Source organism: Saimiri boliviensis, chromosome X, assembly GCF_048565385.1.
Source record: "Saimiri boliviensis isolate mSaiBol1 chromosome X, mSaiBol1.pri, whole genome shotgun sequence".
Classification (NCBI taxonomy): Eukaryota; Metazoa; Chordata; class Mammalia; order Primates; family Cebidae; genus Saimiri; species Saimiri boliviensis.
Genome location: NC_133470.1, coordinates 40,623 through 112,711, shown reverse-complemented (window position 1 = coordinate 112,711; position 72,089 = coordinate 40,623). Strand labels below are relative to the sequence as shown.

General features: G+C 42.3%; 1 protein-coding gene and 1 pseudogene across 1 annotated transcript; one reads left to right on the top strand and one right to left on the bottom strand.

The window, feature by feature from the left end:
- Positions 1-19,622: 19,622 nt before the first annotated feature.
- Positions 19,623-19,763, top strand: LOC120366733 (U2 spliceosomal RNA; annotated as a pseudogene).
- A 5,463-nt stretch (positions 19,764-25,226) lies between these two features.
- Positions 25,227-52,032, bottom strand: ARSH (arylsulfatase family member H). The gene is made up of 11 exons (XM_003920495.3): positions 51,936-52,032; positions 51,512-51,557; positions 50,855-51,004; positions 47,594-47,715; positions 44,722-44,847; positions 42,218-42,641; positions 38,649-38,785; positions 33,273-33,407; positions 29,369-29,531; positions 28,598-28,719; positions 25,227-25,621 (listed from the first exon to the last, which is right to left on the bottom strand). The coding sequence occupies exons 1-11, from the start codon at positions 52,030-52,032 to the stop codon at positions 25,254-25,256; spliced, it is 1,890 nt and encodes a 629-aa protein (XP_003920544.3). The 3' UTR covers positions 25,227-25,253.
- Positions 52,033-72,089: the final 20,057 nt, after the last annotated feature.

Here is a 72,089-nt window from a genome sequence, read left to right as displayed (position 1 = left end):
TAAGGGATCGTGGAGACCAAGGTTTTATCATGCAGATAAAGTCTCCAGCCAGCAGGCTGCAGAGCACTTATCAGACCTAAAAACTGTGCCGGATTCTTAGTCAATTATCTCCTGAATTAGCAAAAAGACCTGAAAAGAAACAGTGATTTTGAACAGAATGTAGATTTTCCCCACAAGAGACAGCCTTGTAGAGCCACTTCAAAATACATAAAATAAACATATTTTCGGGCAAAATACTTTGATTTTATGTTGCTTATCTGTTACTGATGCTGTACTAGAGTCAGTTTGACGTTTGGTATCTTGCTGTCACAAAGAGTCTCTTGCGTCAGTCTTAAGGTTTCAAAGGAGGGTGGTGTCAGGAGGCATGTTATGAACCAACTTCTCATCACGGCTCGGCCTAGGTTTTCAGGTTTGCTTTTGAATGCCTTTAGCAGAGAAGAGGGATCCATTGTACTGGTTAGAGGGCTTCTAATTTTATTGTTGGTTACAGCCCTGAAGTGGAAATTCTCTGGTCCAAAGTCCCTATAGTTGTGATACTCGCCAGGCTTACAGGCTTTTGGCACTGGCCCCAGTAAACATTCCACAAATGGCTGGGCATGGTGGCTCACCTCTGTAATCCCAGCACTTTGAGAGGCTGAAGTGAGTGAATTGCTTGACCTCAGGATTTCAAGATCAGCCTGGCCAACATGGCGATACCTCATCTCTATAAAAAACAAACAAAATAACAGTCCACAAAGGGCTGGGAAGTGAGAAGTTTTCCTTGCCAGCACCCCAGCGTCTACCCTATGTTCTGTAAACTTAGGCAGTCTTACCAGTTCCCATTGATCATGTCCAATTAACATCTCCCCGAAGCACAGATTTAAGTGCCTTCAGTTTTATAGTACTAGCGGGAGAATATTCCCTGCTCAGATACAGTACCCATTTTCATAAGACATTTACGTCAAGAAGTCATAGCTACCATATATGAAGCCTGTTTAAACAGCTCACATTTTTTCCTCCTACCAACCCTTACATTCTTAAATATCTGGTCCCAGGAACGTTACTTCCCTATCTCCTCTCCAGTGAAAAAGGATTTGGGTTTCCAGCAGAGGGTTGAGCCAAGAGACTCCTGCCCTTTTGTCAATATTTATCTTGACTTGCCTGAGGCAATGTCAATATTGTCATTAAAACCTTTGACTTTTGATTTTTCTTCTTCTGGAGACAGGGTTTTGCTCTGTCGCCTAGGCTGGAGTGCAGTAGCGCGATCTCAGCTCACTGCAACCTTTGCCTCCCAGGTTCAAGTGATTCTACTGCCTCAGCCTCCCAAGTAGCTAGAATGACAGGTATGTGCCACCACACCCAGCTAATTTTTGTATTTTTAGTAGAGATGGGGTTCATCATGTTGGCCAGGCTGGTCTCAAACTCTTGACCTCAGGTGATCTGCCTGTCTCGGCCTCCCAAAGTGTCAGGATTACAGGCATGAGCCACAGTGCCTAGCCTTAATTTTTCTTAAATTTCTCCAATCTAAGGCAAATGAAGAAAACTGGTATGAGGCACCTTAATGTTGGAGGGCCACTCGGGGCTCCCTTTGACCCACCCAATCTTTGATCATGTTGCGAAGACCTTTGCTTTAACTCCATCAACTTTCCTTCTATTTGTTTCATTTCTTAATAAGTATCCAAAGATTTCCACCCTTCTGGCATGAGCCCTTTGACTTGCTTTTCCTTTCCCTGTTTTTTGTTTGACAACGTATTAATTTTGCTTGTTAATTAGTGAAAAGAAACCGAATCCCCAGGCTACGGGGAAAAGTCAAGCTGGAAACTACTTCAGGAAAAACTGCTTCCCATTTTATCCTAAATAAGACCGCCACGAAGACAAAAATAAACAAACAAACAAAACAAAGAAACTACACATGTCTTTCACAATTCGCCCACAAAGAAATTTTTTTGTGGGCCTCAAGATCTTTACCCTAAAACAATTCTGTTCAATTTCGCCTTGGCAATAAAAATTGACAGCTTATTTTCACAGGTGTGGGACAAAGGACAGACAGAGTGAAAGTCGGCCCTCTGCTTACCTAAGACAAATGCATTTCTGATAGCTTCCCCTGCACTATTGTTTATGCAAAGATGCAGATTCATTGAACCATGCAGGCATCAGTGACTATTCCTCCACGCACTGCCCTGCCCTCATACGTAAATTGTGTATTCAATGAAAGGCTGATCAAAGACCCAAAAGAATGCAACCTTTTGTATCTTATCTATCCATGACCTGGAAGCCCCCACTTTGAGTTATCTCACCTTTTGGGATGGAACCAATGTACATCTTACATGTATTGATTGATGCCCCATGTCTCCCCAAAATGTTGAAAACCAAGCTCTACTCAGACCACCACCAAGCTGTACTCAGCCCCATGAGAGCAATCTACAACAGAAAATGTGATAAGGTTTCTCAAACCACTGTTTGATTCTGCAAGAGTAATGTCACCTGGGGTGCTATTGTAGAAGGGGACCCTTGAACTGAAGCCTTTATAGAAATAAAGCTTTCCTTTCCAAATTTATGAACCTCACAGTTCTTCAGTCAACATCATTAGTACACTGAAAATCTATTGTGAACCCCACGTATCTGAGACAGGTCTCAGTCAACTTAGAAAGTCTATTTTGCCAAGGTTGAGAATGTGTGCCCATGACGCGGCCTCAGAAGGCCCTGATGACATGTGCCCAACATGGTCAGGGCACAGTTTGCTTTTATACATTTTAGGGAGACATGAGACATCAATCAATATGTGTAAGATGTACACGGGTTCAGTTCAGTAATTCAGGACCTCTCGAAACGGGGGCTTTTAGATTAGAAGTAGATAACAGACAAAAGGTTGCATTCTTCTGAGTCCTTGATCAGCTTTCTACTGAATACACAATTTAGGCTGGCCCAGTGAATCTGCACTTTTACAGAAGCAATGGGCAGAGGACGTTATCAGATAAGCATTTGTCCCAGGTGAGCCTTGGAAGGGTGACTTTTGAGTTCCGTCTGTCTTTTGGCCACACAGAATTTCCTTATGCACAAACTGTGACATGGGTGTGCAGCTTCTTATCTTTGTAGCTGTCTTACTGAAGAGTCGAACGGGAGGCAGGCTTGCCCCATACAGTTCCCCGCTTGGCTTTTCCCTTGGCTTCGTGATTTTGGGGAGATTTATTTTCGCTTCACACTGTGACCCGTGTGATATAGCTTGGCTGTGTCCCCACCCAAAGCTCATCTTGAATTGTGTCTCCCATAATTCCCATTGTTGTGGGAAGGACGGAGTGGGAGATAATTGAATCATGAGGGCAGTTTCCCCCACACTGCTCTCGTGGTAGTGACTAAGTCTCACGAGACCTGACGGTTTTATAAGGAGAAACCCCTTTCCTTGGCTCTCACTCCCTCTTTGCCTGCCGCCATTTCTTAAGATGTGACTTGCTCGTCCGTGCCTTCCCCCATGATCATGAGGCTTCCCCTGCCACGTGGAACTGTAAGTCCAATTAAACCTCTTTCTTCTGTAAACTGCCCAGTCTCAGGTATGTCTTTATGAGCAGCAGGAAAACAGACTAATGCATTGGGCAATGGGCATATTCAGCTGGTGAATATCCCAGTAATCATAAAGCCAATCCCACATGGCTTGCACATGAAGCTTTATTTAGGATGCTCCACTTGGCATTTTATAGGGAGGGTTGGGCAGTCCCCTTCTCAGGATAAACGGACCTTGTGATGGTGTTTACCCATTCTACTAGGCTGGCCATTTCCTCAGGAAAAGCTTCCTGTGCATCTGAGTCCCATACGCTCATCAGCAAGCATTTAATAGGGAGTGAGCTGTGGGTCCTGAACCAATCCAAACATGCCCTTTAATTCTGTGGCATTTAAAAATTAAACACATTGGCTGGTCAGGGTGGCCTGTAATCCCAGCACTTTGGGAGGTCAAGGTGGGCAGATCACCTGAGGTCAGGAGTTGAAGAGTAGCCTTGCCAAAATGATGAAACTCCATCTCTACCAAAAAATGGAAAAGTTAGCCCGGCATGGTGGCATGTGCCTGTAATCCCAGCTTCTCAGGAGGCTGAGGTGGGAAAATCACTTGAACCCAGGAGGTGGAGGTTGCAATAAACTGAGATCACACCACTGCACTCCAGCCTGGGTGATAGAATGAGACTCTTTTTCAAAAAAAAAAAACAAAAAAAACCTAACATACTGTTCTTAAAGTAGTCATTCTTACAAACCATTTTAGAAAAGGGAACTCAGGAAGCTGATGATACCAATCTTCAAGATAAAACAATTCCTTTTCAAGCTTATGCAACCCACGGCCCGTGAGCTGCATGTGGCCCAGGACAGCTTTGAATGTGGTCCAACACAAATTTGTAGACTTTCTGAAAACATTATGAGATTCTTTTTTCCTTTTTTGCCTATCAGCTATCGTTAATGTTTGTGGATTTTTGTGTGGACCAAGACAATTTTTCTTCCAATGTGGCCCAGGAAAGCCGAAAGATTGGACAGCCCTGCAAATACCCTTTGGGTTTAATAGTTACTTGGTTTTGCCCTGCCCCACATTTTCTATTTTCTTGGTGATCACTAGTCTCAGAGGTAACTTTCGGTTGGCCTGGCTTCATTTTTCCTTTTGTAGGAAGCTTTGAGGTGACTGGCCTGATCTGAGACGGACCCGCCTCTGAGCTTGGTGCTGCTTTCAAGTCCAAGCCAGCTCTCTTTTACTTTCATTGTAGCAACTACAGAAAGCAGTAAGAAAGGGATTGAATCGTTCACTTAGTCCTCATTAATTTGCATTTCCTGTACATCCAGTGAATTAAATTCCCTGGGAGTGTGAGTAGGATCTATCTCTAAATTCCTCTGGTGGCTTAGATCTTTAGTGACTGAAGGCAAGCCAGCTGCAGCTCCTTACTGATACAGGAACTAGAAAGAAATTACTCAGGCAGATAGTGAGGGTAAAAGAGGCCTCTGCAGAATTTCCCTTTTAATAAAAAGCAGCTACCAAATCATTTCTTTTCTAACAAAGAGCAGCCTGGAAACCCGAGCTACAGACATAGATAAGCAAGCTGCAAGCTTGCACGGGTGAATGCCAGCAGCTGTGCCAATGGAAAAGGATACATGGAGGCTCCTTCTTCCCTTTTCTTTGCCACTGTGCGTATGGTAAAAAAAAAAAAAAAAAAAAAAAACAGGGGCAGGGCATGGTGGCTCACTCCTGTAATCCCAGCACTTTGGGAGGTTGAGGTGGATAGATCATCTGAAGTCAGGAGTTTGAGACCAGCCTTGCCAACATGGTGAAATCCCATCTGTATTTTAAAAAAAAATAGAAAAATTAGCAGGGCATAGTGGCACATGCTTATAATTCTAGCTACTCAGTAGGTTGAGGCAGGAGAATCACTTGAACCCAGGAGGTGGAGGTTGCAGTGAGCTGAGATCATGCCACTACACCCCAGCCTGGCAGCCTGGGCAACAAGAGTGAAACTCCATTTCAAAAAAACAAAACAAAACAGGAAACATGGCACCTGCCAGGTGGAGAATCTGTCTGCGTAATAAAAGAAGACACCAGGTTTTCACGCCCTGTGCAAATGACATACCTAGTTCTAACCAGTTTTATGTGCCCTATGCAAAGGTACACCTGGCCCAACCAATCTTTGGCGCCCTATGTAAATCATACATGCACTGCCTCTTCAAGCTCCTCTATAAAACTTGCTGCATTTCAGCACAGAAGCAGCAACCCACTTCTCCAGGACCCTGCTCTGCTGCAGAGAGCTCTTCTCTTTCTTTTGCCTGCTAAACTTCTGCTCCCATCCTCATTTCGTGTGCCATGTGTCCTCGTTTTCTGTGGCCATGAGACAATGAATCTCGGCTTTTTATCCCAGACAAGGATGCCACTTCATTACCAAGTGTGACCATATGGCCACCCAAAAGTCAAAGGTTTCTCATTCCACATCTTTTTATTTTTCTCTTTCTCCAGTGAGTTTTATCTATATAATTTTCCATTTATTTTAAAGTGACCTTTAAATAGCCTCTAAACATTACATTTTCTTTGGCAAAAACCACATCTTTGTGCTTTTATAAACCTCACCACAAATACATCTTACTCTCCTACTATTCTGACTCCCAGTAACCCTAATTTCCAGTGCAAAACCTAGGGTCACCTAATTTATCCTAACATTGATACAGGATGGCTGGGATCCTGGCTAAACTACAAGCTCAGGTCTGAAAGCTTGGCCCTAAGCGAAAGCAGCTGACCTCATTTTTCCTGCCCAAACGATTGCCCTTTTGACCTGCCTTGCCCCCCCTAGCCTGTGTCCATAAAGACCAGACCAGCTGGCAGGAAAAAAAAGAAAAAAAGAAAAAGAGAAAGGTAGGCCGGGCACGGTGGCTCCAGCCTGTAATCCCAGCACTTTGGAAAGTCGAGGCGGGTGGATCATGAGGTCAAGAGATTGAGACCATCCTGGTCAACATGGTGAAACCCCGTCTCTACTGAAAAAAAAAGTACAAAAAATTAGCTGGCCATGGCGGCACGTGCCTGTAATCCCAGCTACTCAGGAGGCTGAGGCAGGAGAATTGCCTGAACCCAGGAGGAGGAGGTTGTGGTGAGCCGAGATCGTGCCACTGCACTCCAGCCTGGGTAACAAGAGTGAAACTCCGTCTCAAAAAAAAAAAAAAAAAAAAGAGAAAGGCAACACAAGCAGCTGACTGGCAGGGATACAAGCTGCTGAGTGATGAGCAGAGAAGTAACTGAGCATTGGAGATGACAGATAAACACGACTAACTTCAGTCAGAGTGGCTTTGGAGGGGAGCCCAGCCAGAGAAGTCTAGGCTTCAGAGAAACATTGCCTTTTTCACACACCATCCCCTTTCCAGCTCCTCTTCCACTGAGAGCCACTTCCATCCACTGCTCAATAAAGTCCTCCACATTTATCATCTTTCAAACATTCCATGTGACCTGATTCTTCTTGGACACCAAAGAAGAACTTGCTGTCAAAAAGGACAGGTGCAGCCGGATGCAGTGGCTCACGCTTGTAATCCCAGCACTTTGGTAGGCCGAGGTGGGTGGATCACCTGGGATCAAAAGTTTAAGACCAGCCTGACCAACATGATGAAACCTTGTCTCTACTAAAAATACAAAAATTAGCCAGATGTGGTAGCCAATGCCTGTAATCCCAGCTACTCGGGAGGCTGAGGCAGGAGAATCACTTGAACCTAGGAGGTGGAGGTTGCAGTGAGTCGAGATCATGCCATTGCACTCCAGCCTGGGCAACAGAGCAAGACCTCATTTAAAAAAAAGCGGGGGGACAGGTGCAGAAGGATGTCACTCTGATCCTTCACTAAGCTATTTTTTTTTGAGACGGAGTATTGCTCTGTCACCAGGCTGGAGCACAGTGGCACAGTCTCAGCTCACTGCAACCTCCGCCTCCCGGGTTCAAGTGATTCTTCTGCCTCAGCCTCCCGAGTAGCTGGGACCAGAGGCACGTGCAAAATGCCCAGCTAATTTCTGTATTTTTAGTAGAGATAGGATTTCACCATGTTGGCCAGGATGGTCTCGATCTCTTGACCTCATGATCCACCTGCCTCGGCCTCCCAAAGTGCTGGGATTACAGGCATAAGCCACTGCACCCAGCCACTAAGCTATTAATACATAGCTATCCACGGACTGCAAGCTGAGTAACACAAGTAACTCCAGTTCCTGCCCACAAAGGAGGTCAAGGTCAAGGGAACAGTCCCATCTCAACATGACCCTTAGGTTTTAAACTACTGGACAGGATTTTGAAATTAACTTTACCAAATTAATCTTACCAAAGATTACTAAAGGAATGTGAATTAAAAACATCTGAGCTAGCTTGTTGTCTGATAAGCCCTTACTTTTCTTTAAGCCATTTGATTAGAGCTCTTTCATATGATTTGGTACTAAAATATTACTTTTTCATGACATTTAGAAACATACAGACAAGGCCGGGTGTGGTGGCTCATGTCTGTAATCCCAGCACTTTGGGAGGCCGAGGCAGGTGGATCACAAGGTCAGGAGATCGAGATCATTCTGGCTAAAGTAGTGAAACCCTGTCTCTGCTAAAAATAGAAAAAATAAGCTAGGCATGGTGGCACATGCCTGTAGTCCCAGCTATTCAAGAGGCTGAGGCAGAAGAATCACTTGAACCTGGGAAGCAGAGGTTGCAGTGAGTTGACTTCATGCCTCTGCACTCCAGCCTGGGTGACAGAGTGAGACTCTGTCTCAAAAAAAAAAAAAAAAAAAGAAAGAAAGAAAGAAACTTACAGACAAGGTCAGGCACGGTGGCATACACCTGTAATCCTAGCACTTTAGGAGGCCAAGGCGGGTGGATCACTTGAGCTCAGGACTGAGACCAGCCTGGCCAACATGGCAAAAACCCATCTCTACAAAAAAAAAAAAAACACAAAAAAAATTACCTGGGCGAGATAGTATGCACCTGTGGTTCCAGCTACACGGTGGGGGGGGGGGGTGCTGAGGCAAGGCAGGAGGATCATTTGAGCCCAGAGTTCAAGGCAGCAGTGAACTGAGATCACATCACTTTACTCCAGCCTGGGTGACAGAGTGAGACCCTGTCTCAAAAATAAACAAATAAATCAATCAAACAAACAAACAAACAATATATAAACATATAGAGAGACAGACAGAGACACATCCTATACAATTTTTCATTTGCTTGTTGTCAAAAATTCTCTCTCTTCCTTTAGACTACTAATTTTAAAAATTACAGGAGCTAGCAAAAGTTGAAGGAGAGAGTTACCATCCCAGGCCTTTTCCTTTTTTTTTTTTTTTTTTTTTTTTTTAAGAATAAAGAAGAGGAAGAAAGAGAAAGAGGAAGAAGGAGAGAGGTTGGGGGTATTGCTTTATTGCCCGGGCTAGAATGCAGTCTAAATATGGGTATGCCTATAATTGTCCTTAATAATGGAGACATGAAAGAAAATGAGGGAAGAGAATAGCAAACAAGGAGCCAACCAAGATTTCTTTTAAACTTCTAAGTTGATATGATGTGGTACTGATAAGAGTGTATATCTTGTATATTTAAAGTGGAGAGTTCTATAAATGTTAATTACATTTATTTGTTCCAGATCTGAGTTCAAGTCCTGAATATCGTTGTTAATTTTCTGTCTCATTGATCTGTCTAATATTAATGTTGAAGTCTCCCACTATTATTATGTGGGAGTCTAAGTCTCTTTATAAGTCTTGTATGTCTGCGTATTCCTGTATTGGGAATTTTAGGCCTTTTCCAAAGAGGGAAAGCTCTGAAGCAAGCAGGATACAGCAGAGGTTGAACTCCTAAGACATCAATCTGAAGAATTTCAAGAAGAGACTGTGGAATTCAAAAATTAAAAACTTCTTGCAATTTCATTAAGAGTAAATCAATATTTTAAGACATTCTTGTTCTAACCAATTCTTTACTTTTGCATTACTGTATTTCTATTATCAAAATCCAACACCTAGAATAATGATTATAATTTCCCTTTATTTATAGCAAACTTAATTACATAAAATTTTTTTGAATTCCTTTTCTACAGACAGTATTATGACTTGCACAGACCATATGCAACCTGCTTGGACTTTCTAATCTGTCCTAAACATATGTCTTAAATAACTAGCTATTTTATGTGAAAAGACAAATTAAACATACGAGATTCTTTCTCATACAAAATTACTTTTAACATATCTTACCAAAAATACCTCCTTGTAACTTTCTTTTATTTATTTATTTGTTTTTTGAGACAGTCTCACTCTGTTGCCCAGGCTAGAGTGCAGTGGCATGATCTCCACTCACTGCAACTTCTACCACCCAGGTTCAAGTGATTCTCCTGCCTCAGCCTCCTGAGTAACTGGGACTACAGGTGCGCACCACCACAACTGGCTAATTTTGTATTTTTAGTAGAGAGGGGGTTTCACCATGTCGTCAGGCTGGTCTTGAGTTCCTGACTTCATGATCCACCTGCCTGGACCTCCCAAAGTGATTACAGGTGTGAGCCACCGTGCCCAGTGTACTTTCTTCACATCTCTTATTTCTTGGTTCCTTTAACTGTGTTTCATAAACAACCCTTAAATGAACATGGAATCTGGCCGGGTGCTGTAGCTCACATCTCACACCTGTTATCCCAACACTTTGGGAGGCTGGGGTGGGCAGATCACCTGAGGTCAGGAGTTGGAAACCAGCCTGGCCAACATGGTGAGACCCCATCTCTACTAAAAATACAAAAATTAGCCAGGTGTGTTGGTGGGCGCCTGTAATCCCAGCTACTCCGGAGGTTGAGGCAGAAGAATCGCTTGAACCTAGGAGGTGGAGGATGCAGTGAATTGAGATTGTGCCACTGCACTCCAGCCTGGGTGACAGAGTGAGACTCTGTCTCAAAAAATATAAATAAATAAATAAACCTGGAAATAGATGAAAATAACTTAGCTCTGAATAAGAATATATTTTTTAGAAAAGTTTTTCTATAATATAATTTTTTAAAGTTGGAAATGACCCAGATAGTTAATGAATATCTATTATTTAACTTTAGATCTAAATTATGTTTATTTACAAGCATTTGCTTCATTACATTTACCTAATTAATTTATAAAATGTTTTACCTAGATTATCTATAAAAACCGTGATTGTCACCATTTAAAGTTATTTCCCTGTTAACCATTTTTATAGCCTATGAATTTGGTGTGTTTACCTAAGTAAAAATTTTAAAGTTAAATATATAGGTATTTTACCAATAACTTAAGATTCAGCTATTTTTATTACACCAATAACATCAAATGTCTTATTTATCAAAAAGTGCACAAAGATTATTCTGTGTTATGCTGGGTTGCTGGGTTTATGGTTTTATAAGCCTTATGTCAAATTTTGACACCTTATAATCTGTCAGAGGTAACTATGAAACCACTTGATCAATAAATGCAAACAAACATGTATGCTGACAATTTTTAAGATATTTCTAATACTATTTGACCAATAATTTTAAAGCCAGCTTATTTATTAAAGATTTATGTAAGTCATGTGAACTTGAAAAGCATTTTGGCTTATTACTTAATTTATGAGTACTCTTTTTTTTTTTTTTTTTGAGACGGACTCTTGCTCTGTCACCCAGGCTAGAGTGCAATGGCATGATATTGGCTCACTGCAACCTCCACCTCCCAGGTTCAAGCGATTCTCCTGCCTCAGCCTCTTGAGTAGCTGGGATTATAGATGTATGCCACCATGCCAGGCTAATTTTTGTATTTTTAGTAGAGGTGGGGTTTCACCATGTTGGCCAGGCTGGTCTTGAACTCCTGATCTCAGGTGATATGCCAACCTCGGCCTCCCAAAGTGCTGGGATTACAGGAGTGAGCCACTGCACTGGCCTATGAATACTCTTAAACTTGAAGTCAATCTGATAATTCATGGCTAAAATACATAAAAAGTATATGTATGTACACATATATTTGCATGTACATAGAGACATCTAAGCACACATAGACACTCATACAAAGATCCTATAGCTTTGACTTCAGCACTCTAGCCAGGAGATATCAACACAAACTCACCAGTTTATACATACAAAAAGTTTGGATCCCTACAGTGACTTTATCTCAACAGCAGTAGAAAAGTAACAGAAGGGCCAGGCGCGGTGGTTCATGCATGTAATCCCAGCACTTAGGGAAGCTGAGGCAGGTGGATCACTTGAGGTCGGCAGTTTGAGACCAGCCTGATCAACATGATGAGATCCTGTCTCTACTAAAAATACAAAAATCAGCCAGATGTGGTGGCAGGCCCCTATAATACCAGCTACTCGAAAGGCTGAAGCAGGAAAATCACTTGAACCAGGGAGGCAGAGGCTGCAGTAGGTTGAGATCACACCATTGCACTCCAGCCTGGATGACAGAGCAAGACTCTGTCTCAAAACAAACAAACAAAAAAGAAAAGTAAAGTAAACAGAAGATTTAAAGTAGGCAGAAAAGAAAATAGAGGACTTAGCAACTGTATGGTTGCAAGTTGACCTTTGGGCTGGAATTTTCTTTGATGTAATGTGTGCAGCAGTTTAAAGTTTGAGCAAGCACAGACATAATACGTAATAAGGAAGTTTCTTGTTTCACCTAGGATGTCCTCGAACTTTTCCCACTGACACAAATACTTTTAAGTAGAGGAACCATAAAACCAAACGGAGTGCCCAAAAGGGAGTCATTCTCCCTGCTTCTCCCCATTCTTACCTGACATGTCTCCCACTTTTTTTTTTTTTAATGCAGAACTAAACTGTGACCTAGGTTTTAGTAGTGTGGATTGAAGTGCTGGCTGTGGGAGGGACTACAGTGTGTCACCACTGAGTCGTTCCACCCTTTTATGTGTCTCAGTTTCCTTGTTCAGAGGTCTAGACGTCGAAGAGGGCTCAAAATAACAAGTGATCAGCTCTTACACCTGTTTCCTGGATGAGCCTCTACAAATTAATTTTGTTGTCTGGTTCCCTGTAGGGTCACTGCACGTCGTGGCGGGAGTCAATCCCCCAGACACTCCCACTCAACCCCCGCCACCCAGGGGTGTTTTTTGGCTGGGAGGAGCAAAACCCCCTTTCTTTTACAAGCTGAGGAGCTCAGCCTCTCATCCATAGAAGTGGCAGTTCAGTTCCTCTTGCAATTACACACACAGGCCAATGGAGATTAATTTGGGGGGAAAATGCAGTTGAGAAGACCCTTCAGAATGCAATGCCAAACCTAAATAAGGATCCTATATAACCAAGGAGAAAGAAGACAGAAAAAGAGCTCAGAATGAACCAAGGATCATCAACCAAATGGAAGGTTCAGAGCTCTGGAGGAGTCACTGGTTCCACTGGAGGAGAAACCTAGTCAGGGAGGGCTTCCAATGGCCCTGCTGGTACCTTAGCTCCAGGTTCGGGGAACTCCTTCATGGATTCTGACTCTTTTCTGAGGCCCCACGTGTAGGGCACCAATTATTGTCCATGAAAAAAGTCAAACTCCATAAAATATTTGAAGAGAGTTATTCATTTAGCCAATGCTCACAACACAGCCCCAGGAGGTCCTGACAGCTTGGTTTTATACATCTTATGGTGACAGAAGACATCAATCAATACATGTCAGATGTATATTGGCATGGTCCAGAAAGATGACATTCCATTCAAAGTGGGGGGCTTCCAGGTTGTAGGTGGATTCAAAGATTTTCTGATGAAAGACCTGTAATCAATAGAAAGGAAACATCTGTGTTAAGATAAGGGGTTGTGGAGACCAAAGTTTTTATTATGCACATGTAGTCTACAGGTACAAGGCTTCAGAGAGAATAGATAGTAAACGTTTCTTATTAGACTTAAAACGGTGCCAGACTCTTGTTTAACCTCTCCTGGATCAGAAAAAATAATAGTTTTACAGTTAAGAACTCAACAGACACCACTTAATCCAGGTGCTCAGATTTAACATCACCAGGACAAGACATAAAGATATCATGCATTCCCTAACATGACACACTGAAAACTTATATCAGTTCTGATGATTTTTTTTTTTTGCCAAAAATGTGTAACCTCAATCTAATCATGAGAAAACACTGGACAAAACCAAACTGAAGATGGGGCGTGGTGCCTCATACCTGTAATCCCAGCACTTTGAGAGGCTGAAGCGGGTGTATCACCTGAGGTCAGGAGTTCGGCACCAGCCTGGCCGACAAGGTGAAACCCCGTCTCTACTAAAAGTACAAAAATGAGCTGGGTGTGGTGGCAGGTGCCTCTAATTCCAGTTACTCTGGAGGCTGAGGCACAAGAATTGCTTAAACCTGGGAGGCAGAGATTGCAGTAAGCCGAAATTGCACCATTGCTCTCTGGCCCGGGAGAATAGAGTGAGACTCTGTCTCAAAAAAAAAAAAAAAAAAAAAAAAAAAAAAAAAAAAAAAACTGAAGGATAATCTATAAAATAATTGACAATTACTTAAATTGGATAGTGGAACAGAATCATATCAAATGCATCCATTTATTTTTAACTTTTTTTGTTTCCTTGTTTTTAATTAAGCTGCCTCTTGCACTAATGTATGTCTGGATTTTGTGTTTATTTTCCCATTCAGAAAGTCTATCTTTTTAAAAAGGAATTTTAATCCATTCATGTTTATTATTATCACTGTTATATTTGGATTGAGTCCTGGAGTTTCATTTCATATTATTCTCTCTCTCTCTTTTTTCTTTACATGTATCAGACTTTCTACTTCTTTGGTGTAATTCTTTTCCACCCACCTCTGATTGCATGAATCAGGTTTTCTTCAATCCATGCATTCCCCATGAAGGCACCGTATACAAATCTTTTCTAGAAGTTTTCTGGTAGTGACCACTTTTCAATTGCCAGCACACATATTTAAGCTGATATTTTCTATCAAATATAAAAATAGTCATTGTCTATGTCTTCTTCCCAGATGAAACAAAAATGTGAACATATGCTCATTCTCTCTTTCTTCTCTGCTCTTTCAATTATCCCCCATGTGAAACATTAATTCCAGATTATTTTCATAGCTATGGACTAACAGATTCATACTTAACTGTGTTTTATACATATATTTATTCAGCGCTGTTTCCTTCTTTTTATCATTATTATTTTGGGACAGGGTCTTGCTCTGTCACCCAGACTGGAGTGCAGTGATGTAATCATAGCTCACTGCAGCTTCAGTCTCCTGGGCTCAAGTGATCCTCCTGCCTCAGCCTCCTGAGTAGCTGGGACTATAGGCATGCACCACTACACTCAGCAATTTTAAACAAATTTTTAGTAGAGATGAGATCTCACTTGTTGTTTGGGCTGGTCTTGAACTCCTGGACTCAAGTGATCCTCCCACCTCAGCCTCCCAAAATGCTGTAGTTACAGGCATGAGCCACTGCACTTGGCTACTCTCACCTTTTTTGGATTCACATTCCATTGTTCTGTAGTCAGTCGACTAACTTTTTCCTCAAATGTCTTTGAGGGATAAAAATTTTGAGCATTTGCAAATTTGAAACACTCTGTAAAAACCAAAATGGCACATTCATTTCTTCAGTCTCTCCATACCTGAAGTGATATGGTTTGGCTGTGTCCCCACCCAAAGCTCATCTTGAATTGTAGCTCCCATGATTCCTGTATGTTGTGGGAGGGACCCAGTGAAAGATAATTGAATCATGGGGTGATTTCCCGCATACTGTTCTCCCGAGATCTGATGGTTTTATAAGAGGTTTCCCCTTTCACTTGGCTCTTTTTTCTCTCTTGCCTGCCACCATGTAAGATGTGCATTTTGCCTTCCACCGTGGTCGGGAGGCCTCCCAAGTGATGTGGAACTGTGAGTCCATTGAACCTCTTTCCTTTATAAATTACCCAATCTTGGGTACACCTTTATCAGCAGCATGAGAACAGACTAATACCTGCGGTATATGTTCTATGTGGCAAACACGCAAGGCAGAAAACATAAAGGCACTCTGGAGGTGTTTCTTAGATCTCCTTCCTACCACCTCAACAATTCCCAAAAATATTGCAGCAGGTTTTGGAAAATGCAATAATGAAGGAAGAGGAAGGGTTTTCTCCCATCACCATGTTGCTAGCTCTCTAGCAAAACCACAAATCGCAGAAAATCTCTTCTCAGACACCTTCCAGAACTCACCTCTTCAAGGTTCATGGTATGAGGGGGGAATGTCCCTGATGAAGACTCTGTCTGTCCTTCACTCTCTCTCAATTCCCCCTGTCCTCTTAATATGTGACTTTTCACATCCCAGCATGGGATGATAGAGAGGTCAGGGCAGATGGTTTGAGCGAGACTCCTACTTCAGCTACCTCATGTTTCTTAGACATTCATTAACATCTCTTATTTTATCACCATTTTATTTTTATTTTTAATTGACAAATAATATGCATATATATGTGGTACACCATGGCATGCTTTGATATATGTTCACAATGTGGACAAATTAATAAATCAATCACCTCTCATGAGCAATAAGCTTAGTGATTTATTGCACAGAATAGTGACCATAATAAATAATAGTGCATGGTAGATTTTAATGACCATTTCTTCCTAATCTAAGTTCTGGGTAAAGAAAATTTAACCTCAGTCTTTCTTGTAATAAAATAAAATTACTGTCATCTTAAAGTGCTTGTTCCAGCCTCTTGTAAGTGTTTTAGCATATTTATCTATTTAATCTTTCCAACAACTCTATGAAGTGTTTGCTATTGTAGTCATTTTAAAGTTGAGACATTGCAGTACAGAGAAGTGACATTTATTTTTTCCTAGCCAATAGATAGAAATAACTCGAAAAGCAGACATTGGGTTTTAGAGTCTGCATGTTTTACTACCATCTTTATTTCTCTAAAAATGCTGAATTGTGGAGGACAGATTGGCTACTTGGACTCTCTGAAATGGACATGTCTGATTGGTAAATATCTACCATCGTATCCCCTGGATTAACATAAAATAAACCGAGTCTGTTACTCCTAATAGCTCAAGAAAACATCAATGACAAGTCTCTAGCAAGAACACCTGCAGCACGCTTGAACACATTGACCAAGTAGTTGAGAAATGTTTGTCTAGCCGCTCCTAGTGGCACATTAGTGAAGTGGGGGCATAATTAATTGGCTCATTCCAGTCAAAGTCTGCAGTATGGCTACAATGTAAAGAGAGTTTAAAAAAAAACTAGCAGAATTGGGGCCGGGAGCCGTGACACGCCTGTAACCCTAGCACTCTGGGAGGCCAGGGTGGGTGGATCACCTGAGGTCAGGAATTCGAGACCAGCCTGGGCAACATCACCCCATCTCCACTAAAAATACAAAAAAATTAGCTGGGTGTGGTGGCGGGCACCTGTAATCCCAGCTACATGGGAGGTTGAGACAGGAGAATCACTTGAACCCGGGAGGCAGAGCTGGCAGTGAGCTGAGATCCCACCATTGCACTCCAGCCTGGGCAACAAGAGCAAAACTCTGTCAAAAAAAAAAAAAAAAGAAAAGAAAAAGAAAGAGAAAGGAAAGAAAGAAGGAAGGAAGGAAGGAAAGAAAGAAAATAGCAGATTCGGGTGGGGAGCTGCGGCTCATGCCTGTAATCCCAGCACTTTGGGAGGTCGAGGCAGGCAGATCATGTGACGTCAGAAGTTCCAGACCAGCCTGGTCAACATGGTGATACCCGGTCTCTACTAAAAATACAAAAATTAGCCAGGCGTGGCAGCACATGCTTGTATTCCCAGCTACTTGGGAGCCTGAGGCAGGAGAATAGCTTGAACCCCTGGAAGTGGAGGGTGCAGTGAGCCGCGATTATGCCACTGCAGAATTGAATGAAGAGAAAGTGACAGATTTGGGGGATGTAGGGACCTGCTAGCTGCTCTCTCTCTCTCTTTCTCTCTTTCTCTCTCTCTCCACACACACATACACACACAATTTGAGAACAGCATTAAAGACAAGTAATCCAGGGGAGCTCAGTGAAATAGATTACCTTCAAATGTCAAAAATTGCAAAAGATGTTGTTACTGCATTTGTTTTTTAGGGTTTTTTTGCGGGGGGTTGTTTTGTTTTTGAGACAAGATATCCCTGTGTCACCCAGGCTGGAGTGCAGTGGCAGGATCATAGCTCACTGCAGCCTTGAACTCCTGGGCCAAAAGATCCTCTAGCCTCAGCCTCCCGAGTAGCTGGGGCTACAGGAATCACCAGTCTTGGCTACTTCTTTATTCTTTATAGAGATGGGCTCTCACTATGTTGCCTAGGCTGGTCTCAAACTCCTGGCCTCAACAATCCACCTGCCTCAGCCTCTCAAAGCGCTGGGATTACAGGCACGTGCCACTGCGCCTGGCCCCTAGGTTGTTTATTTCAGCAAAGACTGCCTTCCTTGATGAAACTTAAGTCATGCTACCCTGAGCTTTCTTCTTGGCTAGGTCTCGACCTTGGATTTACGTGTTGATCTTCCAAGCCTCACTTTAGGATAAAATCCTGCTCACTCAGTGTAGCAAAAATCCTCTACCCTTCATATACGATTAAGGTCCTTCGCTCCAACCTTTGAGGTCTGAATGTTTAACCGAACTTTAGCGAGAATCCTGTTAAGCCAGTTTAACAAGAACCCCCTATCCATGATGTAATTTAGTACATCATGGGTAATGATGTGCTCTTGCATTATTAGCAATCTTTCATTCACTGATCCCCCTCACCCGTTTTCTGCTCATGGTTGCCTATGAATTCCCAACTGTCTTCTTGCATTTGAAGTTGAACTCAGTTCTCTTTTAAAGCCTCTCTGCTACTGTAGTAGCCTGAATAAACTCTGTCTTACCATTTTTCTTTTTTATAATTAGTAGAGACGAGGTCTCACTATGTTGCCCAGGCTGGTCTGGAACTCCTGAGCTCAAAATATCTGCCTCATTCTGCTTTCCAAAGTGCTCGGATTATAGGCATCAGCCACATGCCTGGCCTGTCTTGCCATTTTTAATAAGTGTTCAATGCAACATTTTTCTCTTACGGCCAGTTGTGTGTGCATTGGATGCGGGGAGGCTTGGGTGGATACTGATTTCTCTGGTCAAATGCTGGCGAGTGGTGTGAGAAGCCAGGTACGTTATAATCAACGAAGCAGCAGGTAATGTTTCACTCCAGGTGAATTTAGAGCCCAGGCTCCCACTGAGGCAAGAGGGTGGAAAAGTCTGGTGCAGTAGCATAGAAAAGGGGCCTGAGGCAGGCTTTGTAAAATGCAGTTGCTGGAGACCTTATGTTCTTGCCTGACATGAGAAATGCATAGCGCAGAACCAACACCCTTTGAGTGTCACTGCCGGCACTCCTGAGCCCAGGAGGAAGGACTGGGGAAAGCATCACATCATGCTGTCAACCTAGGTCCCTCTTCTCCTCCTCCTCCTCCTCTACCTTCTTCTCCTCCTGCTCCTTCTCCTCCTCCTCTCTCTCCTCCTCCTCTTCCTCCTTCCTTTTCTTCTTTTTCTTCTTCTTCTCCTCATCCTCCTTCTCCTTCTCTTCCTCCTCCATCTTCTCTTCCTCCTCTTCCCCCTCCTCCCCTCCTCCCCTCCTCCTCCTCCTCCTCCTTCTTCTTCTGTTTCCAGGAATCTAAAACACTACAGAGACAGGAACAGTGGCTCATGCCTGTAATCCCAGCACTTTGGGAGGCTGAAGTGGGAGGATCACTTGAAGCCAGGAGTTGAAGACCAGCCTGGGCAATAGGACAAAACCCTGTCTCTACAAAAAATACAAAAATTAGCTGGATGTGGTCACGTGCACCTGTAGTCCCAGCTACTTGAGTGGCTGAGTTGGGAGGATTGTTTGAACCAGGCAGGTGGAGGCTGCAGCGAGCTGAGATCGCACCACTGCATTCCAGCCCGGGCAGCAGAGGGAGACCCTATCTCAAAAACAACAAAATGAAATTTAAAATGAAACATCACAGATTTTGTTTATTCAACCAAGCATTCCCTCATCCAACTAGAGTAACGTGAGAAATGGATGAGAGGTGGATAACCACAACTTTTGTTGTGAAATGTTTCTTCTTTCCACTGTCACGAAGTCACATTCTTTTGTGAAATCTTTGGAATGTTTTCCAAATCTACATGAGGAAATACCTCACTACCTGGTTCTGTCTATGCCCTCACAGTTAATGTCTCACACTGCACGTTGCCTTCTGGGAAAGCTAAACCAATTATCACGCATATTATTTTTAATCCGAAAGAACAATGAGATTGCTTTTCAGCCTTTTAGCTAAGATCAAGCATAAAATCTGGATCTATTTCTATTGGTTTAATATCTGATATGTTCTCTATCCAAGGACAGTGTATTAAATGGATTTGGGGATCAGGGAACGGGTATTGCAGTAACTATAGGGATGGGGAAAAGAAGCAGCAGAAGTAGAGGAAGAAGAAGAAAACAGGAAGGAAAAGGAGGGAGGAGGAGAAGAGGAGAAAGGGAGGAGGAGAAGGAGAAGATGGAGGACGAGGAGGAGGAGGAGATGAAGTAGATGGAGAAGAAGAAGGAGGGGGAATAGGGGAGGAAGAGAAAGAGGAGGAGGAAAAAGGAGGAGGAGGAAGAAGAGGAGGAGGAAGAGGAGGAGGAGGAGGAAGAGGAGGAGGAGGAGGAAGAGGAGGAGGAAGAGGAGGAGGAAGAGGAGGAGGAGGAGGAGGAGGAAGAGGAGGAGGAGGAGGAAGAGGAGGAGGAGGAGGAGGAGGAGGAGGAGGAAGAAGAGGAGGAGGAAGAGGAGGAGGAGGAGGAAGAGGAGGAGGAAGAGGAGGAGGAGGAAGAGGAGGAGGAGGAAGAGGAGGAGGAGGAAGAGGAGGAGGAGGAAGAGGAGGAGGAGGAAGAGGAGGAGGAGGAAGAGGAAGAGGAGGAAGAGGAGGAGGAAGAGGAGGAGGAGGAGGAGGAAGAGGAGGAGGAGGAGGAGGAAGAGGAGGAGGAGGAGGAGGAAGAGGAGGAGGAGGAAGAGGAGGAGGAGGAAGAGGAGGAGGAAGAGGAGGAGGAGGAGGAGGAAGAGGAGGAGGAGGAGGAGGAAGAGGAGGAGGAGGAGGAGGAAGAGGAGGAGGAGGAAGAGGAGGAGGAAGAGGAGAAGGAGGAAGAGGAGGAGGAAGAGGAGGAGGAGGAGGTGGAGGAAGAAGAGGAGGAGGAGGAGGTGGAGGAAGAAGAGGAGGAGGAAGAGGAGGAGGAGGAAGAGGAGGAGGAAGAGGAGGAGGAAGAGGAGGAGGAAGAGGAGGAGGAGGAGGTGGAGGAAGAAGAGGAGGAGGAGGAGGTGGAGGAAGAAGAGGAGGAGGAAGAGGAAGAGGAGCAGGAAGAGGAGGGAGAGGAGGAGGAAGAGGAGGAGGAGGAAGAGGAGGAGGAAGAGGAGGAGGAGAGGAGGAAGAGGAGGAGGAAGAAGAGGAGGAGGAAGAGGAGGAGGAGGAGGAAGAGGAGGAGGAAGGACCATCTCTAACTCCTGGCCTCAAGCAATCCTCCCATCTTGGCTTCCCAAAGTACTGGGATTACTAGGCATGAGCCTCAGATGATTTATTCTAAATTAAACTGCTCTGGTGGGAGTTCAATCTTTCCCTCAATCACACAAATGCTAAGGCATTTTTGGGATTGTGAATTTTGCTCTCAGCAGTATGTGCAGAACCTGAAATATACCAGGCATTTATGATGAGTTAAACAAATGTTCTTGAATGAATCACAAAGGCAGATTTCCCTGTTTAAATGTACAATTATCAAATCTCCCTCCCTCTCTCTCTCTCTCTCTCTCTCTCTCTCTTTTATTTTTTTTAAGATGGAGTCTCACTTTGTCACCCAGGCTGGAGTGCAGTGGTGTGATCTCAGCTCACTGCAGTCTCTGCCTCCCGGGTTCAAGTAATTCTCGTGCCTCAGCCTCTGTAGTAGCTGGGACCACAGGCATACACCACCATGCTCAGCTAATTTCTGCATTTTTAGTAGAGACAGCGTTTCACCATGTTGGCCAGGCTGGTCTCCAACTCCTGACCTCAAGTGATCCACCCGCCTTGGCCTCCCAAAGTGGTGGGATTACAGGTGTGAGCCATCACACCCAGCCCATTCATTTTTCAATCTAAGACCAATTTAAGTGTTGCTATCCTTCTTACACATTTCTATGAGCTCTTTATACCTTAAAGACACTAATATTTAATGGACATTGTTTTCATCATGATTTTTCTTTAAATTCTATTTCTAATTGCATTTGACATTATGTGCTTATTAAAAGTCATATAATGAGGTTTACCAGTTGGCTCTGTCTTAACTTGTCTCTATTTCCAAGTTTAGAAAGCCACTCTCCATCCCAAAATAAATCCTTGCACTGGATGTTCATCTGGTGGTAGTTTTATTGTGCAGCCTTCACCTTCTATTTAAGTAAAGTTTATATTTAGATATGATGTGATGTCATCTAATTTTTTTTTTTTTTTAGACAGAGTCTCACTCCGTCACCAGACCCCAGGCTGGAGAGCAGTGGTATGATCTCAGCTCACTGCAACCTCTGCTTCTTGGGTCCAAGCAATTCTCCTGCCTCAGCCTCCCAAGTAGCTGGGACTACAGGCACACGCCACCACACCCAGCTAGTTTTTGTATTTTAGTAGAGATGGGGTTTCTCTATGTTGGCAAGGATGGTCTCGATCTCTTGACCTCGTGATTCGCCCACCTCGGCCTCCCAAAGTGCTGGGATTACAGGTGTGAGCCACTGCACCTGGCCGATGTCATCTAAATTTTAAGAGAGCATCTCTTAGGCCCTAATCTTTAAGAGGATTTTTTAAATTAAAAAAAGTAGAGGTGGTGACTATTTTTTTAATGATTTTTAATTTTAAAAAATGCCTTTTAAAAATCTATTAGCACGATCCTTTGATTTCCGTAGATACTTTGAATTTGAAGAGTTAACATCTGTAGTTTTGATGGTTATTAGGTGACTTGGAAGAGCTAGTTCAGTATGCCTTAAATTATTATTTTTATCAAACATATCTATTGTCAGCCAGGCACGGGGGCTCACACCTGTAATCCCAACACTTTGGGAGGCCAAGGCAGGTGGATCACGAGGTCAAGAGATAAAGACCATCCTGGCCAACATGGTGAAACCCTGTCTCTACTAAAAATACAAAAATTAGCTGGGCATGGCAGTGCGCACCTGTAGTCCCAGCTACTTGGGAAGCTGAGGCAGGAGAGTCACTTGAACCCAGGAGGTGTAGGTTGCAGTGAGCCAATATCATGCCACTGCACTCCAGCCTGGTGACAGAGCAAGACTCTGTCTCAGAAAAACAAAAACAAAAACAAAAACCATATCTATCGTCATGAGGGAAAGCCTATTTTTTAGTTATTGGGGTCTTGGGAAATTGGTATGCATTACATTGTTCTTTAAAAAAAAAAAAAATTGGCCAGGTGTGGTGGCTCACGCCTGTAATCTCAGAACTTTGGGAGGCTGAGGTGGGTGGATCATGAGGTCAGGAGAGTGAGATCATCTTGGCTAACATGGCATAACCCCGTCTCTATTAAAAATAGAAAAAATGAACTGGGCATTGTGGCACGTGCTTGTAGTACCAGCTACTTGGGAGGCTGAGACAGGAGAATCGCTTGAACCTGGGAAGTTCAAGCCATTGCAGTGAGCTGAGATCACACCACTGCACTCCAACTTGGGCAACAGAGCGAAACCCCATATCAAAAAAAAAAATAATAATTTAATTATGGTAAAATAACACATAACAAAATTTGCCATTTTAAATCATGTTTAAGTGCACAGTTTAGTGATATTCAGGACATTTATTGTTGCTGGGCATGGTCGCTCACACCTGTAATGCTAGTACTTTGGGAAGCTGATGCAAGTGGATTGCTTGACGTCAGGAGTTTGATACCAGCCTGTCTCTACTAAAAATACAAAAATTAGCTGGGTGTGGTGATGTCTGCCTGTAATCCTAGCTACTCGTGAGGCTGAGGCAGGAGAATCACTTGAAGCTGGGAGGCAGAAGTTGTAGTGAGCTGAGATCACACCACTGCACTCCAGCCTGGCTGACACAGCAAGCCTCTATCTCAAAAGATAAAGTAAAATAATAAAATAAAATTAAATTAAATTAAATAAAGAACATTCAGGCTGGGTGCGGTGGCTCATGCCTATAATCCCAGCACTTTGGGAGGCCGAGGTGGGCGAATCACGAGGTCAAGAGATCGAGACCATCCTTGCCAACATAGTGAAACCCCGTTTGTACTAATATACAAAAATTAGCTGGGTGTGGTGGTGCGTGTCTGTAATCCCAGCTACTCAGGAGGCTGAGACAGGAGAATTGCTTGGACCTGGGAGGTGGAGGTTGCAGTGAGCCAAGATCGTGCCACTGTACTCCAGCCTGGCACCTGGTGACAGAGCAAGACTCTGTCTCAAAAAAAAAACAAAAACAAAAACAAAAAAAAACATTGTTGGCCACACAATGTGGTGGTTCACACCTGTTATCCTAGCACTTTGGGAGGCCGAGGCAGGAGGATTGCTTGAGCCCAAGCAGCAGAAAGAGGATTGCTTGAGAAGCAGCAGCAGAAGCAGACAGGGGACCAAATTGAGGACTAGCTAAAACATGGAAGCAGCTTTTCATAAGACTGCTCTTCTGTGGCAGTGACCTGAGCACTCAGAACTTACCAACCTTTTCCTACAAATTTCTGCATAAACTGCCCATGAATCTGCATGCAATTAAAAGTGGATATAAATATGACTGCAGAAGTGCCCTGAGCTCCCGCTCTCTGCAGGAGCAGTCACGGAACTGTGACACTACAACCTCCATAAAGCTGTTTCTTCCACCACTGGCTCACTCTTGAATTCTTTCCTGGGGGAAGCCAAGAGCCCTCCCAGACTAAGCCCCAATTTGGGGCTCACCTGCCCTATATCCATCTGTAGATCTTTGTATTTTGTAGTCTGCAGTCACAGATGCTTCAAATTTTGGATTTATTTTTGTTTATCCTGCTTAGATTTACTTCCTATGTGTATTGCCAAATGCTTTTCTTCAATGAAATAATTGTTTTAGTCATGTTTCTTTATTTTTTTCTTAAATGTTAACTCTTCCCCATTTTTCTTATTTGGTGTTTAAGGAATCATAATTAACTGCAATTGCTGATGCTTACAATGACAGTATTCATAATAATATTTATTGACTGCTTATTCTACACAAGGTGATTTCACATTAATTAATGCATGTAATCCTCATAGCTGCTCTGTGAAGTAGACATGGGTTTTCCTCATTTTACACATGAAGAAACCAAATCACAGAGATAGCTCCACAATGATATAGTTACCAGGAAGCATAGTCAGGAACTTCAGCCCAGCATTTTTTCTCAGAACCAGATGTATGTTGGACAGGAAGAGAAAAGAAGAAAAAAGAGAAAATCAAGAAGTCAAACTGACTGTAATAGTACTACCTCAAGTTTTATGTGACCCTCTGCTTCATGATAAAATTAAGTACTCATAATGATTTATTACAAAGCTTGCATCTCTGGGTCTAGATCTGCAAGCAGAAGTTTCTAACTTAGGACATTGGACCTGACGCTTCCATGAATTCTAGGAACAAAAGCTCTACAAGAATCTGCTGAAGTCACCTTGATCTGCTCTTTTCCTTGGGCAATGGCACAATTATATACTAGAAAAAAATTACAACAAATGCTCCCCTCCAGGTTCACTGTTATATGGACCCACTTTCATTTCACTGAGCTCTTGAAGAAAGAACTGAAGTCTGAGGATAAAACAATGGGTGAGGCCATCAGTTTTTATCCCAAGTGGATAAAAACTCCCAGTCACCTGACTGGGGTTATGGTCAGCTGAGCACTGCTCCTATGACCATTGTAACAGTAAGTTTGTGGTGGGTAACAAATGGTCCCCATGGTCTCAGGGAGCTGTGGGAAGGATGTCATCTTCCTTGTCACACCCACAGAAGGGGAAGGTCCCGCAGCATGGCTGCAGCCATGGTTTCCAAATTGTGTTGAACACAGAGAACTGCTGTGGGGCTGGTGTTAGTGTCCCACGATGCTCTTTTATGGCTGCCTCCATCTTTTTGATCACGGAGTCAAATAATGGTTCGTTGTCAGGGTTCAGTGGAACAGCTTCCGAAGGGTCTCTTGAGATGTCAAAGAGGAGTGGTGGGTCATGGTAGGTTACATCCCCCGAACATGAGCATATTCCACTCCCATAGCAGGCACCACTTCCCTCAGGGTAGGATTTAGGAGTCACATAATGAACTTTCCACACAGTTGCACCTAAAAAAAAAAAAAAAAAAAGAAGAAGAAGGTGAATCGTGATGCCATCTTTGTGGAGATTTTAGAACTCTTTTCATTAAAAATGTTTTTCTCAAATGCTCTTTCTAATGACTGATAACACTATTCTGCACAAAAGTACACAGAACAGTAGCACTTCTTCAACTCTAAGAACAAGGCACGATTTTACTGCAAACTTGAAGACGTTTTTAGAAATCTTGTCATGAGAACATTTGGAGATAACAGTGATGATCAGGTGGGAATATGGTAATTCTGGGAATTCCAAATTAAAAATTCGACCTCAGTCACATCACAAGTGATTGATCCCATCAGAGAAAATTCCTCCTGCAGAGAAAGTCAAATTCAATCAAGAAAGAATTCCGGAATTTCATGCAATGACTCCAAAAGACCTTTCTTTACAGTTGTAAGGCAATTAATATTGTTTGTTAATTTATATTGTCTGCATGACTCCCATAGTATGAATGTGGGACAGAAACAATCGCTAGCATGTTAGGAAGAAAGTGGACAGGAGCAACTGCCATGCAGGTCACACGGAAGAATTTCCTCCTTGTTGCTAGAATAATTACTTCGGTCATCCCTGAGTTCATATTCTCATTTTTTCTCCCTCTCTCATGTATACATTCACACAAGCTAACGTACACAACACACCCACATTAATCATGTTTTCTTACTTTTCTGTATCCTATAATGTTTTGACTATTTTTTTGAGACAGGGTTTCACTCTGTTGCCCAGGCTGGAGTGCAGTGGCACAATCATTGCCAACTGCAGCCTCAAACTTACCACTCAGCTTACAGAGTAGCTGGACTACAGTTGTGTGCCATCGTCACTAATTTTTTTTCTTTTTTAGAGACAGGGTCGTGCTGTGTTTCCCAGGCTGATATCAAACTCCCGGTCTTAAATAATCCTCCTACCTTGGCTTCCTAAAGTGCTGAGATTACAACCGTAAGCCACTGTGCCAGGTTAGTATTTTGACAGCTTGAGGGGCCTTATCGACTTGGGTAAAGACTGCTCCTCCCAGGGCTAGTTAATTCCTAAAAATAGTGATACGGTTTGGCTCTGTCCCCACCCTAATCTCACCTTGAATTTTAATAATCCCCACATGTCAAGGAGAGAGCCAGGTGGAGATAATTGAATCATGGGAGAGGTTTCTGCCATACTGTTCCTATGGTAATGAATAGGTCCCACAAGACCTGATGGTTTTATAAGGCATTTCCCTTTTTGCTTGGATCTCATCCTTTCTTGCCTTCCACCAAGTAAGACGTGTCTTTTGCCTTCTGCCATGATAGCAAGGCCTCCCTAGCCACGTGGAACTGTGAGTCCATTAAACCTCTCTTTCCTTTATAAATTACACAATCTTGAGTATGTCTTTATCGGCAGCATGAGAATGGACTAATACCAATAGAAACCACTCACTTGGGAACACATTCTTCCTAAGCAAGCAACCACCTACTTTATCTAACTCTCATACAGTAAGCTGATATTTCCTCTGCCCTAAATCAACCAAGCACCAGATACCCGGCAGCTAGGGACAGTCCCTGTTGCCCCAAAACTTACTGTGATTACTCAAACTAGCCAGTAGGAAGCTGTTGACACTGTCCCGCCTGACCTTTCCCTTGGAAACTCTAACAGTAAAGGCTGTGGCCTAGGCTCTTCATTCCTTCCTGCATCTGCTTCCTAGCCAAGCCCTGGTACTTCCCACCATGAACCTGTGTGGTGAGGTATTATCCCTTCTCTTGGGAAATCTAAGTCATGAAAATATTGCAATGGCATTGACCTGTCTGTGTCAACACTCATTTACCTCCCAAGGTGTGACTCACAGCACCCTTTCCACTGGTGGGCCACACATATGGGAGGCCAAGGAGAGAGGATTGCTTGAGATTGGGAGTTCGAGATCAGCCTGGGCCACAGAGTAGGATCTTTTCTCTATCTTTTAAAACTTTAAGAAATTTAAACTGAAACCCTTTGGGCACAAATCTCTCTCTCACACACACATCTCTCTAAAATCCTACTGCGGGCCAGGCATGCTGGCTCACGCCTATAATCCCAGGACTTTGGGAGGCTGAGGTGGATGGATCACTTGAGGTCAGGAGTTTGAGACCAGCCTGGCCAACATGGAGAAACCCTGTCTGTACTAAAAAATACAAAACTTAGCTGGCTGTAAAGGTGCAACAAGGAGTAAATTCTTCAGTGAAACCCTGTCTCAAAAAAAAAAAAAGTCAAAACATTATAAGATACAGAAAATTAAGAAAACATGATTAATGTGGGTGTGTTGTGTGCATTAGCTTGTGTGAATGTATACATGAGAGAGGGAGAAAAAAACGAGAATATGAACTCAGGGATGACCGAAGTAATTATTCTAGCAACAAGGAGGAAGTTCTTCCGTGTGACCTGCACGGCAGTTGCTCCTGTCCACTTTCTTCCTAACATGCTAGCGATTGTTTCTGTCCCACATTCATGCTATGGGAGTCATGCAAACAATATAAATTAACAAATAGTACTGACTGCCTTATGCCTGTAATCACAGCACTTTGGGAAGCCAAGGTGGGTGGATCACCTGAGGTCAGGAGTTCGAGACTAGTCTGGCCAACTTGGTGAAACCCCGTCTCTACTAAAAATATGAAAATTAGCTGGTCATGGTTGCAAGTATCTGTAGTCCCAGTTACTCAGGAGGCTGAGGCAGGAGAATCACTAGAACCTGATAGGCAGAGGTTGGAGATGAGCCGAGATTGCACCATTGCACTCCAGCCTGGGTGACAGAGTGAGACCCTGTCTCAAAAAAGTAAAACATAAAATAAAATCCTACTGCAGTACACTGTCTGTTTATGTGGCTTTCCCAGCAGAAAAGAGCCATCAAGGCTGGGCAATATCGGCACGTGACGCAGTTTCCCCCAGGAGACAAAGGAGACAGGAACAGGGCCCTTATCGTCTTCCCACGTGTCCACGGTCTTCATACTTACAGTCCTTCTGATGCCACCTGACCGTGTGCAGATAGACCCCGCAGTAGTGGAAGAGGAACTCGTGGTGGGAATGAGACGCCCTTCCTTCCAGCAGGGGCATTAGGTTCTGGCCGTCAATCACTCTTGGGAGAGATGGGGGTGTACAGAAGGTGATAAGAGAGGCATGGTTGAGTCGAGCATTTTTTTTTTTTTTTTTTTTTGAGGCGGAGTCTTGCTCTGTCACCCAGGCTGGAGTGCAAAGGCGTGATCTGGGCTCACTGCAACCTCCACCTCCCAGGTTCAAGCTATCTTCCCACCTCAGCCTCCCAAGTAGCCAGGATTACAGGTGCATGCCATCATGCCAGAATAAGTTTTGTGTTTTTAGTAGAGATGGGGGTTTCACCATATTGACCAGGCTGGTCTCGAACTCCTGACCTCAAGTGATATGTCCACCTCGGCCTCCCAAAACTGCTTTATACATGTGTGTTTTTATTCAGTAATCATTTAACACTTAATTGCTTAATGGCCTAGAAGCTGTGAGGGCTGTGATGATGTATGAGAATCAGATTCCATCCATGAGAACAGTCAAACACATGTATGCATAAGTGTAATATGACAAAGGATATTAAGGTTCACCATGTATCAAGGGGTGAAAGACATTTGGCCCTATGGGCAGAATATTGATAATTATGTAATATACTATGTACGTACACACACACATAGAATTACCAAGTATGGCCACATGTGTCCAAATATATCTCCCTAGGTTAGGAGCAACTATGGTTTCCATACCTGTCCTGGGGCAAGATCCCTCCACCTATATAAGACAGCGTCGGGTAGATGTCCATTAGGCTGGTGGGCTCACTGATCACTCTCCCAGCCTCCAAGACCGTCGGCCACCGGAATATCCCTGGCACACGAATACCTCCTTCCCATCCTCCCATTCCTTTGCCACCTAAAACCAAAGATTACAACACAACCAAAGATGAGTTGAAACCTAACCATATCAGCTGAACGAAGTGGCTCACGCCTGTAATCCCAGCACTTTGGGAGGCTGAGGAGGGCAGATCACTTGAGGTCAGGAGTTCAAGACCAGCCTGGCCAACATGGTGAAACCCTGTCTCTACTAAAAATACAAAAAAATTAGCCAGGCGTGGTGGCAAGCACCTGTAATCAAAGCTACTTAGGAAGCTGAGGCAGGAGAATAATTTAAACTCAGGAGGTGGAGGTTGCAGTGAGCTGAGATTGTGCCACTGCAGTCCAGTCTGGGCAACAGAGTGAGACTCTGTCTCAAACAAACCAACCCAATCACGTCATTTTCTACTGAAGAGAAAATTAAATCTCTATGTAACTTTTTGGAGGTCTTACTCTATTCTGTGTGCTATGTTCACAGAGAGATACAAAAGAACCATGAGATAGCATTCTTGGTTAACCTTCCAATAGTTAAAACATTAGTTGTCAACTTTTAGCATACAAGTGATGTGTTCAATAACAATAAATGAAAACAAGCGCCGTCTTAAGATAGCACACTATATGTGGCAATGAATGAGATGAACTTTCTATATTGTAAGAGGGGAAAGGAGGGCATTTGATAAACAGGTAAGTTCGTAGTCCTTATTGGAATCAGAATGGGCTTGAAAGATCGAAAAGGTCAACTCTGTTTGGCATGCAAAGGCAAACTAGAAAGACGCATTTGGCCAGGCGTCGTGACACACGCTTGTAATCCCAGCATTTTGGGAAGCCGAGGTGGGAGAATTGCTTGAGCTCAGGAGTTTGAGACCAGCATGGGCAACATAGTGAGCCCTCATCTCTACAAAACAGTTTTTAAAGCAGCCGGGCATGTTGGGAGGCTGAAGCGGAGTTTGCAGTGAACTGAGATTGTGGCACTGTACTCCAGCCAGGGTGAGAGGGTGACGCTCTGTCTCCAAAAAATAAAAAAAACTAAAAGAAAAGAAAAGAAAAGAAAATGACAGGTTTTATCCATGTTATAATGGTCCTTGAGGAACAAGCTAAAAAAATTTGACTTTACCCCGTGATTTCCCATATAGAGGAAGCAAGAGAGGAGTGTGAGTAGAAAAATGGCCAGAGGCAGAAAAAATGTTGAGAATCACTTGTTAGACAAAAGGCCCCTTGGATATTTCTCAGCACCAAGCAAATAATGAAGCCCTTGCTGTAAGATCAATCGTGAGACTGAGGCATTTGTTACAGAATAGAAAAATGGCCCTATGCCAAATGCCGTTGCCAAGACCATATGTCTAGACTCTTTAAGAAAAAATAGGAGCCTCTCTGGGGGGAAAGATCTCTTCCTATGTGAAATGTTCATTGAATGCCTTCTGTGTGTGGACCTGTCTGACAGGCAGCATTAGAAAGAAAACACAAAACCAGAGCCTCTAGCAGAAAATGAGGTAAAAGTCACCGCAGAAACGTTCACTGATCTAAACACTGTTGAATAGCATCTCAGCTTCTTGGCACCATCCTTTTTTTTTTTTTTTTTTTTTTTTAGACACTGTCTCGTTCTGTCACGCAGGCTGGAGTGCAGTGGCATGATCATAGCTCACTGCAGTCTCCAACTCCTGGGCTCAAGCGATCCTTCCCTCCTCAACCTCCCGAGTAGCGCCATTCTAAAGAAGAAAACTTGGTAAATCAGAAAAACTTGACAAGCTCCCTGAACCAGATCTATGTGTTTTTAACACACAATCATAAAGCCATCCTGATGTTTTCTTCATCTTGTTTAATAACTTGTATCTTTGTGGGGCAGAGCTGCGGGGTGTAACTAACTAGACTAGAACAAAACCCAGCGTCTACCCAGGAGATCCAAATCTCTCTATCCAATGAATTCATTGCTTCACAGGAAGCACCTGAGAAACAGGTAACCTGTCCCAATATGTGAGAAATGCTCGGAAGAATTTTGCCAGGCCTATTTCAGGGTTATGTGTGCTTTCTAAGGACAGGGCTTTACACTCACACATCCTCATGCAATTAGAATCATTATTATAATATATAATATGTACCGTTGTTAGAATCATCATGATTGTAATAATCACGTTTCACTAGAGGGCATATAAATGGTCATCCAAATCTGTTCCTCACTTTTTCTACTAGGCTTAGTAGCAATTAATCTTTGCTAATTACAGTTATGACTACAGCAAGTTCACATGACAAGCCAGAGGATGTGAATGCTTTCAGAGGCTCACTTCTAATAATTTACAATAATATGATCCAGTACATACAACCCTATATGTATTCCTATCTGTGTGTGCATATACATAGAATTTTATATTGTAAATATAGCATGAATATATATTGAATTATATATATTATACATAATGGATATAGTGACTGTATACACATAGTAAGTATATATAGGATTACGTATATTATATTGAATACAGTGAATAAATTATTTATATTATACACAATGAATATAGTGCATATATATGATTATGTGTAATATGCAATGAATATAGTAACTATATACAGTGACTATGTATACTGTATATGGTGAATATATAGAATTATATATACTATATATAATAAATATACTGACCATATATACACAGTAAATATATATAGAATTGTATATATTATATATAATGAATATACAAAAAAAAGGTCTATACAATAAATATAGTAAATATATAGAGAATTATGCGTGTTATATATAATGAATATAATGACTATATATACATAGTGAATATGCATAGGATTATGTATATTATATATAGTAAATGTGTAGAATTACAGGTATTATATATAACATAGTGAATATATTATATAGGATTATATGTGTTATATGTAATGAATATAGTAACTACATACAAATAGTGAATATATATAGGATTATATATATCACATATGACAAATATGTATGATATGTTTTATTATGCATAATTAATATGGTAAAAATAAACACAGTGAATATTTATAGGAAAATACATATCTCACACACACACACACACACACACACACAAACACAAACTTTTTAGTAAAATACAAGGGAGTCCAAACATTCTGATTTTGTAATGATGACAATTTTGATACCCTGTTAGTTTTTTTGTTTTACTTAGAAGATTAGAGGGTAGGGAGAAAATACAAATACCAAATTCTTTTTTAAATGATTATTTCTGTTGGCATGGCTTTGCTGATGTCTAAGAGTGGGCACCACGGAGTTCTTGAATAACACAACGTAAAGTCTATCAAAGTCAGCTGGAAGAATCTGCCAACCATGAGGAGGGAGGCACCCCAGTCAAATGAATAACTCTTTTTTTCTGATCCACATCATACTCACTAAAGCATAATGAATAGCATCATCGATATTACTGAATTAAAAATGTGCATCTGGGTATCCAAGTGAGGATTAATCCAAAGGAGCACTTCTCACCCAGAGCCCAGGGACGCTGTTCAACCCCTACAATGCACAGGATGCCCCCAGCCAGAGAATCCTCTAGCCTCAAATGTCAATCATGCAGAGGCTGGGAGAGCTGCCGCAGATGGTCACTGAGACCCTATGCTTCCTCTCATGGGGTTGACATTGCCTCTCACATTTTCCTTTGAAGCTCTCGGAAACTGCCCCAAAATTTGCAGCTTTTTTTCCCCCTTTTGCCTGGCTTAGTAAGAGTCTAACTCACATAAAAATATCTGAACAACGTGGCAAATGAATTCAAGCAAATGCAAAGCCAATAGAGACTACAATCACCTTTGTAGATCCCGTTCCAGCCACCCAGCTGGGTACCCCCGTCCAGGGACTCCAGGTGGCCCCCGTTGTCAGAGGTGAAGTACACCAATGTGCGGTTGGCCAGGCGCTCCCGGTCCAGGGCATCCAGGATTTTACCTGATGAGGGTCAGAGACACAAAAATGTTGACCTCTCAGTACAGATCACCACTGCTTTATTACATGTCTGTTACTATGCATTTATTACAGCGTTGAAAGCTTATTCTGCATTACACAATATTGTATAATTAATAACTATTATATAATACTGTAATCTAGACTATTTTAAACTGTATGTAATATAGTGTATATAATACATATATTATATCCAGCAGTTAAAATGTTTAATGTATAATGTAATGCAATCTGTATATGTAATGTAATAATGTACAATTTTATACATTTTAAATTATTAATTATATATTTATTATATATTATAGGATGCATGGTACATATTTCTTCCAAGTACATGTTAATATAGAACATGATATTTTAGTAATGCATAAAGAATTGTTGTATATTAAAATATAATCAGTTATGGAATAGAACAAAATATATTGTAATATGTATAATAATACATATTATGTATTACATATTATACATATTATACATATAATACATAATATGTATAATAATACATATTATGTATTATTATACCATATGATTTAATGATACAATAAATATATCATTATATAATAGTTTGTAATGATTAATAATACCCTATATCATTGTGTAAAAATTGTTATATAATTATATAACATGTATTATTTTATAATATAGTATTTTGTATATCAATGTAATATGTAAAAATATGTCTCTTCATACAAAATATAAGAAAATATAAGTATAAGATAAAATATCAATATATGTAATAAATATATACTATATAATAAATATATTAAATTTTATAACATATCAAATATATAAAATTTTATCATAAATTTGTATCATTTATAGAAATATGCACTGTATTATTTTAGATAATTGTATAATATGTCACATATTATTATATTAATTAATCTTATATTGATGTAATTATAAATATATTATAAATATTAAATATATTAAATACACTAATTATATTAATTTAAAATCTAGAATAGTTTATATATAACATACAAAGTATTGGTTTATTATATAATTATATTGTATAATATGTTCATTATTTTATTACCTAATATATAATAAAGTATATTTTATTATACAAATCATGTAATAATGTGTAATGTCATCATTGCTTCGAACAATTCAAACAGTGCCAATTAGGCCCAGCAGTTAAATAAACTGATGAACATCAATTTAAAAAAATACAGTTTGGAAAATGACATCTCCAGGAACACATCAGCAAAGCCATTCCCGTACTCCAGGGCACAGTGTCTCCTCTCTCAGAGACTCTGCTGTCCTGGCTGCTATCCGAAGTCTACATGGACGTTGCAGGTTACTCTTGCTGTTCAGGTTACGGTGAAGATCTAATGACAGTCCTGCGCTAGGCTCAGCAGACACTGTCTGTGATGTGTTGACAATCCCTCAGGAGGACAGTTTTTAAGAATAATAAGTAGAAAGCTGATCTAGCAAAATTCCAAACAACATTGATTTAGTTTCCGCTCTCTGTTGAGCATTTGCGAATCCACAGATAACATCACCCTGGGCCAGATGCACACTGCATTTCTAATTTACACCAGGTCACTCTCACAGATAAAAGAAAATGCTGCACGGAGAACTGTTTCTACGCAAACTCATTCATCTTCGTTATCTATTCCTCAAAAGTCATTTGTTTTACAAGTGACATGTACTATTTTTCAGAAATGTTATCATTAGAAATTAAGATTTTTTTTAAAGCCTAGAGTTTGTAAGATGAAAGATTATAAAGGCTTTCTGGGAGGAGAATAATTAGATGTCAATTATTAATTCACATTAGATCTGGCTATAGTATAAAAAAATCATAAAAGTGATTTGTAATTTATACTGCACAAATATGATAGCTGTAAATTCTTTTTCTGTTTCAAAACAAATATATATGTAAATAATTGTCCATATAGTGTCTAAAATGTATATAGACAGATACGTATGAATATATAAATACAAATGGTAATAGGTCACTTACAAGACCTCCTACCAAAGGCACCTGAAAAGAAACCAATAATGGAAAGTGATTAAGGCTGGGTGCGGTGGCTCACACAGGTTATCCCAGCACTTTGGAGTTCAAGGCCAGCCTGGGTAAGATGGCAAAACTCCTTCTCTACGAAACACACACACACACACACACACACACACACACACACACACACACTAGCCAGACATGGTGGCCCACACCTGTAGTCCCAGTTGTTCGGGAGGCTGAGGTGGGAGGATCACTTGAGCCCAGGAGGTCAAGGCTGCAGTGAGCTGTGATTGCACCACTGCACTCCAGCCAGCCTGGGCAAAAGAGTGAGACCCTGTCTCTTAAAAAGAAAAAGTGATTAATAGGCGCAAGTTTCTTTGATTGGAAAGTTTAAAATGTCACTGAATTCTTCAAGATTCCTTACGTTCATTTTGCTTGCTGTATTTGCATTTGCACGAGTATAGTATTGTTATGGCTTATTTTCGAGTAAAGTTAATAATTTACTAAACCTTTGAGTTTTATACTCATGCTGCTAAATAGGAAAATAATACCCACAGAGATATCTGTCTGACTTTCAAAATGTCTTTATTTCGGTAGAAATTTTATAAGGAATGATGGAGAAAAGTCAGAATATTTGGGAGATGTTATGCAGAAAAATCACTACTCATCATTTCTCCTGCGTAAAATAATATTTGCCATTTAATGATGCAACTGCTAGCTTTCGTAACACGTCTTCATCATGTATTTACATATATTTTCAAATAAACATGATTATTTCTTAGTGATAAATACTCAGATATAGACTGTAACAGAAATTCCCTTTGCAGGACACTGTCCCTTGGCTAAAAGTACTACTATAGTAAGCAATTTCAAAAGAAGCAAAGAAAAAAAACCCAATTATCTAATTATATTAAGGCTACAATTTTATAGCTGTTTTTAACTGTAACACATTTCAATGTTTGTATTTCATTACCAAGGAATTACACTGTATATATTATATGTGCATATATGCAATGTACAGTACTATGTGTATCTATATAAAACATAACGTGTATATACATATAAACCATATGGCATCTGTGTGTGGATATATATGTATATAACATATGGTATGTGTGTATAGTTTACCTCATATTAAATCTGGCTATTGTATTATGCATAAAAGTGATTTGTAATTTATACCATGCAAATAAAATAACTGTAACTGGGTGAGTATATATATACACTCACATACACACATCCCACAGCAAAGATTACATTAATAAATACAGAGCTTTGCTTTAGTTCAACAAGCTTAAAAAGAGGTTTGATGTCAGGGATTAGTTCCCTGTAAGCCCTTAAGTTTTTCCTGTTAATAAATTCCCTTTTTCCTCCCCATTTCTGCTTAAATGCCTTCCTGGTAACACTGACTTTCCTTTGTTTTTTTATTTTATTTTATTTTTTTGAGACAAGCTCTCACTCTGCGGCTCAGGCTGGAGTGCAGTGGTGCAATCTTGGCTCATGGCAACCTCCACTTCCCAGGCTCAGGTGATCCTCTCAGCTCAGCCTCTTAAGCAGCTGGCGCTACAAGGCGTGTGCATGACACCATGCCTGCTTAATGTTTGTATTTTTTTGTAGAGACAGAGTCTTGCTATGCTGCCCAGGCTGGTCACAAACTCCTGGGATCAAGCAATCCTCCCACCTCAACCTCCAAAAGTTCTGGGACTACAGGCATGAGTCACCGCTCCCTGCACCTCTTTGTATTCGATCTCCTCTTTGAGATTAAATATAGATGGCAAATATTACAATGGTTCTTAGAATTTTAGGTAAACATATATAGCGGAAATACAACAGAGAAATTTGGCCAGGCACGGTGGCTCACACCTGTCATCCCAGCACTTTGGGTGGCCAAGGCAGGCGGATCACAAAGTCAGAAGTTTGAGACGAGCCTGACTAACACAGCGAAACCCTGTCTCTTCTAAAAATACAAAAATTAGCCAGGTGTGGTGGCGGGTGCCTGTAATCCCAGCTACTCAGGAGGCTGAGGCAGGAGAATCGCTTGAACCCAGGAAGCGGAGGTTACAGTGAGCCGAGATTGCGTCATTGCACTCCAGCCTGGGAGACAGAGAGAGACTGTCTCAAAAAAAAAAAAGAAAGAAAGAAAGAAAGAAATTTATCCTGTGACAAGAGTCCTCCCTTTGTCCTATCGGCAGCCCTGGTTCTTCAGTAATTTTAACGAGTATTTTATAGCTCGCTTAGATTGTGTTTTACAGAGAAAAACAGTTATTTATAATAAAAGTTGATTGATTAACACCCCTTAAATGTATTTAAATTAAAATAGCTCTGTTTCTTTCAAAGGCACTCACTATAAATAGACAGAGGCAGCTGATAACTGGGTGATTGTTCGTTTAAATGGTTTGGCATGGCACAGTCTTCATAGGGGTGTGGGGTGCAGTTCAAATAGCACAGTTATTCTGTATTGCAGAGTGCGGTAGCGATGCTTCCCGTCTGCTCATTTATTATCCTTAGTATTTCTTTATATGGCCCACTATGCCTTTGAAATAAATTGCTTTAGTTGGGCTAAACTCTCACCCCAAATTTCTATATATATTTTCTGTAAAATCAACTACTCTGAATAATGGTTCCTTTCATATCCATCAAAATAACCAGGAATTGAAATTACAATATTCTTTTTTTTTTTGACGGAGTTTCTCTCTGTCACCCAGGCTGGAGTGCAGTGGTCCAATCTCGGTTCAGTGCAACCTCTGCCTCCTGGGTCCAAGCGATTCTCCTGCCTCAGCCTCCTGAGTAGCTGGGACTACAGGCCCGGCTAATTTTTGTATTTTTAGTAGAGACGGGGTTTCACCATGTTGGCCAGGTTGGTCTAGAACTCCTGACCTCAAGTGATCTGCTCGCCAAGGCGTCTCAAAGTGCTAGGATTACAGGCGTGAGCCACTGTGTGCCTGGCCCGGAATTACAATATTCTTTACAGTGCAACTTTATTTATCTTGCCAGTGAGTTTTTCTGAAAAGTGGCTGTCTTTATCTTAAAGATGGGAAAACCGATGTTTACAAACTGTGACACTCATCTTGGGGAATGTATTTTACTGGTATTGATGAACAACTAAAAGCCAGCTTTTAATTCAATTCAGGGATGAAACAAACACTTATCAGGTATCTATGCTATGCAAGGGCCTGGACATTCTTTGAGGCAGTTAGTTCAGGTTCGTTTTCCTGTCGCCCACACTTGAGATATTTCCAGTTGCATCACGGAATACTTACCCACCATCCAATCCATTTCTTCCACATTATCCCCGTACCTGCCATATTTACTGTGCCCAACAAACTTCTCTTTGGAGATGAGTGGAGTATGTACGTGCAGGAAGGAGAAGAAGAGGAGAAAAGGTTCCCGTTTGTACCTAAGGGGCAGAAAGTTAGCAAAATTACCCTCACAGACAAAGTCATTTCCGCCACTTAAATGTGATTCTGCACTGATGAAAAGATCTGATAGCAGTTGGTGGAGGTTTCCTATGTACTTTAGATGACAATACCACTCCCGTAAGTCGACAATGCCACAAGATTTCTGTTGAAAGGATATGAGAAGGTATGATAGCTAACAGAACATTTGTGTTCCCAAGAAAATGTTTAATGTAGCCAGACACACTGGCTCATGCCTGTATTCTTAGCCCTTTGGGAGGCTGAGGCAGGAGGATTGCATGAGCCCAGGAGTTCAGGACCAGACTGGGCAACATGGCAAGACCCCATCTCTACAAAAAATACAAAAATACAGCTGCGCATAATGGCACACCTGTGATCCCAGCTACTCAGGAGGCTGAGGCAAGGGACTCACTTTAGCCTGGGAGGTGGAGGCTGCAGTAAGCTATTAACACATCACTGCATTCCAGCCTGGGCAACACAGTGAGACTCCGTCTTAACAAAAAACAATGTTTAATGCAGTTCGTTTTATACTCTCTTGGGTCCAGCTTAGCTTCTGACATAAAGTAGCAGCTTAATAAATCTTTTAATCTTTGTTGAATGGGTTAAAAAATATGAATTCTCCTCATCTATTATCTCAAAGTGTTTTTTAGGTATGAGTTTAGAAGAAACATATCTTAAGGACACACTCAGATGTGCCTCAGTAAGGATTTGATGCTCCTTACGCTCCGTTTTCCCTTCTTTCTTTCTTCCACCTCCTTCATGGTTCCTGGAACATAAGTCTGACGGCTGGAGCTTTGGCATTCACTTTGGTCCATGAAGCTGCTCACACAGGATGGCAGAGAACAAGATAAAAGCCTCACTGTATCTATAGCCTGCCTACCACAAGAGAGAAATCAATTCCCCTCATTTACATCTTGCTTTTTGTGTTCTGCATTTTATGTATTTATTTATTTTGAGACAAGGTCTCACTCTGTTGCCCAGGCTGGAGTACAGTGGTGCAATCACAGCTCACTGCAGCCTCGACCTCCTGGGCTCAAGTGATCCTCCCACCTCATGCTCCCCAGGAGCTGAGACCACAGGTACACACCACCAAGCTTGCATAATTTTTAAAATTTTGTGTAGACTTGGGAGCTCACTATATTGCCCAGGCTGATCTCAAACTGCCGGGCTCAAGCAATCCTCCCGCTTCAGCCTCCCAAAATGCTGGGATTACAGGCATGAGCCACCATGCCTGACCTTGTGTTCTGCTTTTTAATATCACATGCAGTCATTCGAAAGCTTCTCCTTTACACATTTTTACAACCCGCGTAGAAAGAAGGGAGGGAGATGGAGATTGAATATATTCACCCAAGGCTAGCCCAAGCAAATGCGTTGGGATGGGAGGGGCGGGTGAGATGACCGGATTGCTGGCTGGGTGGCTGCATCACCGCCCTTGCGGGTGTGTTGGAATAAATGACCTGGTGTGCACAGGGGTATATGAGTGAAGGATATTCCCCTGCGTGCCCTCTCCCTTCCCTTTCAGCCCCACTAAGGAAGGTGACAAACAGTGTCAATGAAACTCTACACCAACAATTCGAATGTGCCTCTAATTTGTAATCTAGGCTGGCACAGTGGCTCACGCCTGTAATCCCGGTATTTTGGGTGGTCGAGGCAAGAGGATTGCTTGAGCCCAGAAGTTTGAGACCAGCCTGAGCAACATAGCAAGACCCTGTCTCTACGAAAAACTAATTTTATAAAATTAACTGGGTGTGGTCATGTGCGCCTGTGGTCCCAGTTACTCAGGAGGCTGAGGTGAGAGGATCACTGGAGTCCAGGAGTTTGAGGCTACAGTGAACTATGATTGCACCACTGCACTCCAGCCTGAGTGACAGAGTGAGACCCTGTCTCCAAATAATAATAATAATTTGTAATGTAGAAGTGAGCTGGTGTGGGGTGATGAGAGCTCATTAGTCATGCCTGCATAGCTTGTATTGAACATAGAAAAGTTAAAACCAGGTTTCTATAAATACAGAGCCACTTCCCAAAAGTTCATGGACAGAGAGCTCTTCCAGCTGTGTCTGAGACAGAGAAAAAAAATTTACCCGCCAAGTTTAATCAATTTAGATAACAATCCACACGGAAGCAATGCAGATTAAAATATGTAACTCCAGGTTTCTGTTGTTGTTGTTGTTTTGGGTTTTGTTTTGTTTTGTTTCTGAGACGGAGTCTCACTCTGTAGCCCAGGCTGGAGTGCAGTGGCGTGACCTCAGCTCACTGCAACCTCTGCCTTCTGGGTCCTGGTTCAAGCGATTCTTCTGCCTCAGCGTCCAGAGTAGCTGGGATTACAGGCACAAGCCATCACGCCCAGCTTATTTTTGTATTTTTAATAGAGATAGGGTTTCACCATGTTGGTCAGGCTGGTCTTGAACTCCTGACCTTGTGATCTGCCTGCCTTGGCCTCCCAAAGTGCTGGGATTACAGGTGTGAGCCACTGCGCCTGGCCTAGATTTTTGTTTTTAAAAAAGGGGTAAGTGGACAGGCACAGTGTAATCCCAGCACTTTGGGAAGCCAAGGTGGGCAGATCACTTGAGTCCAGGAGTTTGAGACCAGCGTGGGCAACATGATAAAACCCTATTTCTACGAAAAAAAAAAAAAAAAAAAAAAAACCCACAAAAATTAGCCAGGCATAGTGTGTGTGCCTGTAGTCCCAGCTACTCCGGAGGCTGAGGTGGGAGATCACTTGAGCCTAGGAGGTGGAGGCTGCTGTGAGCCACGTTCACACCACTGCACTTTAGCCTGGGTGGCAGAGTGAGATCCTGTCTCAAAAAGTAAAAATATTAAAACGTTAAAAATGGGGAAGTGAGCAAAGAAATACAGTTTTTGTTTGTTTGTTTGTTTTTGCCTTTTGAGCATTCAAAATTTGCAGGAAATTTAACTATTTTATTTAACCTAAGAAGAGATTGAAGTCTACCATAAATGTCACCTAAAATGTTTTTTCCTCAGCTTTTGTTTTAGATACAGGAGGTGCATGTGCAGGTCTGTGACATGGGTATACTGCACTCAGACAGTGAGCATGGCACCCAGTAGGTAGTCTCCAACCCATGTGTACCTGTCTTCCTCTCTCCTCTAGAAGTTTGCAGGAGTCTATTATTTCCATGTTGACATCGACGGTGGCTGAATGTTTAGCTCCCATTATATCCCATGAAATACTACACAGCCATGAAAAAGAATGAGAGCATGTTCTTTGCAGCAACATGGATGCAGCTGGTGGCCATTATTCTAAGCAAATTAATGCAGGAACAGAAAACCAAATACCGAACATTCTGTCCAAAAGATTTTTAAAGGCCTGTGTTATCAGGGTGCGATGTGACGACCTGCTGTCAAATAAAAATAAAATTTCCTTGCAGGAAATCAGGCAAGAAATGACTAAATACCTTTCAATGAAAGCAAGCGCCTCCTTCAGCAGGAGGGAAGCTACCTTCTCCTCTTTCATCGGCTGCTGGATAATTTCGTGGTTCCGCATAAGGATACAATTCCAACGCCGAGCAAATCCGTAACTGGAGTACCAGGAAGCGAAAAACAGAAAGGCAAGGAGAGCGGAGAAGAAGATGAGCTTCCACGGCACCGAGAACCAGCGGGCGAACTTGGGAATGAGAAGCAGGAAGGGAACGAGGCCAGTGAGTGCCGTGGAGATCCACAGTTTGATCCTGAGCCCGCGGTGCAGTTCTGGCTTCCCGGACGCCTGGCAGTCACTTAGAAGTCCGAAAGGCATCCCGTAAAAGTAGTGAAAACCATGGTTGAGCGGGTGGTGGCAGTGATCATTCCGAGAGGCGCAGCTCAGACCCAGGTGCCATTTGCCTAAAAGTAAAATAAAATCGTAGCACGGCAGCGTGGTAGTGCTCAAGGCTGATCGCTCTCTGGGATGTGGGCTTCCCTTTGAAAAAGTCGAACAGAACTCTCACTCTGCTGTCATCATGCTTTTTTCCTGGTATTCCCAATTACCTCGCTGGCATAGCCATGCCGCCAACAGGCTTCTCCCTACCATATGCCTCTGTCAGACAAAACCATGCAGCAGGAACCTCTGTGCTTGCTACCAGGAGAGGAGCCTACTATCGGATTCAGAAGAAACCTTTTGCTTGATACCAAACGACCTCATGAGCAATTAGAAACTCTCCAGGTATCTGGAGCTTGCTAGGAAGCCAGAATCGATGTCTTGGCTGTCTGGTGGGGACAGTAGCAAGGATTTCCGGCGCACCTCGCACGTTCGTGCTTTTATCTAGCAGTGCCTTACGATCCTCTCCTTCCATCTCACTGAAATGTAATCGAGATTTTATAGGTGGAACACCTCTTCTAGGTCCCCAAGCTAGGAATGACAAAGTAGCCAAAGAATTTCATCACGAACCAAATGATTCTGATGATGCAAGTAATTCCTTTGATCAAGCGCATATGCGAGGGGCCGGGTCATGTTCGGATCTGTCTGCACACATTATTGTGTCCAGCAGTCCCAGACCCTTTATTATGAATAGAAAACACATTATCTAGATTTTTTTTTAAGAGACAGGGTCTTGCTCTGTTGCCCAGGCTGGAGTGCAGTGGCATGATTTTAGCTCACTGCAGACTCGAACTCCTGGGCTCAAGCGATCCTCCCACCTCAGCCTCCTGAGTAGCCGGGACTATAGGTGTGTGCTACCACACCCAGCTAATTTTAAAATGTTATTTTTGTACACCCAAGGTCTTGCTATGGTGGCCCAGGCTGGTCTTGAACTCCGGGCCTCAAGCAATTCTTCTGTCTCAGCCTCCCAAAGTGCTGCGATTACAGATCTGAGCCACTGTGCCCAGCTATCTAGATTTATTCAGAAGCCTGAGTCACATTAATTAATAGTAGTAGAGTCAGATCTGAATCCCACGCTCTGACAATGTGAGAACACTGCAAAGCTAACCTAGAGAATTATTCACAGAACGCTGCTGGGGGTTGCATGGGAATACATGCCCTATTGATGGAAACATTTTTTTAGCTGAGGATATCCCAGAGCTGTGGCTTAAAATTCACATTAAAAATCCTCAAAAATAGGGCCGGATGTGGTGGCTTACACCTGTAATCCCAGCACTTTGGGAGGCCAAGGCGGCCAGATCACCTGAGGTCAGGAGTTCAAGAACAGCCTGACCAACATGGAAAAACCCTGTCTCTAATAAAAATACAAAATTAGCTGAGCATGGTGGCAAATGCCTGTGATCCCAGCTACTCGGGAGGCTGAGGCAGGAGAACTGCTCGAACCCGGAAGGCAGAGGTTGTGGTGAGCAGAGACTGTGCCGTTGCACTCCAGCCTGAGCAACAAGAGTGAAACTCCATCTCAAAAAAAAAAAAAAAAAAAAAAAAAAATCCTCCAAAACAGTGAACCATACAATGCTTTTGGGTAGCATTTCCCAAAAAGATTTGGTCACAAAAGTTATTCAGAGGAATATCTTCTAAGACTGTAATTCTACAGACAAGCTTATTTTTTGGTGAAAGTCTCCCTCACAAGCTCACGTCCACCCCGCTCCAAAAGGGCGTAGAATATTATGTGACCTAAATCGACCAGTGATTGACAACTCTTCATGCTTTAAGCTCTCAATTTCAACAGTAGTTCTCTACAAATTTACTAGTTTTTCTGCTGTTAATGGTATCACAAACATCGTATCCCTCCAACACAATATTTCATTTTAGGGGCAACTTTGGGCACACTTGTTTGCTTTCTGTTCTCATTGTTTTTCCAACATTATGCCCTTGATTCTAGACATCCACAATCAATGTGTGATCAATTTCTTCTTCAAGTGTCTTATCTCTAAGAGAAGTCAGTGAACTGTCACATATAGAGCCAACATCCCTGGAAATACCTTAGACACTATGACAGGGAGGCTGCAGGATCACGTTTCTATTGGCAGAGTTCCAGCGCCATACCTATGAGTCCTGTGCGGTAGCCACGGTGCTGTAGCAGCTTGGCAAAAGTCGTTTCATTGGAAGGCAGACCACCTGATCCACCAAGCCACGTGAGGGCACGATTCAGGTTGTAGGGAGACACCATCCCTAAATTCACAGACGTCAGTGGGTTAGCACTATAGTCTTTGCTAATAGCAGATTCATTGCAACATGCTTAAAATTCTCTCCTCCTGCACCTCCTCAAAGCTATTATTCCCCAAGTTTTCTGTCGCCTTTCTGGCTATATGTCCTTGACTCTCCTTTTCCCACTTGCTAAATGCAAACATTACCTTGGAATTAGGGTTGTCAGAATAAATATGGGACACTCAGTTATACTCATATGAATTTCAGACTAACAACAAACAACCTTCATTAGCTTTTCATGTAGAGGCTGATAACCTTCAATGCTTCAATAGTATCTGAGGACACCACTGCCTTTTAGCTGGGTATAAATACATTTTTAAATGTGTCACTGAGAATCTGAAATGAAGAAATGTAGCAGTGACAATGTCTTTTCCATATATATATATTTGAGATGGAGTTTCACTCTGTCACCCAGGCTGGATTGCAGTGGCACAATCTTGGCTCGCTGCAAACTCCGCCTTCCAGGTTCAAGCAATTCTTGTGCCTCAGCCTCCCGAGGAGCTGGAATTACAGGTGTGTGCCACACATCTGGACATTTTTGTTTTTTAGTAGAAACAGGGTTTCACCATGTTGGCCAGGCTAGTCTCTAACTCCTGGCCTCAAGTGATCCACCCACCTTGGCCTCCCTAAGTGCTGGGATTACAGGTGTAAGCCACCATGCCTGGCCTCCATATTGTTTTATGTAGATTTATCCTGGTAGACAAATTTACACACCTATAGTTTAAAAGGAATTTATAAGAAAACCACAAGTGAAGATCAACAAGAAATAAATAAATGATAATTTCAGGCCAGGCTTGGTGGCTTATGCCTGTAATCCCAGAATTTTGGGAGGCAAAGGCAGACGGATCACCTGATGTCAGGAGACCAGCCCGGCCAACATGGCGAAACCCCGTCTCTACTAAAACTACAAAAATTAACTGGGCATGGTGGCAGGTGCCTATAATCCCAGCTACTCAGGAGACAGAGGCAGGAGAATTGATTAAACCTGGGAGGCAGAGGTCACAATGAGCCAAGATCATGCTATTGCACTCCAGCCTGGGCAACAAGTATGAAACTCCATCTCAAAAGAAAAAAAGTATTTCAGGGTCCTATCTTGGAAGAAGAAGAAAGTAGACTCTACATAGCGTCATTGATAGGAAAGAGAAACAGTTTCACTAAGGGAAGTATTAGACTATTATTTTGGTGTTGAACTGTTTTGCTGAAATTTTTGATAAGTAGAATGAATTAAACTGAACAGTTTGTGTCAAATGATTAAAAATATACACATGGCAATGACCACCAATCACTTAATTTTTTTCTTAATTTTTAAAAATAAATTTTATTTCACTGTAATCAATACTTAAAACTTTCTGAAATTATGCCAGGCATGGTAACTTACTCCTGTAATCCCAACAGTTTGGGTGGCCAAGGTGGTTGGATTACATGAGGCCAGGAGTTTGAGACCAGCCTGGTCAACATGGTGAAACCCCATCTCTACTAAAAATACAAAAATTGGCCAGGAGTGGTGGCGCATGCCTGTAATCCCAGTGACTCGGGATTTGAGGCAGAAGAATCACTTGAACCAGGGACGTGGAGATTGCAGTGAGCTGAGATCGCACCACTGCACTCCAGCCTGGACAACAGAGCAACAGTCTATCTCAAAAAAAATTCTGAAATTATAAGTGTGATTTTTTTGGAAACTTGTACAGATTCATATCTTTATCCCTTTCTGTAGATGGTACTGTGTTATACAGAGACTGCTTATCTAGAAACCAAACTGTTTTGAACAAAATGGAAAACCTTGAATTAGAAAGAAGGTCATTAGGTAACAAAACTAGATAATAATATAACAATATTTATGAGACAAAAACTTTCAATGTTTACTATTAATTTTAGCATAATTCTCATTAACCTAATTAGTTCATTCTTCAAGTGTATTGGATGAAAACCTACTACTTGGAAGAAAATTCATACAGAAAAATTTGTTACTGAAAAATTTAACTGTGAAGGCAGGTATAGCAAAATTATGACAAACGAATACTAGAATTAAATAAAATACAGCAGTATGGGGCAATATTTCACATAGAGGCTGATAACCATGAATACTTCAACAGTGTCTAAGGCCACCTCTATATTTTAGCTGGGTATAAAAATTGTTGTTCATAATATTGATTTTGAGTGGATGTTTGTAGGTATTGATTCTAAGCTAAGCTGCAAAGGAAAACATTTAATTGTCATTATATCAATTTGGCAAGTCTAAATCTTGAAATTATGGGGTCAAGTAACGGAATATGTAAAAGTGTCATTTCCTTTTTGTTTTCTCAGTTATACTTTTTTCCCAACTGTGTCTAGTTTTCCAATCTCATTCTCAGAGATGGATTAGATCCACTTATCTCAGAACCACTGCACAGTCTCTGCTGGCTTAAAGACACTGAAGCCTCTTGGGAAATCTTAACACAAGTACCTGAAAATGGGAGTGTTCACCGTAAGTTGGCAAATTGCCCCCAAGAGGCCTAAACTCTGTCACTATATGCACAGAGATGGGCAGGTGTGGTGGTACCTAGTGAGAGGCACACCTGTTTAAGTTGTCCAAGGGATAACATCCCCCTTTGAATTTAGATTCCTAATACTCTGAGTGACCGTTTGGGAATTCTTATAAAGATTTGCAAAAACTAATCATTATAATACATTCTGGTAATACTGAAATGTTGCTGCCTTTTTATTGCCTTACCTGATCTGATGGGGTACCGGCCGGTCAGGAAGGCAGCCCGACTTGGGGTGCACATGGAAGCAGCTGCAAGATGCTGGGTGAGCATCACTCCCTCACTTGCCAGGCGGTCAATGTTTGGTGTGCTTCAGATCAAAGAAGAATTCAGCAGGCGAGTTTCTAAAAATGCTCAATACAATGATTAAGGCTCAAAGCTACTCTATTTTGGGTCAAGTTGACTCTATTTCTGGTAAACCTAAAATCCATCTTTTTAAAACTTTAACCTGATTACTTCCTTAGATGCATTGATGGAAATGTAAGTATAAACTATATCTTCAGTCAAAACTATTAAAAATGTATACAGATCACTGTATAATACAGTTTTGTGAGTCTAAGAAAAAAATGTAATTCAATGGAAAAGTTAGCCAATTTGTTCTTATCAAGGACCTAAAATTAATAGGTAATTTAGATTAAGTAAAATTTTAATGTGTTTCATATTTTTTTAAGAGACAGCCTCTTGCTCTGTTGCCCAGGGTAGAGTACAGTGGTGCAATCATAGCTCACTGCAAGCTTGAATTCCCTGGGCTCAAGTGATCCTCCCTCCTCAGCCTCTCAGGTAGCTAGGTCCACAGGTGTGCACCACCATGACCTACTAATTTATTTAAATTTTTATTTTATTTTATTTTATTTAGACAGAGTCTCACTCTTTTGCCCAGGTTGGAGTGCAGTGGTGTGATCCCGGCTCACTGCAACCTCTGCCTCCTGGGTTCAAGTGATCCTCCTGCCTCAGCCTCCCAAGTAGCTGGGGTTACAGGTGTGAGCCACCACACCCAGCTAATTTTTGTATTTTTAGTAGAGATGAGGTGTTACCATGTTGGCCAAGCTAGTCTCGATCTCCTGACCTCAAGTGATCTGCTCGCCCCAGGCTCCCAAAGTTCTGGGATTACAGGTGTGAGCCACCACGCTTGGCCTTAAAATTTTATGCAGAGATACAGGTCTTGCTATTTTACCCAGGCAGGTCTCAAACTCCTGGCCTCAAATGATCCTACCACCTCAGCCTCCCATTAATGTATATCTTACGGTAAAATTGACCTATTTTATAATCAAATTGTGACATTTTGGAGTTTATTTCCATTTTGTTTGTCTAATATTTTAAGGTCTTCAAAATGTTGTAAAAATTTTGTAAAACTTATAGAATTCTACAGGTTTAAAAAAAAAAAAAGATGTGCCTGTTCTCCCATAAGCTAAACCATACCCAATCTTCTTTCCATGTGTATGACTTTTTTTCTCCATAATCCCACAGAAAGATGATAATAAAGGCTGGGCATGGTGGCTCACGTTTATAACCCCAGCACTTTGGGAGGCAAAAAGGGGCTGAACACTTGAGTTCAGAGGTTCAAGACCAGGGTGGGCAATATGGCAAAACCCCACCTCTACAAAAAGAAACACAAAAAATCAGGTGGGTGTGGGGGCTCATGCCTGTAATCCCAGCTATTCAGGAGGCTGAGGAGGGAGGATCACTTGAGCCTGGGAGGTCAAGGCTGCAGTGAGCCAAGATCATGCCACTACACTCCAGTCTGCCTGACAGAGTGAGATCCTGTCTCAAAAAAAAGGAAAAGAAAGAAAGCGAGAAAGAGGAAAGAAAGAGAGAGAGAGAAAGAAAGGAGAAAGGGAAAGAAAGAAAGAAAACAGTAAGAAGGAGGCCAATGACTTCCAATCAACAAATATACTTAAAATATAGGACTAGCCTGTGATCTGCATTTCAAGAAGGAACAGTGTTATTTAAATCCACACTAAAAGATGCTATGAATTTTCACAGGAGCCAGATTGGTCTAACAATAGAGAGTAGAGAAATAAAGAGCCCAGAGACTTTAGAAATGATTCAAGGAAGTTATCTTTGAAACTGTAGACTAAGGCCAGGCATGGTGGCTCACACCTGTGATCCTAGCCCTTTGGGAGGCCAAAGTGGGTGGATCACGAGGTCAGGAGTTCAAGACCAGCCTGGCCAACATGGTAAAACCCCAGCTCTATTAGAATGAAAAAAAAAACCTGTAGACTAATGCGCTATATTCATATAAGGAAAAATTATTCAGCCGTGAGCTGACACAGGCTGCAATATGAATGAACCTTGAAAACATTATGCTAAGGGAAAGAAACCAGACAAAAAAGACCACATATCATATGAATAAGGCTAAATTACGTCCCTCCCAAATTCCTACGCTGAAGTCCTAGCCCCCAAGACCTCAGAATGCTACTGTAGTTGAAGATGGAGTCTTTGAAGAGGTGATTAAGGTAGCATGAGGTCATTAAAGTGAACCCTCATCCAATAGGACTGATGCTCTTAGAAGAAGGGGACACACACACAGAGGGACGACCCTGTGAGGACACGGGGAGAAGACGGTGTCTGCAAGCCCAGGAGCGAGGCCTCAGGAGGAGCCAGCCCTGCCCACACTGGATCTCAGACCTCCAGCCTCCAGGACTGCAGGAGAATAAGCTGGTGTTAACTAAGCCACCCAGTCTGTGGACCTTTGTCATGGCAGCCTGAGAAAATAAATACTGCGTATGATTATTTGTGTATGAAATTCCAAGAAGAGACAAATCCATAGCGGCAGAGGGTACATTTGGGCTTAACAGGGCATGGGGATAGGATGGAAAATGGGGGTCTTCTTTGGGGGGCGGTGAAAAATTCTGCAACTACACAGAAGTGATGGTTGTCGAACACTGCGAGTGGACAAAATGCCACTGAATTGTTCACTTTAAAATAGTTAAAAGGGGAATTTTTTTTTGAAACGGTCTCCCTCTGTCACTCAGGTTGGAGTGCAGTGGTGGGATCATAGCTCACTGCAGCCTCAGTCTCCCTGGCTCAGGCGATCCTCCTGCCCTAGCTTCCTGAGTAGCTGAGACCACAAACGCACACCACTACTTCCTGGTAGATTTTTAAAATTTTCTTGTAGAAACGCGGTCTCTCTATGTTGCCCAGGCTGATCGCAAACTCGTGGACTCAAACAATCCTCCCACCTTGGCCTTCCAAACTGCTGGGATTACAGGCTCGAGCCACCATGCCTGGCCAAACAAGGCTGACATTTTAATGTGAATTTTGCACAACAATGCCACCACCACCAGCTAGAAACTAAGGGAACGGGGATGCTAAGCATTTTGCTTTTCCTGCTGATAAAATCAGACAATACCTTTTCTCCAGAAACCCTTCTCTGCAATGGCAAAGACATGAGCACTGTGACCTGCGCAACTGCCACGTACAGGGAGGGGGTCACAGTCCATCATTACCTCACTGAGTTGTTACCATAGCAGCACAAATCCCCCACTCCAAGGTCATCTGCCATCAGCAGGACGATGTTGGGTCTGGAGTTTCTTGTCGTAAACGTGCCATCAACACCGCAAAACAAACAGCACAGGGACATCGACAGCCAGCAGCTCCTGTCAGTATTTTTAGAAATAAGCAAAGAAGCAAGCAAAAAACCATGCACTATCAATTAACATTTACATCTTAGATAACTTAAAATAGGAAATAGTGATATTCATTATCAGTTCTCACTGTACAATGTACCTGTGTTGGCTTACTCAGAAACTTTTTTTTTTTTTTCTTAAAAAAGTAATTTTTTTTTGGTTTTTTTTTTTTTTTTTTTGAGATGGAGTCTCACTCTGTCGCCAGGTTGGAGTGCAGTGGCATGATCTCAGCTCACTACAACCTCCGCCTCCTGTGTTCAAGCAATTCTCCTGCCTCAGCCTCCCGAGTAGCTGAGGTTACAGGTGCCTGCCACCAAGCCCAGCTAATTTTTGTATTTTTAGTAGAGACGGGGTTTCACCATGTTAGCCAGGATGGTCTTGATCCCTTGACCTCATGATCCGCCTGCCCCGGCCTCCCAAAGTGCTGGGATTACAGGCATGAGCCACCGTGCCTGGCACAAAAGTGATGTTCTATACCAGAGATCCCCAGTCCCCTGGCCGTGGACCAGTACTGGTCCGAAGCCTGTTAGGAACCAAGCCACGCAGCAGGAGGTGAGTGGCGAGCAAGTGCATGAAGCTTCATCTGTATGGACAGCCGCTCCCTGTTGCTTGCATCACTGACCGAGCTCTGCCTCCTATCAGATCAGCAGAGGCATCAGTTTCCCATAGGAGCATGAATCCTACTGTGAACTGTGAATGCAAAGGAAGTGCACTCCTATGAGAATCGAATTCCTGATGATCCATCGCTGTCTCCTACCACCCTCAGATGGGATCATCTTGTTGCAGGAAAACAAGCTCAGGGCTCCCACTTATTCTACATGATGGTGGGTTGTATAATTATTTCATTATGTATTTTAATGTAATGATAATTAAAATAAAGTGCACAATAAATGTAACGTGCCTGAATCATCCTGAAACCATTCTGCATCCGCTTCCTGTCCATGGAAAAACTGTCTTCCACAAAAGCGGTCCCTGGTGCCGAAAATGTTGGGGACCATTGTTCTACACGAATATGGTATCATATTTTACCAATTCATGATGACGTTTAACTCTTATAACATCTTTTCATACTGTTTTAGTAATATCAGAGGCTTAAACTTTGTAACAGTGATTACAGTTGAGGGTAAGTTTTAAGAATTTAATTTTGTGCCGGGCACGGTGGCTCAAGCCTGTAATCCCAGCACTTTGGGAGGCCAAGGCGGGTGGATCACGAGGTCAAGAGATCGAGACCATCCTGGTCAACAAGGTGAAACCCCGTCTCTACTAAAAAAATACAAAAAATTAGCTGGGCATGGTGGCTCGTGCCTGTAATCCCAGCTACTCAGGAGGCTGAGGCAGGAGAATTGCCTGAACCCAGGAGGCGGAGGTTGCGGTGAGCCGAGATCGCGCCATTGCACTCCAGCCTGGGTAACAAGAGTGAAACTCCGTCTCAAAAAAAAAAAAAACCACCACCACCAAAAAAAAAAAAAAAAGAATTTAATTTTTCTGGGTGCAATGACTCATGCCTGTAATCCCAGCACTTTGGAAAGTCAATGCAGGTGGATCATTTGAGCCCAGAAGTTTGAGACTGGCCTGGACAGCATGGTGAAACCCCATCTCTACAAGTAATACAGAAATAGCTGGGCATAGTGGTGCATTCCTATAGTCCCAGCTACTCAGGAGGCTGAGATGGGAGGATTGCTTGAGCCTGAGAGGTCAGGATTGCAGTGAGCTATGATTGCACCACTGCACTCCAGTAAGACAGAGCAAGACCCTGTCTCAAAAAACCTTTTTTGTTTATTTTATTGCATAAAAATGTAAACAAGACCAGGCATGGTGGCTCACACCTGTAATCCCAGGGCTTTGGAAGGCCAGGGTGGGTGGAATAACTGAGGTCAGGAGTTTGAGACCAGCTTGACCAACATGGTGAAACCCCGTCTCTACTAAAAATACAAAATTAGCCGGGGTTAAGATTCTGCTAAATTTTTAAAAATTTTTCAGTTCAAGGAAAGGCAGATTTTACTAAATTTTATTTTATTTTTTAGTGGATCAATGTTGGAATAGATCTATTAAATTTTATTTTATTTATTTATTTATTTATTTATTTAGATGGAGTCTCCCTCTGTCACCCAGGCTATAGTGTAATGACACAATCTGGGCACCCTCCACCTCCCAGGTTCAAGCAATCCTCCCACCTCAGCCTCCTGAGTAGCTGGGATGACAGGTGTGCACCACCACACCCAGCTAATTTTTGTATTTTTAGTAGAGATGGGGTTTGCCATGTTGGCCAAGCTGGTCTCAAACTCCTGACCTCAGGTGATCCGCCTGCCTCGGCCTCCCAAAGTGCTGGGATTATAGGTGTGAGCCACCACACCTGGCCTAAATTTTAGATTGTGAAAGAACCTTCTTGTAACAGCTGAATTGTATAATATCCTGAAAAATCTATAATAGCCATTGATCAAAAATGATTACTATGAATTGAAGACCAATATCCCGTCAGTCAGGTTCTCCAACTCCAAATTCCATTCAATCAGTTCCAAGTCCTGCTAATTCAACCTCAAACATTATATCACACATCCTTTTATGTCCATCCATCTTCCCTTCTGTTTCATTTTTATATTTTTATCCAAAAAATTTTTTTTAATTGAGATGGGGTCTCACTATGTTGGCCAGGTTGGTCTTGAACTCCTGAGCTCAAGCAATCTTCCCTCCTCCGCCTCCCAAAGTGCTGGGATTACAGGCGTGAGGCACAGCATCTGGCCTATTTCCTTTTTTTATTTTAATAGTAGTAATTTTATTAACTCTTGAGCTCATGGTTTTTTTTTTTTTTTTAATAGACTTACTTTTTAGAGCAGTTTTAATTTCGCGGAAAAATGGAGCATAGGTACAGAGAGTTCCCATATACCCCCTGCCCCCACATATGTAATAGCTTCCTCCATTGTCAACACCCAGCAGCAAGACGGTACATTATCTGATGCCATCAATGAACCTACATTGAGACATCATTTTCTCCCAAAGTCCATAGTTTAAATTAGGGGTCACTCTTGGTGGTGTACATTCTATGGTTTTGGACAAAAAGTCCCAGCCTATCATTAAGAGGGTTTAAAGATGAGGATAGGAGAGGATATACTGAAAGATATCTTGGCTGAGAATTTTCAGGATTGAAGACGGACATAAGTTTCCAGACCGAACCCAGTTAAAAAAGTGAAAAATCTCCTGTTAGCTCTAGCTCAGTAAAGGGCAATGGTGGAGACAAGGAGACTTGTATAAACACAACCACAGATAACCTAAAATGGGAGGATCACTGGAATGTCAGCTGACTTCCCGACAGCCACAGTGGATTCCTGAAGACCAAGGACTGCGGCTTCCGGAGTGCTGAGACAACAGTGACTCTGAACTCAGACTTCCAAACCCTTCTAATGCATCATAGAAGAATGAGAAGGGATTATGGGCATTTGGGTTGTACATGAACCCAAAAACTCTTGATCAAAAAACTACTAAGGAATATTTTCAGCAAAAGGCAGTTATCTTAGAAAGAAAGGGTAGGCAGGCTCAGTACAGTGGCTCATGCCTGTAATCCCAATACTTTGGGAGGCCAAGGCAGGCAGATCACTTGAGGTTGGGAGTTTGAGACCAGCCTGGCCAACATAGCGAAACCCCGTGTCTACAAAAATACAAACATTATCCAGGCATGGTGGCACATGCCTGTAATCCCATCTACTCGAGAGGCTAAGGCAAGAGAATTGCTTGAACCCAGGAGGTGAAGGTTACGGTGAGCTGAGATCACACCACTACACTCCAGCCTGGGTGACAGAGCAAGACTCCATTGCAAAAATAAATAAACAAAAACAAAAATAAAAGGGTAGACATAAGAAAAGATGTTGAAAAAAGATAAAACATGTTCATAACACTTTATATGTATTGACAGAAAATATTATTAATTATAATTATTTTGGAAAGGAGTAAAGAATTAACTAAGCAATAATTACATGGAAAAAGAGAGAGAGGGGAAGGACAGTGGTGTTCAAACGTTCTCCAGTCTTTCTTCAAAAGGAAGCTGGAAATGCAGATTAACCATCACATTTGTGATAAGTTCATACTAATTATGTGAATATGATGAAGGGAAATATGAGGTGTAGTTTCTGGGCCACCTGAAGGAAGGACGATGGGCCAATGCTCTCACGCTGCTAAGAAAGACATACCTAAGACTGGGTAATTTATAAAGGAAAGAGGTTTAATGGACTCACAGTTCCACATGGCTGGGGAGGCCTCACAATCATGGCGGAAGGTAAAGGAAAAGCAAAGCCACATCCCACGTGGAGGCAGGAAGGAGACTGTGCAGGGAAACTTCCATTCCCAAAACCATCAGATCTCTTGAGACTCGTTCACTACCATGAGAATAGTATGGGGAAACCATCCCCTGATTCAATTACATCTACCGGGCTCCACCCTTGACATGTGGGGATTATCACAATTCAAGGTGAGATTTGGGTGGGGACACAGCCAAACCATATCAGCTAGGAAAGAGAGAGACCTTGATATAACCCATAAAACGCAAGAGGGGCAAAAAGAAAACCACGCAACAATCTTGAGAATATAAAATAGTGTGTAAGATGACAGAAATAAAATCAACTATCTTAATATGTATAACAAATCTGGGCGGGTTTACCTGCCTGTTAAAGAATCCCAAACTCATTTTTTTTTCCTTTTTCAGACAGAATCTCGCTCTGTCACCTAGGCTGGAGTTCAGTGGTGTGATCTCAGCTCACTGCAATCTCTGCCTCCTGAGTTCAAGCGATTCTCCTGCCTCAGCCTCCTGAGTAGCTGGGATTACAGCCGTGCACCACCACACCAGGTTAGTTTTTGTATTTTTAGTAGAGACTGGGGTTTCACCTTGTTGGTCAGGCTGGTCTCGAACTCCTGACCTCGTGATCTGCCCACCTTGGCATCCCAAAGTGCTGGAATTACAGCTGTAAGCCACCCCCAGCCCCAAACTAGTTTTTAAAAATCTATCATATGCTTTTCTTAAAGGACACACCTAAAACGTAATGACAAATAAAACTTGAAACTAAAAAGATGTAAACATCTACGCCAGCCAAGTAGTAATCAAAAGAAACTTGTTGTAGCAATAATAGAATCAGCCAGGAGAAAATTACAATTGAAAAATCATTAATATAGACTGGCAGGGCTATTACAGAATAACAAAAATGCCAGTCTAAAAAGATGGTATGAACATCATACACCAGTGTGAATTTAGTTGTGGCTTCAAAATATAGAAAGTAGGCCAGGCACAGCAGCTCATGCCTCTAATTCCAGTACTTTGGAAGGTCGAGATGGGAGGATCGCTTGAGTTCAGAAGTTTGAGACCAGCCTGGGCAACATAGTGAGACTCCACCTCTGTAAAAAAGAAAAATAAATAAATAAATAAATAAAAGACAAAATATAGAAAGCACAGCTTGAATAAAATGTGAGAAATGATTGATAATCCACAATCATAGAGAACATTTTAAGCACATATTTAACCCAGATCCTCCAGGATAGAGACAACCTCGACAAAGAACCCTTCTCCCTAGAAATGGAGGGTGAGGAATGTTCGCAAACTTGCCAACTCACCAGTCACACAGCAATTGTTTCATGGCTTCTTCTTAGATGATCTAAGGAAGAGAAGAAAAAAATAAGAACATCTGCAAAACAAATGTTTTCCTCATAGCTAGGCCAATAATGGTCCGAAGACTTAGCTAAACTGCTTTTGATGACCCAGTAAACTCAGTGCGTTCTTTCTTTTTTTGAGACAGAGTCTTGATCTATTGCCCAAGCTGTAGTCCAGTGACATGATTCCAAGTCACTGCAACCTCCACCTCCCAGATTCAAGCAATTATGCTTCAGCCACTCAAATAGCTGGGACTACAGGTACGCACCACCATGCCCAGCTAACTTTTTGTATTTTCAGTAAAGACAGAGCTTCACCATGTTGTCCAAGCTGGTCTTGAACTCCTGACCTCAAGTGATCCACCCACCTCGGCTTTCCAAAGTGCTGTGATTACAGGTGTGAGCCACTACTCCTGGCCAGCCCAGTATATTCTTTAAACCTATTTGCAAATAAGTTATATTTGCTAACAAAGAATAAGGCAACATTTTATGCATGGTCTATGCAGCTCAGGATAATTCTAATGGCAGAGTTACAAGAAATTATGTTGGTATAGCAACAAACACCTACACCAGTAAAATAAATCAGTAATCAATGCATGTGTATATATTCAATAACTGTTTGTCTCAGATCTACTTTATATGTGGGACTGTTGTGGATCAACTGTGGTGTCTACCTTAAAATGCACAACAAACACTGTAGACCTGTGAGAGTCAGGGCAGCCAAGCTTGTTTGCTGGAGGAAGACATGTTTCACAGCTGTAATTAAGATCGTGTTACGGGAATGCAATGAGTGGTACAATCTGGTGTTTCCCTGCCTAGAATCCTCAAGTGATTCCAAGTTGGGGAGGCTTTATAGGCTGAGGAACTGCCCCACGAGACAAATATGTAATAAAGATGAACAGCATTTGATCCTCAAAATAGCTCACCCTGCTTGCCTCAAAGGGTTAATCATGACTCCCGTTTTCTAGGAGAGGGAATTGGGGATCATAGAGCTTAAAAGACTTTCACAGGGCTGGTAAATTGAAGAGCTGGGATTCAAAATGAGTACTGATTTTCAGGAGAGAGAGAGAGAGAGAGAGAGAGAGAGAGAGAGAGAGAAAGAGAGAGAGTGTGTAAGTAAATTAGCCAATTCTCAAGGCCATCTTCTCAACTTCAACCCTCCAAAAAGGCTCGCAAATGTAAAATCTCTAGAGACTAACTACCTTGGGGCGTTTGGTGAAGTCGATGGCCTAACCATTCAGTGTGGCCCATTTTCTCTACTGCACAACTTCCAATTAACACCTCTCTATTAGACTTGTTCACAATGCGGCATTTTAAAACTATCATATTCTGGTTTTCATGGCTGTAACTCCACTGCCTAATATACTACACAGCATTCCCATAAAGTTCATTCCAGGAAAATCCAGAGTTTCCCAATAGTTAGGTGAGAGAAACATGGATGAATTGAGAATATTGCCTTTTTATTCACCATATTTAGCCATTTCCGTCTTCCTTTAGTAACTATCTCTCCAGAACAAGATTAGTAAGAATCACCATAAATGGTCCTGGCCACCAGTGCAATGTTTTCTCCAACTAGCAAGGAATAAAGATTATTTATATTCATTTATTCATTTAGAGGCAGGGTCTCCCTCTGCTGCCCAGGCTGAAGTGCAGTGGTGCAATCATGGCTCACCATAGCCATGATTGTAATGTGAGACTAAAATAGCAAAGACACGGAATCAATCCAAATGTCCATCAGTGATAGACTGGATAAACAAAATGTTGTACGTATACACCATGGAATACTATGCAGCCCTAAAAAAAGGAAAGAGATCATGTTCTTAGCAGGGACATGGATAGAACTCGAAGCCATTATCCTCAGGGAAGTAACGCAGGAACAGAAAACCGAACACCACATGTTCTCACTTATAAGTGGGAGCTGAACAATGAGAACACATGGACACAGGGAGGGGAACAACACACACTGGGGTCTGTTGGGGGATCAGAGCAGGGGGAAGGAGAGCATTAGGAAGAATAACTAACGCATGCTGGGCTTAATACCTAGGTGATGGGTTGATAGGTGCAGCAAATCACCATGACACACGTTTACCTATGTAATAAACCCACACATCCTCACATGTACCCCAGAACTTAAAAATAAAAATAAAATATGAGATTATACACATACATACACATGCACACAAACATATTTATATATGTAAGAAATCGGACATATATATAGCCATTCTGTGTGTTTTTAAATAAATGTGAGGTATATAGATATATATACAATATATATAATACACACACACACACACACACACACACACACACACACCATGGAATACTACTCGGCCATAAAAATGGATGAAATCAAGTCTTTAGCAGCAACATGGATGGAACTGGATGGCATATCTTAAGTGAAATAACTCAGACACAGAAAGTCAAATATTGCATGTTCTCACAAGTGGGAGCTAAACAAAGTGTCCACATGGACATAGAGAGTGAAATAATACACACCTGAGACTCCGAAGGGTGGGAAGGTGAGGAGGGATGGGAAATTACTCAGTGAGTACAATGTACCCTGTTCGTGATATATTCACTGAAAGCCCGGACTTCCCCACTATGCAATCTATCCACGCAGCATAACTGCACTTTATACTAAAGAAATAAATCATCACTGAGCACTGTCTGTACATCATCAACTTGGTTGACACTCTTAAGTGATAAAAAAATAAAATAAAAAAATAAAAAAAACAGAAGGAAAGGAATCACTGTAATGGGAAAAGAGAGAAGAAAGATCAAAGATCGCAGTACTGAATTCTGGGTTCCATTTCAAAATGGTGGACTTGGGCCGAAGCCACAGAATCAGACAAAGATTGCAAGAGCACAGCCATGCTTTAACAGCAAGAAAGATATGGTTAAAAAAAAAAAAAAAAGTCCTGCTCTAGAAAAGAAGGAATACAGATGGAAACCCACAGTTGCTAGCAATGTCAATGCTGGAAGTATCCGAGGAAGCCAGAGAAACACCTATAAGACGAGTGAGAGGTCACCAGCCAGGACACAGGGAATTTGATGATGGTTAATGATGGCCTATAATGGAGTCACCACACAGTTGGGGTCAGCCAACAGCAATGAATGAAGGAAATTATTTGTGTACAAGTCCAGTGAATTAACAGATGACTCAGCGGCTGGGCGCGATGGCTCACGCCTAGATCCCAGCATTTTGAAAGACCAAGGCAGGAGGACTGCTTGAGCCCACAAGTTAAAGACCAGCCTGGCCCACATGGCAAAACACCATTTCTACAAAAAAAGATAAAGAAAGAAAGAAAAAGAAAAAGAACTGTATGTGGTAGCACATGCCTGTAACCCCAGTTACTCGAGAAGCTGAGGGAGGAGAATTGCTTCTTCAGCCCACAAGGTGGAACTTGCAGGGAGCCCAGATCCCACCACTGTGCTCCAGCCTGGGTGACAGGATGAGACCCTGTGACAAAGAGAAGAAAAAAAAGAAGGAAGGAGGGGAGGGAGGGAGGAGAGAGAGAAAGGAAAGAAAGAAAGAAAAAGTCCATCTTATCCTGAGTCATCTGTTTTTCGTTGTTGCTGTATTTTGTGGTTTTTTTGTTTTCTTGAGACATAGTCTGGCTCTGTCTCCCAAGCTGGAGTGCAGAGGACTTTTTCTTTCTCTTTCTTTTCTTTTTCTCTCTCCTCTGTCTCCCCTCCCTCCCCACCTGCTTCCCTTCCTGCCTGCCTGCCTGCCTTTTTCTTTTCTATTTTTTTTTGTCACAGGGTCTCACTCTGTCACCCAAGTAGGAATGCAGTGGTGGGATCTAGGCTTACTGCAACCTCCTCCTCCTGGGCTCAAGCCATCCTCCTGCCTCAGATTGCCAAGTAGCTGGAACCACAGGCACGAGCCAGCACATGAGCCACACACTATTTTTTGTAACGATGAGGTCTTACCATGTAGCCCAGGCTGACCTTGAACTCCTGAACCCAAGCCATCAACCCACCTCATCCTCCCAAAGTGACGGGATTACGGGTGTGAGCTACTGTGCCTGGCCAGGATAGCACTTTCGAGTAGCTATATTTTCAGTTCCTCTGATTAAATAAGGGAGCAGCATCTTTTATCGGCTGCCTTGGGTCTGCCAAAAAGTCGTATGTTGAAATCTTAGCTCCTAGCCCCCAGGATGTGACTGTATTTAAAGACAGGGACTTTAAAGAGTTAATTAAGGTAAAATGAGGTCACTAGGACTGGCCCTAAACCAATCTGACTAATGTCTCATAAAGCGAGAAGATGAGAACACAGACACACACAGGGAGAAGGCGGCGCCTCCAAGCCCAGGAGCGAGGCCTCAGGAGGAACCGGCCCTGCCCACACCTGGGTCTCAGACTTCCGGTCTCTGGTACCAGGAGAGAATAACTGTCGTTTGAAGTCACCCACTTGGTGGTATTTTGTTTCAGCAGCCACAAGAAACTAATACAGATAACTGAAAACAGTTTTATAGACCATCAGCAAAGCAAAAAGGAGTTACAGGGAAGGAAAAAAGTATCTGTAACATCTTCCCTTTTTTTTTAGACGGTGTCTTGCTCTGTCACCTAGGCTGGAGCACAGTGAGTCCTAGCTCACTGCAGACCTCCATCTCCTAGGTTGAAGCCACTTGCCTGCCTCAGCCTCCTGAGTAGCTGGGACTATACGTGTGCAGCGCCATGCCTGGCAATGTTTTTAACCATTTGTAGAGATGGGGTCTTGCTATGTTTCAAAGGCTGGTCCTAAACTCCTTAAGGCCTTCAGTGATCCTCCCGCCTCGACCTCTCAAAGTGTGGCAGCCAGGTCTCCCTACCACAGGCCTCCGTGACATCTGTGTCGGCACTGACCTTGTGGTGAAGTTAAATATTAAGAGCTGAGGGAGCCAGCGCCGTATACAGAGGCGGGAATGTAATGAAAGCCCACCAAGAGTTCTGTCCAGGCCTCTCCTGGGCCTTGAAGCATGACAAGGTAACAAAGGAATTCTGTTTTTGTTTGGAGATGGAGTCTCACCCTGTTGCCCAGGCTGGAGTGCAATGATGCAATCTTGACTCACCGCAACCTCCGCCTCCTCGGTTCAAGGGATTCTCCTGCCTCAGCCTCCCAGGTAGCTGAGACCACAGGCACACTCCACCACGCCCAGCTAATTTTGTTTCGTATCTTTAGTAGAGACGGGATTTCACCATGTTGGCCAGGCTGCTCTTGAACTCCTGACCTCATGATCTGCCTGCCTCAGCCTCCCAAAGTGCTGGGATGACAGGCGTGAGCCACCGCGCCCGGCCGGACTTCTTAACAGAACCTGTTTAGGATTAAACAAGTTTTACTGGGGGGGACTTGGGAGGTGCACTCTGAAGAGACTCCACAGACCTCCACAGACAAATTTATTGGGGGTCTGAAGGAATTTCCCAAAACCCCATGATTTGGTGGGAGACCAGATAAGGGTGATCATCCCAGCACCTGGACCCATTTAGAGGAAGTGAATTCACTGAGGCTCCAGAGCAAGGTCTTCAGGATTCAGACCTTAGTTAGAGATTCGAAGTTGATCACTTGTGTTTAGGTGACTATCCACTTACACATAGACATAGAGCTTAGACGTATATAAGCTCTGAAAAACTTGGTAACTTGGAGTTGGTCTGGCGATAATTTCGACGCCTTCTCCTTGTACCCAGTTACAGAAATAAAATCTCCCTTCTCTACCAGTTCATCTGCGTCTCGTTATTGGGCCAGGAGAAACAGCAGTTGAACCCTCAGTTTGGTCTGGGAACGGAACTAGGATGACAGGCATGAGCCACAGCACCTGGCCGTATTTTCTATAAGTAAATTAGAAAAGAGACCCCCAAATTACAACTTATCACTAGGCATGGAAAATATTTTTGACTTTCCCAGCAACTCGAAAAAGTACATTTTAAGGATAATGCGATAGAATGTCTCACTATCAAAACACCAAAAACATTAAAAGCAGGCGTCCCCAAACTACAGCCCGCGGGCAGCATGCGGCCCCCTGAGGCCATTTATCAGGCCCCCCGCCGCACTTCAGGAAGGGGCACCTCTTTCATTGGTGGTCAGTGACAGGAGCACAGTATGTGGCGGCCCTCCAACGGTCTGAGGGACAGTGAACTGGCCCCCTGTGTAAAAAGTTTGGGGACGCCCAGTTTAAAGTGTAATAATATATGTTTAAGAAGAATTCACGGCAAGTTACCTTCACTCTCCCACTGAAAGTTCTGGTGTTCCTAAGTTGCCACGAAATACCAAGATTTAAGCCAGGATGCAGGAAAGTTGTTTAATGCAACATTGTCTTTAAGTAGAATCATATTGAAAAAACCTGGCATCTCCACTCTTCGAAGTAGACTGGCTGAATACACTAGTATGTATTGGTACTGCGAGATTGCACACATCCGATGAAGAGTAAGACAGTCTATGTCTAGTAATAGGAGTAGATTTCCAAGATACATAGTACAGGATGTTTTTAATTTAAATAAGTTTTTAAAAAATACATACGGTATGATGCCTTTTATTTAACACATGCACACATGAAGATTTTCCTTTGTATGAATGTTTATTAAAGTGGGGCAGACATCTGAAAGGAAAAGACTCATAGGAATTGTAACCCCCGGGTTAAGTCGGGAGCCACAGTGGTGCAGACAGGTTTTGGCCAAGGTGAACTTTACGTATAATAGTTGTTTAAAATTTAACTTAAACGGAAACAGAGATGATACCTATTTCACATTAATTCACTATATGGCTTTTGCAAGTTTCCGTACTGAATCTGGAAAGCTCTTTCCTTTAAAATAGCGAGACTGTAGCCGGGCGCGGGGGCTCCCGCCTGTAATCCCAGCACTTTGGGAGGCCGAGGCGGGTGGATCATGAGTCAAGAAATCGAGACCATCCTGGGCAACATGGTGAAACCCCGTCTCTACTAAAAATAGGAAAAATTAGCTGGGCATGGTGGCACGTGCCTGTAATCCCAGCTACTCAGGAGACTGAGGCAGGAGAATTGCCTGAACCCAGGAGGCGGAGGTTGCGGTGAGCAGAGGTCGCGCCATTGCACTCCAGCCTGGGTAACAAGAGTGAAACTCTGTCTCAAAAAATAATAATAATAAAAATAAAATAAAATAAAATAAAATAAAATAGCGAGACTGGGGCCAAGTGTGGTGGTTCACACTTGTAATCCTAGCACTTAGGGAGGCCAAGGTGGGAGGATCTCTTGAAGTCAGGAGTTTAGGACCAACCTGGGCAACTTAGTGAGACCGTGTCTTTATTTATTTCATTAAACTAAAAGTAGGCAAGGCAAGGGGGCTAACGCCTATAATCCAAGCACTTTGGGAGGCTGAGGTGGGAGAATCACTTGAGCTCAGGAGTTCAGGACCAGTCTGGGCAACATGGTGAAACCCCATCTCTACTATGAAAATAATAATAATAAATTACTAAATAAAATAAAAACAAAGAATAAATAAAATAGGGAGATTATATAATTTACCGCATATTTCAAAATAGCTAGAAGAAAGAATTGTAATGTTTCCAATGCAAAGAAAAGATAAATGTGGTGATAAATATCCAAAAATTTCTCTGATTGAATTGTTACACATTATATACAGGTATAAAAATATTACATGTACCCCCAAAATATGTACAAATATGATTTATCAATTAAAATGTAATTTTTTTTTTGAGATGGAGTCTGGCTCTTTCACCCAGGCTGGAGTGCTGTGGCACGATCTTGGCTCACTGCAACCTCTGCCTCCAGGTTCAAGCGATTCTCCTGCCTCAGCCTGCCAAATAGCTGGGACTACAGGCGTGTGCCACCAAACCCGGCTAAGTTTTATATTTTTAGTAGAGGTGGGGTTGCACCATGTTGGCCAGGCTGGTCTGGAACTCCTGACCTCAGGTGATCCACCTGCCTCTGCCTCCCAAAGTGCTGGGATTACAGGTGTGAGCCATGGCACCAGGTCTAAGATGTGAAATTTTAATAATTAAAATAACAAGAGAGATGCCCTCAGTCACTTAGGTGTCCTTGATGGTTGAACTGTGTAATCCCACAAGGCATTTCCCAACCACAGGTGAAACCAAAATGATAATTACTTTTACGAGAGGCTTTCATCTCAGGAAATAGCAACGCTGCCAGGACATCACCTTCTTGACCTTTGCTGCTCTCAATGAGGAAGGACGGTAATATCATCAATAGTCCCAAGTCTATGTAAGTAAATTGGGCTACATGAGCAAAGTGTTGTTTAAGGTCAGCTAGTAAATTCCAAAGCAGCCTCTGCATCAATTAAAATACTCCATTAACATTCATTAATTAAAATTGTATAGGCACTGAAACTACTCTTGAAAGTGCCTGTTTTCCAGATTCCAAAAAAAAAAAAAAAATAGTAAACTCTTTTCTTCTGTTCTCTATACACCTGCAAAATGTGCTGTCCTGCATGAAACCCGTAGTGAATTTACACCACGTGCGTGGCCACCAAGTCATTTTGGTGATAATAATTCAAGTTTAGGCAAAAAAAAGTCTGAGACATAATCACAACCCAGGCAAAATTCAGCAGGATTCAGCAGTTGGTACCTCAATGTGGAGAAACATGATTTATCACACTTTTCATTCTAATCTCTTCTTCCTTTCTTGGCTCAGAACAGAAACCTGGAGAGGAAGTCTGTAAACCAGCAAGAGCAGAGGAGATTCTTGAGGATCTATACAGAAGTAAAGCTCCACACTGATGGGGGAGGCACAAGGGTGAGAAGTGCTTTGAAGAGCTGGGTAAAATGCACCGGACCAGGGTTTTTCCACCTTGATCCAGCTTGGAGCTGAATGACTTGGTGGCCACGCGCTTGGTGGAAATTCACTGTGGGTTCTATGTGGGACTGGACATTTCGCAGGTGTGTAGGGGATGGGAGAAAAGAGCTTGTTTTTTTTCTGGAGAACGCAGACTCTCCTGGGCACTGCAGGGTGTTGAGCAGCACCCTTGGACTTCATTCACCAGGTTCCAGGAGCACCCACGCCCCACCAATTTGACACCAAAAATGTCCCCAGACATGGCCAAGTGTTTCCAAGGGGACAGAATTACTGCCTCCCCACAGTAAAACAGAGCGAAAATAATGGGAATTTATAAACTAGGACTGGTATGATAAAACTAGAATAACAGGGCTGGTTGACATGGTGGCTCGCGCCTATAATCTCAGCACTTTGGAAGGTCCAGGTGGGAGGATTGCTTGAGCCCAGGAACTCAAGACCAGCCTAAGCAACATGGAGAGACCTTGTCTCTACTGAAAATAGAATTACAAATATATATAGGCAGACGTGGTGGTGTGCACCTGTAGTCCCAGCTACTTGGGAGGCTGAGGCAGGAGGATCATTTAAGTCCCAGAGGTCGAGGCTACAGAAAACTACAATCACATAGGTGTACTCCAGGCTGGACCACAGAGTGAGACCCTCTTTCAAAGAAAAGAATAAAGACACCAAACAGTACTTGTAATTAGAATAGGGGGAACTTATAAAAAGTGTCTTCTTGGATGACATCAAATGCTGCATTGTATATTAAAGAATCAAAATTCTGGCTTTCTCATTCAAAGAATTATTGATTTGGAATATAAGCTGTGCTATCCGTAGCTGATAGTACCTTATTTTTAAAATGAAAATAGTTTAATAATTAAAATTTAGTAGTGCCTTATGTCTTTTATTTTACTCATTCACTGCTGGAAGAAACTTATTACTAGATTACTGCTTTCTTAGGTGGTTTCTCACCGACACATAGAAGTAATTTTTAAAGATCTCTAAAGAAATTTACACCAATTCCCAAACTTCCTCCAAATGGTCTGATATGCAATAATTCTTGGAGTGTTATTATTATAAAGTAGAAAGAAAAGTACTTGGCAGTATAGAAAAATTATAAATAAGTCTGTAACTAAAAGCCTTTCTTTTTCTTTTCTAGCCGTTACGTTCTTACATTGGATGAGATACATGTTACCAACTCGTTATTTGTTTTTCACTCAGACTCTACCAATAAAAAATAAAGCAAAATAAAATATACCCAGTATGAAAGTAAATGTAACACAAGAAAGTCTGGTGGCAAAATCTTTATATTATGCAATGTAAGTCAACTTTGGATCTTTTTTAAAGTGAAGAAAATACAATGTTAATTTATTCATTGCAATGCTGTGAGATGCACAATCCCCTTCAGATACTGTAACAAATACCCTGTTAGAGAATTAAAACTAAAATACAAGACTTTGGGTATTCACAGTTGCTTGTGTAGACTTCCTAATTCTACCACAAAACAATCTACCTCTGTGGTCTTGGATATGCCTACTTGGTTTTCTTTCTGAAATTCGCATCACTAGTCTTAAACCGGAATGCACTAATGGCTATAAAATCCACTACAAAAAACATGATTTGACATCCAAGGTATTCATTCACTTACCGGTGAGTGAAAAATTCACTCCAGGACAGCCAGAATTCAGTGAAAGTCAACTCCACAATAACCAGGAATCAACTATTGATAGGGGCAACGATATTCACGGATGTCATGAGCAACAATATTCATGGATGGCATGAGAAGCCACAGAGAACAGTACATATTGTATGATCCCATTTATGTAAAAATCTAGAAACATGACCCCCCCCAAAAATAGAACAACTGCTCAACTCTTCACTGTCAAGCCCATTGCTTACCTAAAATTTCAAGTACGCCCAACTGCGATGACAGGAAACAACATAATTTACTTACTTGCGACAAGTTGATCCCCAGCTCCTGCATTTGTGGACACTGGTTCTACAATGCTAAGTTCCTGCTGCAGTCCTTAGTTGCTCTTGTCATTATTATAGTTAAATATCTATTAAGTGCTGGGACTGAACACTGCTCCAATCTACCAATTATTTTTATATTAAACATAACTTACCATGACAGTTAGTACATAGTTATTTAAGAAAGGAATAATTTATCTTAGCCTTTCAACTGGCACTCATACATATAGAAAGAAAGGAATTTGATAAAATTGAATATGATTTCCATCAAGATAATTTTTTTTGAGAAAACTAAGAGCTACAGCTGGGCTTTAAAGGAAGGGAAGAGGGGAGAGAATTGTAGAAAGGTGAATTTCAGCATTTGAAATATGACTGCAGACTTTAAAGAACAGCTTCCGCCTTTGGGTGTAAATGCATTTTATAAGCGGTACATCGTAAGGCCTTAACACTCTCCTCTGAGGTAGGTGAGCGGCATTACCTGCATTCATATGTGGAATTGTCAAGACGTGTTTCATTGTTTCATGCAAGATTAGCTTAGACATTCCTCATGAAGCACTTCCTCACAATATATTTTCTCATTTGTTTTCACCATTGATTAAAGTCTTACATATGTGAAAACTGTCGTTGGGGGAGAGTGGGGTTGTTCTGGGTAAAAGTACAACAAGATGCAGATACGAGAAATTGAATGGAAAAGAACTCCAGTTAAAAGTTACCAAAAAATGAGCATTTTGTTAGAACACTGTTAGATTTATGTGTACTTGCATTTGCCCTTGTAATAAATAACGTGCAAACTATGCAGACATAAGAATAGTTCTTAATAATTATATTCCCAACACCAAAACAATATTCTCAATGACATTTTGGGGATCATAAATGGGAACTCAGAGGAATTCAACTAGTTTCCTTATTTCTTGCGATAAAGAATTTAAGTGAAAAGTGCCTATATGAGTATTCTAGTTCAGTTAAGGAGATGATTCCAGCTTTAGAGGAAGCCAGAAATACTCTTTCTTCAAAAGCAAAGAGCCAAGGTGGGGGCTGGGCATGGTGGCTCATGCCTGTAATTCCAGCGCCTCGAGAAACTTAGGCAGGAGGATCACTTGTGCCCCAGAGTTCAAGATGAGCCTGTCTCTGTAGAAGACAGGGCAACGTGGTGAGACAGTGTATCTACAGAAATAAAAGCAAACAAACAAAACGAAGGGCCATCTCATGCCAATCAGAAACACTTGTATTACAAAGACAGAAAACAGCAGGTACCGACGAGGTTGTGAAGAAAAAGGAACACTTCTACGGTGTCGGTGGGAGTGTAAATTAGTTCAACCATTGTGGAAGACAGTGTGGCGATTCCTTGAAGACCTCAAGGCAGAAATAACATTTGACCAAGCAATCTCATTACTGGGTATACGCCTAAAGGAATGTAAATAATTTTATTATAAACTTACACACACATGTGTTCATTGCAGCACTATTCACAATAGCAAAGGCATGGAATCAACCTAAATGTCATCAATGATGGACAGGATAAAGAAAATGTGCTACCTATGCACCATGGAATACTATGCAGCCATCAAAAGGAAGGAAATCATGTCTTTGCGGGGACCTGAATGAAGCTGGAAACCATTATCCTTAGGAAACTAATGCAGGACCACATGTTCTCACTCATAAGTGGGAGCTGAGGGATTAGAACAATGAACAAGGCAGGGGAACGACACACACTAGGGCCTGTTGGAAGCGGGGATGGGAGACAGGAAAGCATCAGGAAGAATAGCTAATGGATACTCGGCTTAATACCTGGCCGATGGGATGATCCGTGCAGTAAATCACCGTGGCACGTGTTTAGCTATGTAACAAACCCGCACGTCCCGCACAGGTACCCCAGAACTGAAAATAGAAGGTGAAGGAGGCCAAGCGCCGTGCCTCAGGCCCGTAATCCCAGCAATTTGGTAGGCAGAGGCAGGTGGATCACTTGAGGCCAGGAGTTCAAGAGCAGGCTGGCCAACATGGCAAAACCTCGTCTTTGCTAAAAATACAAAAGAATTAGCCAGGCCTGGTAGCAGGTGCCTGTAATCCCAGCAACTTGGGAGACTGAGGCAGGAGAATTGCTTGAAAGCAAAGTTTGCAGGGAGTGCCACTGCACTCCAGCCTGGGCAACAGAGTGAGACTCTGTCTCAAAAATGAACAAACAAAAACACAGTCGAAGGAAATAAACAAACAAACAAATCCACGAAGGACCAAGGTACGTGACTATTTCCAGGCCTCCAGTGGACATGCAGGTTACTATGGCTTTGTCCTTGCTTAAGAATGGAAGAAAGGATTAGAAGGGGTAAGTAAAGGCAGCAGATAGGGTACTTTCGTGTCCTGCAGGGCGGTCATGCCTTTTTCCCTTGGAGAGTGTGTCTTGCTTTTAGCGAGGTGACAAGGTCTTTGAGAGCTGTGTTGACTATTGCTGGGGATTGTAAAACCCAACCTGCTCTCTACTGTGAGGTATAAAAGGAAATGCAGATTTTAGCTAAGACAATTTCTAAAAGCAACAACTCACCGGAAAAGAACTAGCAAAAAAGAAATCACAGAGCGAGGAAGATGGTTCTGTCCTGGCTATGTTGAAAGCATGGGGACGAAAGGCAGAAAATCCAGACCTAGAATTAAGACTAAGGCCGGGCGCTGTGGATCATGCCTATAACCCCAGCAATGGAGAAGCCGAGGCAGGTGGATCACTGGAGCCCGGGAGTCTGAGAGCAGCCTGGGAAACATAGCAAGATGCCATCAGTAAAATGAAATAATAACATTAAGTAATAAAATAACACAAAACATAGTAAAATAAAATATAATATTAAAGCCCATTAATGTATCAGGAGGGTCAGATATCATTCCTGGACTGGAAGATCCAGTGGAAGCCCTGAGGCGGAAGTAGAGCTTATTCTGAAGGAATTTCTGGAAAGTTACACAGACTCACACATACATGTCACTTTGGAGTCCAAAATGACTCAAAGGCAAGACACACCATGACCTTATTTCAGTGCAGCAGAAAATGTCTTTGTCCCAGACGTGGTCAGTGGGAGTCCCTTCAAACTGGTTCACGTGTTCACAGATCAGCTGTCATACCGTTGTAGATGGTGAGTCCTCACAGCATATTAAAGATCCGGCTGGGCGAGGTGGCTCATGCCTGTAATCCCAGCACTTTGGGAGGCTGAGGAAGGAGGATCACTTGAAGTTAGGAGCTTCATACAATCCTGGCCAACATGGTGAAACCCCATCTCTACTAAAAATACAAAAAATTAGCCGGATGTGGTGGCATGCACCTGTAGTCCCAGCTACTCGGGAGGCTGAGACAGGAAAATTGCTTGAACCCGGGAGGGTTGCAGTGAGCCGAAATCACGCAGTTGCACTCCAGCCCTCCAGCCTGGAAGACAAAGCAAAACTCCGTCACACACACACAAAAGAAAAATATAAGAAAGAAAAAGTCGGCCAGGCGCGGTGGCTCACCCCTGTAATCCCAGCACTTTGGGAGGCTGAGGCGGGTGGATCATGAAGTCAGGAGATGGAGACCATCCTGGCCAACTTGGTGAGACCCCCGTCTCTACTAAAATGCAAAAAGTTAACAGGGCATGGTGGGGCGTGCCTATAATCCCAGCTACTTGGGAGGCTGAGGCAGGTGAATTGCTTGAACTCAGGAGGTGGAGGTTGCAGTGAGCAGAGCTTATGCCACTGCACTCCAGCCTGGTGACAGAGTAAGACTCCGTCTCAAAATAAGAAAGAAAGAAAGAAAGAAAGAAAGAAAGAAAGAAAGAAAGAAAGAAAGAAAGAAAGAAAGAAAGAAAGAAAAAGTGAGATTCCATAAACACCTGTATCCAAACAAGATTTCAAGCAAGTGTGGTCTCAAATGAACACATCCAGGTCAATGGAGCAGAAAGGAGAATTCAAGAATGACACGCTCATTTATGGTTAAAGAATTTTTCCGCATAGTTGCCAAAGTAAGCAAAAAGGAGGAAAATGTTTTTTAAAACAAATAAAGGGCCAGAACAACTGATGTGAAATTTGACCTTTCTCTCATGCCATAAAAAAACCCCTCCCCTATTTCCCCCCGACAGACCCCAGTGTGTGATGCTCCCCTCCCTGTGTACCTCTGCAACAATCTTGCATGTTCTTCACATGTACCCCAAAACCTAAAATGCAATTTTAAAAACCCTCAAAATGTATTAAAGATTTAAATGTAAATGTAAATCTGTACAATTTTTAGAAGAAAACGTAGGAGTTTCAGCCTTAGGAGCAGGTAAAGATTACCTAAAAGGACATCAAAAGCACATGCTATTTCTTTAACAATGATATATTGAATTTCACTGAAATTAAAAACTCCTGCTCTTTGAAAGATAGTGTTAAGGAAATGAGAAGGAAAGAGACGCATTGTTAGAATATATGATCAGTTCAGATTTGTGCCAAACATACCTCTGATTTCTGGACTACATAAAGAATTCTTACAATTCAATAATGAACGACGCAGTTCTTTTCATTTTTATTTCTGAAACAGAGCCTTCCTCTGTTGTGGGAGGTGGCAGTGGTGGGAGAGGTGGAAGAGAATCAGGGGTGGCAGAGGTGGGAGAATCACTTGAACCCAAGAGGCAGAAGTGGCAGTGAGCTGCGATCGCACCACTGGACTTCAGCCTGGGCAACAGAGCCAGACGACCTGTCTCCAAAATACA

Coding starts and splice junctions, on each gene's coding strand:
- ARSH (XM_003920495.3), bottom strand. CDS start 52,032: ATGGTCCCCAACATTTTCGGCACCAGGGACCGCTTTTGTGGAAGACAG. Junction 44,848..47,593: donor CCGGTACCCCATCAGATCAG/GTAAGGCAATAA, acceptor CTGTGAATTTAG/GGATGGTGTCTCCCTACAAC. Junction 33,408..38,648: donor AGAAATGGATTGGATGGTGG/GTAAGTATTCCG, acceptor GACCCTCATCAG/GTAAAATCCTGGATGCCCTG.